General features: G+C 62.1%; 3 protein-coding genes and 1 long non-coding RNA gene across 8 annotated transcripts in view; 3 read left to right on the forward strand and 1 right to left on the reverse strand.

Annotated features, from left to right (window-relative positions):
- Nucleotides 1–17,583: 17,583 nt before the first annotated feature.
- Nucleotides 17,584–24,942, forward strand: SEPTIN5 (septin 5). 2 transcript variants are annotated; one of them, XM_060028554.1, is made up of 12 exons: nt 17,584–17,713; nt 17,860–17,870; nt 22,088–22,184; nt 22,286–22,372; nt 22,613–22,736; nt 22,815–22,949; nt 23,055–23,172; nt 23,261–23,362; nt 24,161–24,257; nt 24,342–24,477; nt 24,595–24,697; nt 24,806–24,942. In XM_060028554.1, the coding sequence occupies exons 1-12, from the start codon at nt 17,671–17,673 to the stop codon at nt 24,860–24,862; spliced, it is 1,110 nt and encodes a 369-aa protein (XP_059884537.1). In that variant the 5' UTR covers nt 17,584–17,670; the 3' UTR covers nt 24,863–24,942. The 2 variants fall into 2 exon arrangements, with proteins under 2 accessions (XP_059884537.1, XP_059884536.1); XM_060028553.1 differs by lacking the exons at nt 17,584–17,713; nt 17,860–17,870 and adding an exon at nt 20,859–21,481.
- Nucleotides 24,943–25,886: 944 nt separating this feature from the next.
- Nucleotides 25,887–27,120, forward strand: GP1BB (glycoprotein Ib platelet subunit beta). The gene is made up of 2 exons (XM_060028555.1): nt 25,887–26,018; nt 26,252–27,120. Exons 1-2 carry the CDS (start codon nt 26,009–26,011, stop codon nt 26,857–26,859), a joined length of 618 nt encoding a protein of 205 aa, XP_059884538.1. The 5' UTR covers nt 25,887–26,008; the 3' UTR covers nt 26,860–27,120.
- A 25,651-nt stretch (nt 27,121–52,771) lies between these two features.
- On the reverse strand, nt 52,772–54,217 carry LOC132436432 (uncharacterized). Its single transcript, XR_011246704.1, has 3 exons — nt 53,657–54,217; nt 53,178–53,576; nt 52,772–53,064 (listed from the first exon to the last, which is right to left on the reverse strand). It is a non-coding gene; the product is annotated as an uncharacterized lncRNA (long non-coding RNA).
- Nucleotides 54,218–55,345: 1,128 nt separating this feature from the next.
- Nucleotides 55,346–60,796, forward strand: part of TBX1 (T-box transcription factor 1) — a 7,740-nt gene continuing 2,289 nt past the window's right edge. Inside the window, exons 1-5 of one of the 4 annotated variants that reach the window (XM_060028558.1) lie at nt 55,346–55,572; nt 56,089–56,208; nt 57,384–57,744; nt 59,574–59,675; nt 60,357–60,528. In XM_060028558.1, coding sequence (XP_059884541.1) covers nt 56,175–56,208; nt 57,384–57,744; nt 59,574–59,675; nt 60,357–60,528 — 669 coding nt within the window. In that variant the 5' untranslated portion in view covers nt 55,346–55,572; nt 56,089–56,174. Of the gene's footprint in view, nt 55,573–56,036; nt 56,209–57,278; nt 57,745–58,255; nt 58,741–59,573; nt 59,676–60,356; nt 60,529–60,796 lie in introns of those variants that run through there. The other 3 variants (XM_060028557.1, XM_060028559.1, XM_060028556.1) reach the window with 3 other exon arrangements.

The following is a 60,796-nucleotide window of genomic DNA, read 5'->3' on the forward strand; positions in this document are numbered from 1 at the left end:
GATACTGAGGGTTTGGTTCCAGACCACTGAAATAAAGAGAATATTGCAATAAAGTGAGTCACACATATTTTTGGTTTCCCAGTGCAGATAAAAGTTATGTTTACACTGGACTGTAGACTATTAAGTGTGCAATAACATTATGTCAAAAAGACAACGTACATGCCTTAATTTAAAAATACTTTATTGTGGGACTTTCCTTGTGGTCCAGTGGTTAAGACTCCACGCTCCCAATGCAGGAAGACTGGGTTCGATCCCTTGTCAGGGAACTAGATCCCACATGCCTCAACTAAAAGATCCTGTGTACCGCAACTAAGACCCAGTGCAGCCAAATAAATAAATATTTTAAAATAAAAATAAAAATACTTTATTGCTAAAAAGTGCTAACCATCAGCCGAGCCTTCAGCAGTCATAGTAGTAACATCAAAGTTCACTGACCACAGATCACCACACAAATATAATAATAATGAAAAAGTTTGAAATATTGCGAGAATTACCGAAATGTGACACAAAGACAAGAAGTGAGCAAATACTGTTGGGAAAATAGCACCAATAGGCTTGCTCTACATGGAGTTGCCACAAACCTTCAATTTGTCAAAAAAAAAAAAAAAAAAAAAAGCCGTATCTGTCAAGTGCAATAAAGCGAGGTGTGCCTGCATACGATTCCATTTCCGTTTATATACTGTTGAAATGAAAAAAATTATAAAAATGAAGAACAGATTAGTGGTTGCCAGGAGGTAGGGAGGGTGTGGGGAATGGAGGGAAGTGGACGTGGCTATAAAAGGCCACAGCAGGGATCCTATGTTGATGTACCGCCTTCTGTCCCGATGGAGCCAACGTCAGCATCTGGGTTGAGATGTCACCACAGTTCTGCAAGATGTAACCATTGGGAGGAGCTGGGTGAAGGGTACCAGGGCACCCGAGGGATGGCATGGCATGGGGGTCCTCGCCTTGCACAGGGGCTGCTTGGGCAGCTGCCTGCCGGTCCCCCTCCCAGAGCCCGGTTATCTTCTGCTCTCAGTGCAGGCCTGGCTCCCTCTTGGGTCACAGTTGCCAAAGAAATGCATTACAGCACAGCAAGTTTTCCACACATCTGAGGAGTGGGGCCCTCGGGGGCAGGGACCTGCTGAGGGGGCTGGGAGGTGCTTCTCTGCATCCCAGTCTGCACACCTCGCCACCAGCCGCCTCTCCAGGCTGGCGCTCCCAACATGCCCTGTACAGAGAGACCCTGCCTGCCTGCAGCTGGGTGGACGGTGTGCACCAGAGGGGCCCTCTGCAAGGGCCGGTGGACGGACCCCGCACCGGTCGTCCGAAGGAAGTTGGAGGAGTGGGGCATCACAGCTACAGCGCCCTTGAGCCTGCAGTTTGCTTTTCAGTTTGTGGCCACAGCCAGCGAGTGTGGAAACCACAGCAGGACGGGCTCGAATGGCACAACCCAGGGAGTTGCTTCACCTCCATGTCCTCACTCTGCATCTTGCCCTCCTTCCTGCCCTCCTTCTGTCATTGGCCCCTCGCCCTTTCTTCCCTAACAGCCCAAGGACCCCAGCCGTCTGCAGCCTACTGGGTGTGAGGCATCTCCCTGGGGATCTGGACGGCTGCTGACCCCGCTACACTGTTCCCCCAGGACACTGGTCTGGTCATTCCACCCCCCAAAAACCACCCTGGTTTCTTTCAACAAGTTACAGTGGGGCCCTTGACCTCTTCAGGGCAGCTCCCCCCAACCCCACACGAGCGGCTCTGGCACCTGGGACTTTGTGCTGTTTCCAGCCACTGCCCTGCCCTCGGCCATCTCTTCAGCCTGCCCTTCTCCAGGTTCGCGTGTCACGTGCTACATCGGGGAAGGGAAGCTCTGTCCCTGACCCCTCCCCCTCTCTTTTCTGGAGCCAGGGTTTGCTGGCACATCTTATCCCCCAGAACCGAGCCTTCGAGGCACACCCCCATCTGGGCTACTGCTCTGCAGTTCCAGATTGTTCCATGCTTGCAATGCCCGGTAACGAGGATGTCTGTCCATGTGTCTCCCCATTGCCGGAGGTGTGTCCTCAGGACACATTCCCAGAGGTGGGGTTGCAGATCCCAGTGGAAAGGGATATGTAATCTCGTTAGATCCCTCCTGACCCCTCCACCCCCACCGTGTGCAGCCCCGGCCTGTAGGCGTGTGAGGCCTGCCTGTCCCCGCAGCCTCTGGCCGTGAGCTGTCCACCTCTGCGTGTCCGCTTGGCACTTCCTGGGTGTGAGTGAACCTGGGCCTCTGGCCCATTTTTACGTTGTGTGTTAGGCATGGTCTGTATTTTGCCCATTCTCCTGTTTCCCCACCCTGATTGTTAAGAGTCTTTATATGTTCGGGATATTGGCACATAACTCCCAGATGTGCCCTCCCTGCTCGTCATTTTCATTTCTTATGCTCCCTTTTTTCATGGGCAGGATGCGATTTTATGTCACTGAATTTGTGTCTTTTCTTTTATTGTATGTAGAGCTTTGAGTCCCCATACCCCGCCTGCAAAGGAATTTACCCACATTTCAGTATTTAGCTCCTGTGTGGTTTCGTTTGTTAATTTTGATATGGTCCATTGCAGTTTCCTTTCGTAAAGGTGTGAGGTGTGCATCTAATTTTACCTGTTTCTAAATGACTTCCTAGCTGTCCCAGTGTCATTTATTTTTAGGAAGGCCATCTTTCCCCCAACTTTGTTATATATTGAATCTCCATGTTATATATTGAATCTCCAGTTGAACTTGGGTCTGTTCCTGAATCTTTTATATCAATGCAAGCCACGTGCATAATTTAAAATTTCCTAGGAGCCATGTTAAAAAAATAAAGAGAAACAGGTGAGACTAATTTTAATATGTTTAACTTAATATATCCAAATATCACTTCAATGTGCAGGCAGTATAAACACAAGATTAATGCATTGGTTGCCTTTTTGGCTCACAAGACTGGGTGTGCTGTTCTCCATCAGGACCACCACATCCCAGGGCTCAGTGGCCGAGTGGACACGCAAGCGGCCGTGTGGACACGCAGGGATGTGCCATCCTGTCCCTTCCGCCCGTCTGCTTGGGGCCCACCCTGCGCTGTGATCACTGTGAGAGTGTAGTGGGTGTTTGCATGTCTGGCGGGGCCATATTCCTCTCCACACTGGGGCTGCCTACTCAATGCCGGTGCCTCTCTCCCCAGAGAACTTTCTCATTCTCCAGAGGGAACTGTCTTTCGGAAGCACTGGGGGCAGCTGGCATTTTGGTGAGAAAGCATGAGAAATTTCTATTTGTTTGGGAATTTGTTCTAGGAAAATTTGTCTCTCTCATTTTGCTAATGGAAGTCTATTCATCTGCTAGATTCTGTGAGATGACTTCTTAATTTGAATATTGAATTTTCTTCTGATTCTCAAATCAGCTTTGAGGTAACTTCTTAGGAAATTTGACAAACTGTGAAAATAAAAATAGAAGCCAGTAATATACCTTATTATTGCTGTCTAATTAGGTGAATGCCTGGCTTCCTAGGCTGCTGGGATGTAATTCTGAACAAAATTGGCTGTGTTTTTCTTTTTAGGAGGCTGTGTCTGTGCTAATATCTCTGACTTTACACGCAGCAAACTTTAGTTGCCTTTCTGCAAACCCTGGCTTTTTCTGTTTATTCCATTTCGCTCTTTCCGCCGTGGACGATCCTTCACTGTAAGACTCCTGCCCAGCAGAGCCCCAGACGTGGTTTTTGGCCGGGAGTTTGTGCTCTGGGCCTGAGCATTGCCGTGGGAAGGCCAAGTGCTTCCTGCCTGTCTCGTGCTCTGAATTCCAGACTCTGGTCTGGCCACTGGGGCGACCACACGGCTGGACCTCTGTGCGAGGCTGTGCAAGGAAGGAAGAGGAGGGAAGAAAGCCCAAGCTGACCGGGTTTGCAGACACTCATCACCATTAGTCAGCTCGCTGCAGAACGGGACCTTCAGGTTCTCACCGAGAGTGGGGCTCAGGGCAGGGCTGCTGTGTCTGCACAAGGAGCCGGTTTGGGGCAGGGCCACTGGCTCCTCCCTGCCCAGCAAACGCCCCTCAGCTGGGTGGGGCGGCCTCGTCCCTGGGCTCCCTCTCTCTTCCTCAGTTTGGCCTCCAAAGGCGATCTAACCTAACCCTAACCCTAACTGAGTCCCAGGATTCAAGCTTCCAGAACATGAAAGTTCCCACGTCGAGAACCCCTTCCCGTTGCCCACTGATGGGCAGCTTCTCGGTGTCCCTCTGGGGCGCCTTATGCGTGTGCCAGCACAGATGTGCATGCATAAACACGTTTTCTGTTGGGCCGCCTTTTCCGCCCACAGGTCTGCAACTGTTTGTCTGGGGTTTTTTTAATTATTATTATAACAACACATCATGAGATCTGCCCTCTTAACAAATGTTTTACAGTTTTGTTAACTATGGGGACATCGTACAGCACGTCCTAGAACTTAATCTTCCTGCAAAACTGAAACTTTATACCCATTGAACTATTTTTTAGTATTTTTTTAAAGAATTGCAGCAAAATACACATAACACAAAGTTTATCATCTTAACCATTTTTAAGTGTCCCATTCAGCAGCATTAAGTACATCCACATTGTCATGCAACCATCACCACCAGCATCTCCAGAACTTTCCATCTTCCCACACTGATACTCTATACCTATTAAACACTGACTACCCCCTCCCCCAGCCCCTGCACCCACCATCTACTTTCTATCTCTGTGAATCTGATGACTCCAGGGACCTCATGTAAGTGGAATCACACAGTATTTGTCCTTCTGTGTCTGGCTATTTCACTGAGCATCATGTCCTCAGGGTTCATCCCCGTTGTAGCCTGTGTCACAGTGTCCCTCCTCCTAAGGCCCCACAATATTCCATCGTATGTACAGACCACATGTGTTCACAGTGCTCCTGGCAGGACTCAGAGGTGAAGGAGTGGGGAGCGGGGGGAGGAGCCAAAAGCCCGTGCAGGGAGCAGCCTGAGGCCCTGGGAGCTAAGGGGGTGTGCCAGGTGTGCCCAGGTGCACCCAGGCACCGTCCTCTCCCTGGGGCCAGCCCAATCCTCATTCCACACACAATGGACACAGTCCCTGCCCTCATGCCTCCTTCCTCCTCGATGGAGGAGATGGACAGTAAATCCAGGTGATCAGGGCAACAGAGTGACCTTAGGGTCCAGTAACTCCACTCCGCTGGACATTTACCCCAGAGGGGCAAAAATGTGTGTCCACACGAAGACATATCCCGACTGCTCGCACCAGCCTGTTCATGATAGACAAAGAGTAGAGACAACCCAAGTGTCCATCAGCAGACGGGTGGACCACAGGTGTGGTCCATCCACACAATGGAATGAAGTTCTGACACAGGCTGCCCCGTGGATGATCCTTGAGAGCGGATGCTCAGTGAAATAAGCCAGACACAAAGGGCCACATACCATGTGATTCCATGTATAGGAAACGTCCAGGGTGGGCAGATCCGTGGACCTAGGAAGTAGATTAGGGATCCCCGGGGGCTGGGGGAGGGGTGGGGAGTAACTGCTAACGGGTTTCTTTTGGGCGACGGAGAATAGTGATTGATGCACAGCTTTGGAATGTACTGAAATCCACTGAATTACACCCTTTCTAAGGGTGGGTTTTCTGGCATGCAAATTATGCCTCAATAGGACGCCTTCGAAATGTGCTTGTGGTGATTGTTGCTCAGCCCTGGGAACGTCCTGGAAACCTTTGAATGGTGCACACTAGATGGTGAATTGTGCGGTAATGAATTGTCTCAATAAAGTTATTATTTAAAAAAAAATAGGCACACGACGAGGGGACTGGGGCGAGCTTGGTATGTTTAAGGGGAGGCGAGGAGGCCTGTTGGCTGAGTCTGGGGTGAAGGAGGAACTGAGGCAGGTGTGGGAGCTGGGGCTCAGCTCCTCCTGCAGGGCTGTGTGCATGGCAAGGGTGGAGCCTAAGGCCTGAACCGTGGTTCTAAAGGGCCCCCACTGCGGGCAGGGGTGAGTATGGGCCAGACCCAAGGCCTGCGCTGGGGTGATGCAGACGAGGGTGGTGCTGGGTGCTATCACGGGCTGAACTGTGTCCCCCAAATTCATATGCTGAAACCCTAACCCCAGTGCCTCGGAATGTGACTGTATTTGGATATAGGCCTTTATTTTTTTAGTTTTTAATTTTTTTCAGCCGTGCCGCTCAGCTTGTTGGACCTTAGTTCCCCGATCAGGGATTAAACCCGGGCCTTCAGCAGCGAGAACGCAGAGTCCTAACCACTGGACTGCCAGGGAATTCCCAAGGTGGGCCTTTCAAGAGGTGATTAAGGTAAAATGAGGTCACTTGGGTGGGGCTCTCACCCAACAGGACTGGTGTCCTTATAAGAAAGGAGATCAGGACACCGGCACACACACGCGAGGACACAGGGAGACTAGGGTGCGTACTCACCAAGGAGAGAGGCCTTGGGAGGAGCCAGTCCCCGACAACACCTCCTCAGCCTCAGGCTTCCAGCCTCCAGACTGCAGGGAAGTAGATCCCTGCTGTCTAAACCCTGGGGCAGTGGTGCTTGTTACAGCAGCCCCAGCTCCCTGCTTCAGGGCTGACAGAGCCAAGTGAGGCTTCATGAATGCATTTCAGGAGCAGAATCCACGCTGGATGTGGAGGGAGAGGGAGGGGATGAGCAGTGTGATTTGAGATTCAGATTTGAGCCACTGGTGGGTGGTGGTGACGCCACAAGTGAGATGGGAAAGCCAGGCAGGAGCGGAGCGGGCCCCCGAGAGTATCACTTGCTGCTGCCGTAAGCAGGACGAGGACACAGCTGGCCCTGGGCAGCCCCGAGCTGAGCTTGGTCTGCAGCCCCCTTCACAGGCTCCCGAGCCAGGGCGAGGTCGCCTCACTGCCTGCACTGAAGCAGATGAAAACAAAAACTGAGAGGGACCCTTGGCCAAGCAAAGACCCTGCAGTGGGAGGGGAAGATGGCAGAGCCCAGGAGGCCGCTGGAGGAGGTGGGGCCGGTGGTCCCCAGACCATCTCCCCCATCCTGGACTGGACCCAAGATGCCAGGAGTTTGCTGCACACAGCATGGTGTCTTTGGGGAGGGTCATGCAACTTGACCCCCATCAACAGTGAGTCTGAAGGGTCTCCTTGGATCCGTGAGTTGGGAAGGGGAGGGGGCCGTGAATGCAGGAAGAGCACTGAGATGGTCTCAGATTCTCTGGGCCCAGGAGGCGGGGGGTGGGGGTGTCAACGCCTTGGAGAGAGCCCCCAAACACAGCCGGTACCCCCTCCCCAGCCGCCCTACAGCACTGGGCCTGTCCTCGGCAGCCAGGCGGGGGCGTGGCCGCCAGTACGGAATGCACCCCCTCACTCAGCGTCTCCCAGAGCCTGAGACGCTGTTCTCAGCTCTGACGTCCTCCATGGGAACCCTGGCCAACCCAAACACGCCTGTGTGGGGCTTTCTTTCTGAGTCAGAGCAGTGTGGCCGCAGGCTCTCCTCCTCTGTCCCTGAGCGCCGTCACCCACCCAGTCCTTAGCAGTCCTCAGCCCCCGGACCCGTCCCCGTCCCCATGGGATACAGACTCTGGTGCCCAGCATGATGTCTCAGAGGCACATGGGGGTCACAGGTCCCCACCCCCACGTCTGACCACACACCTCGGATGGCCACTCCCCCCCTCTGTCCCTCCCTCGTCCTGCAGGCGTCAAGGTAACTCACCTCTATGGGGGAGTCTCCCCACCCCCGATCCAGGTCACCCCCAACCGCTGGCCCAGAGACAGGTCAATATTGATTATCCAGGCTCTGAACAGAGAGAAAAAGCATTGGCCAAAAAAGATGAGATTTTACAGACTGTATTTTCCGGACAGTCATGACATGTCTTCCAGCCCACACGTTCTCCTGGAGCCTTGATGCCCCCTTGAACATAAGGGAACTTATCTATATCATTGACAGTGGGTCACAGCACAAGTGATGCTGCACAACTTCCAAGGCTGGGGACTCGAGGCCCCCACCGTGCGGGATGCCAGGCCAGCCCCCTGCAGAGATGGGAAGAAGCTCCAAGACTTCATGGAAAGGGAGGCGTCCAGACAGCTGCTCCAGCTCTAGACCCTGCCTGAAATCACACGAACTACCCAGCTGAGCCCTCCTGAATTTCTGACCCATAGAAACCACGGTGGATTAAAAAATGACTAAATTGATGTTCTAAGTCACTATGTTTTGAATTGTTTTGCAGCAACAGATAACCATTTCAGAACAGGGTCCAGAAAAGAGATCCACAAGATAGCCAAAATCTTGATTTTCATCAAAGGTGTCATGGCAATTCAATGGAGAAAGTTAAATTTTTTCAACAAATGGTGCTAGAACTGTTGGATAAACTTGGGTGGGGGTGCATTATGACCTCTACCTAACACCATACACAAAAATTAATTCACGATGGATCACAGTCCTAAATATAACACCAAAACTATAAAGCTTATAGAAAAACAGAAAAGAATATACTCATGACCTTGGAGTAAGTAGGCAAAGATTTCTTGGAGAGGCCAAAAGAAGCTTGAGATAGAAAATGAAAAATCCATAAATTGGAATTTATCAAAATTATAAACATCTGTTTCTTAAAAGACATCATTAAGAAAATGAAAACTGGGACTTCCCTGGCAGTCCAGTGGTTAAGACTCCAAGCTTCTAATGCAGGGGGCATGGGTTCGATCCCTGGTCGGGGAACTAAGATCCCACAGGCCGTGCAGTGTGGCCAAAAAATTAAAGAAAGAAAGAAAACCAAGCCACTGTCTGGGAGAAAATATTTGCAGTGAACATACCTGGCATTGGACTTATACCCAGAATATATAAAGAACTCCTGCAAATCAATTATAAAAAACAATCCAATTTAAACATGGGCAAAAGATTTGAATAAACATTTTATAAAAGAAGACATACAAATGGCCAATAAGCACCAAAGAGACACTCAGCATCATTAGTCATCAGGGAGATACAAATGAAAAGTGCAGAGAGAGACCACTATGTGCCGATTAGAATAGCTAAAATAAGAGACTGATAAGTGTTGGCAAGGATGCAGAGCAACTGGAACTCTCATACTCTGCTGGTGGGAATAAAATGGTACAACCCCTTTGGAAACAGTTTGACAGCGTCTTATAAAGTTAAACATTCAGCTATATGATTCAGCCATTCTACTCCTAATTATGTACCCAAGAGAAAAAGAAATATATGTCCAAACAAAGATTTGTGCATGCATGCTCATAGCAGCTGTATTTGTAATAGCCAGAAACTGGAAGTAACTCAAATGTCCATCAGTGGTGAATGGATAAAAAATTGTGGTATATCTATACAATAGAATATTACTCAGCAGTAAAAAAAAATAATGAACTATTGATACACTTATCAACATGGATTAATCTCAAAATAATTATGCTGAGTTAAAGTCAGATTTTAAAAATACATATTGTATAATTCCCTTTACTTGAAGTTCTACATGGGCAAAATTAATCTGTGGTGACAGAAAGCAGATCTGTGGTTGCTTGGGGCTTGAGGGGCTGATAGTGGTGGTGGGATTGACTGGGAAGGGGCATGGGAAACTATACGGGGTAATGACAATGGCTCTTGATTGAGGTTTTAGTTATATAGGTCTAAACATTTGTCAAAATTCAATGAACTGAGCACTAAGATCTGTGCATTTCATTGCATGTAAATTTTACTTCAATAAAATAATTTAAAATAAACCAAAAAAGTGAAATGAGTGACCAATCTGTTAAATGGGTTAAAATAACAATGTTAGCTATTCTAGTTCCTTTGATTTTCCATAAAAATTTTAGAACATCCTTGTCCATATCTACAAAAAATCATGCAGGGATTTTGATATTTTTATATTTTGATATATAGGAATTTGATAGGAATAACTATATATCAATTTGGGGAGAACTAACATCTTTACAATGTTGAGCCTTCCTATCCACGAACACGGTACGTCTCTCCTTTTCTTTAGATATTCTTTGATTTCTTTCGTCTGCATTTTGCTGTTCTCAGCATATAGATCCTATACATGTTTTGTTAGATTTACACCTGTCTCATTTTTTTTGAAAGATTGTAAATGGCATTTTATTTTTAATTTTGGTTTCTTTCTCTTTTTTTTTTGGCTGTGCCATGAGGCTTGCGGGATCTTAGTTCCCCAACCAGGGATTGAACCCGGGTCCTCGGCAGTGAGAGCAGGGAGTCCTAACCACTGACCGCCAGGTAATTCCCTAATTTTGGTTTCCATGTGTCCATTGCTAGTATATAGGAACACAATTGATTTTTGTATGCTGACCTTGTATTTGGCAACCTTGCTGAAGTGAGAAGAAACAGTCTACCTGATTTCTTTATATTCTATGTATTTATATATATTCTATAGCCAAAGTTATTAAAACTGTATGGTAGTAGCAGAGGGATAGACACTTAGGCCAGTGAAACAGAGTAGAGTATCCAGAAATAGCTACACATGCCCAGGTGATTTTTGACAAAAGTTCAAAAGCAATTCAATCAAGGAAGGAGGCAACAAATGTTGTGGGAGAAAGTGGACGTTCACAAACAAACAAAAACTTCAACCTAAGTTTTGCACTTTATATAAAAATTAACTCAAAATAAAATCATGGACTTAAATTTAAAATGTAAAACTAAAATTTTAGGGAAAAAAAGAGAAAATCTTTAGGATTTAGGGCTAAGCAACAAATTCTTAGATTTGACCCCCAAAGCATGAGCCATAAAAAGAAAGGTGGGCAGGGTGGTCGAAGCAGGGACAGTTAGGGTATCGTGGCACCCAGAAGGTTCTCTGAAGATGGCCCAAGGTCCAGGGTGTAGGGTGGCCCATGGAGGGGCTGGGCGTGTGGACCAGGTGTGGCGAGGCTGGGATGAGGTGGGTCTCAGGAATCCTCAGCCAGCTCCTCTTGGGAGAAACATCAGTTCAAGTTCCTTGCCCTTTTTGAATTAAGTTGTCTTTTTGTTGTTGATGGTCTCTCTTTTTCATTCTCAAAATAACCTCGAGGACTAGGTGCAGCCAAAACAGTCCCGCTGGGCCCTGGGAAACTGACGCAGGCCCGCTCCAGACCTCAGGACAGCTGGGCCACAGCATCCGAGGGCTCGGAGGGGCTCTGGTTGGACCCCTGCTTAGACTCGGGTCATTTGTGGGAACTATGGACCCAGGCCCTGGGCAGGAGGTCTGGCAGAGCCTTCAGGGCTGTCTTGGCAGCCAGGCCCAAACCCGGTGTTCTGGGCCCACTGCTAGTGGCATGCAAGTGGGGGACCAGCCCAGCAATGCCCCACGATGCCCTCCTCACCCTTCTCTGCTTTTCTGGGGCCCCCCTACCCTGCTCCAGCCCTCATGCCCAGCCTCTCCTCTCTCCAGGCCTGGGTCAGCATCTCATGGGGGCCTGTGGCTTATTGGCCCCCCAGTGTGAAACCCAGGGAAGGAGGGAGGAACCCCCACTTCCTCCTACCTGTGCTGCTGTGTGATGCAGCCGGGCAGGGCAGCAGCCGCGGGGCAAGCGAGTGGCACAGTCCTGCCCACCCGGTGCCCTCCGCCTATTGGAAGGATAGGGTCAGCCATCACTGGTACCTCCTGCCTAGGAGACCAGGCCCAGCTGAGAGCTGGGGGGTGAGAGCCTGGGGCAGGACTCCCCCGCCCCCAGAAGGTGCTGGCACCCAAGGGCACTTGTGAAGAGTCATGGCTGCAAAGATGAGCCTCTGGCAAGAGCTTGAGAGAGGGGAGTGAGGCCCGGTGACTCCTTTCTCCCTCATGGTCCCTTTGGGTGGCCCCAGGTCCAGCTCCCAAATGCACCCTGGTGATGCTTCTTAGATCAGAACGTGCTTGCCCAGCCCTGATGAGATGCTGGCTGGAAGCGTTCAGGCTTGGCAGCCAAGTGGGTGCCTCCCCCTCCATTCCGAGCCACTGGTGATTTGAGGCTCAGGGGCTCCTGTTGCTGCTCCCCCACATAGAGGGGACCCCAGCTGTGGTTCCCCTCAGCCTTGGAGCAGCCCCACGGTCTCAGCAGTGTGTGCCTCGGGTGGGCAGAGTTCTGCAGAGGAGCCCCTGGCGGCCTGCAGCCAGAACAAGGGGTGGGGAGGGGAATGAGCTGAAACCCTGGATCCTTGCCCTTCCCTGGAGTGGCCGGGGCCTGCTGCCCGTGTGCTTGGGGCGGGTGCTGTGGCTGGGCAGGGGGAGCTGGAGCCCTCCCCACAGCTGAGTCCATCCTGTTTACTCCCGAGGGATTTTCTGACCTGTCTCTGACCTGACGATCACATGACAGACAACAGACACGGGGCTGGGATGCCGTGGGGAGCTGGAGCCAGCCTTTGGAACCCCAACACTCGGCCTTCCCTGGTAGAAAGGCGGTCACGGGGGAGGGCGCCGCCTGGCTGGCTGCCTCGGGATCTGGGTCACTGTGCACTGCCTTTCGCAAGTGTGTGCTCCCATGGGATTTTTAAATGCATGAGCACCTCTGGGAGCATCTCCGTGTTAGCGCCGTTTCCCATCTCCACCTCTGCCAGTCTTGAAAGCCCAGAACTGCACTGAGGACAGTCAGAGGTGCAGCATACAGTGGGGGAGGCCCTAGCCATCCCCCGGCCACTCCCACGTGCATCCCTTCAGAGGGCCAGGGGCACACGGTCAGGCAGCGCCAACTTGCTGAATCACACGGAACTGAGCCTCCTCTCCTAGGGACCATGTCTCATCGTCAGTGGATGGAGTCCCCCTGACCCTTGCCGGGGAGGGGACGCCCACTGCTGCTCTGGGTCCCTCGGCTGGCCCACTGCCGCCGAGCACAGGCGTCCTTTGTCCCTCTGTCCAGCTGCCCAGTGAATGGGGAACGTGGTGTGGACCAAGGCTCTGTCCCCTGCAGCACACGGGCCTCTGTGGCAGGGCTGGCAGTGCCCTCCTGGCTGGGCAGCTGCTCTGGACTGTGTGTCCCTTTGATGGATGGGCCTGTCGTCCACCAGAGGGGAGAACTCACTCGTCGTGACCCCGTTACACCGATCTAACGAGATATGAAGGAAAGCATTCTCCTCAGCCCCTCCCTGCATACACGTGTCTCCCCACAACCCCGTGCTCTAGGCAGCCGCCGCCAGGGCTCCCTGGGCAGGGCTGTCTGGGCAGAGGGCACCGGAGGCTCAGAGCCATGGGGCGCACCCACCAATGCAGGGTAGAAGGTGCAAGCAGGGGAGCCCAGGTGCCCGGGTGGCTGAGCCAGGGCAACAGAACTAGGGAGGTTGGGGTGAGGGAGCAGCGCCCGTGAGTGGTCAAAGGCAGGGGCGGAAGGCGGAAGGGGTGAATGGGGCTGCTTGACAGGACAGGTCACATCCCTCTGTGGGCCGAGGTCTGTGCTCTGAGGTCCCCATTCAGCTGTTTGCTCTCGCTGCGCTCTGAACCCCGCTTCCTGGTCTGTGCACCAGCCCACCAATGCCCACTCCCAGCACGTGGCAGGGCTGCCTAGAGAGGGCTGTGTAGGTGGGAGGTCGGAAGAGCGCCCTGTGCCTGCCCCCTCGCCCCTGTGGAGTTGGGGGTGGGAAAGGTGACTCACCTTCCTGCACACCAGGAGCTACCCTGAAAGAGGAGGACCCCAGGACCCCGGCCTGGGCTCCCCCATGGCCCCAACATCAGACACTGAGGAGCGGGGGCCTCAGAGGGGACAGTGCCTGAGCCAGAAGCAGGTGGACGCCGCACGGCAGTGTCCAGGATAGCGTGGCAGGCGGGGCTGGATGTGGAAATTGGCCAAGCAGGTGGGGGTGGGGGGCAGATCATGGTGGGCGCTCACCATGGGCGGGGCCCTGAGCAGAGCACCTCCCATCGACCAGAGCGGTAGATCCTCCTCTTGGGCTGACACTGAGTTTGACCTGGGCCTGCTCTGCACACTGGTCCCAAACCCGGCCACAGATTCCCAGGAACAACCCAGGGGACCAACTTGGGGCCAGTTGGGGTGGGCTGTGGGAATCACAGCCTTGAGCCTTGTCTGGGGGAGTGGGCCTCCCCGTTGCTGGGGCTTCTCCAAGGGCTGTTTGAACAGGAGGGCTGTCTCCAGGCTCCTGGTTTTGGGAGCCTCACGTCCCGGGAAGGGCAGGTCTGACTCGAGCCCCACACCATCACCACGAGGACTGCAGTCCCAGCCACATGGGGTCTGAGGCTCCGAGCAGGTCTGGATGCAGGGATGGGGGCGAGGTCGTCACTGCACATCAGGAAGTTTTCTCTCAGTGGATTAACTCCCTTTTGAGTTGACTAAGGTCCTTCTTTGTCCCCCTGAAGGGCAGTGTGTTTCTCCTCTTTCCGTCATGGCCCTTTCTTCAAAGAGGTGGTTTGACCTCCTCGGGCTGGCGTGACCCGCAGGCCCTTCCCTCCAGCCCCCCGTGAGGGGGTGTCGATGACAAAGCTGCGTCCAGCTTGACTTCTGCCCTCATCCTTGGCCTCAGATGGACTGTTCTGGAGCTTTGTCACCAGTGGTCCCTGCTCCACCTGACACCCGTGTGTCACCTGGACAAACTGCTTACCTCCATGGTGTTCACTTCACGGTGAACCGTCGCCGTGGTTCACATGGAGGCACAAGCTCCTGTCTGTCCTGTGTGACCACAGATGCCCACAAGCCTGTGCTGACGGAAAGAGAGATACGGCACTGGCTAAATGTAGCCTCTTGAGAATTTCCTAACTAAAAAGAGTTTTTTTTCTGAAAAGCGTCAAGCTATTTGTAGCCCACGTTGGTTGAAGAGATTTTTCTGGGTGTAGCTTATTTTTTCACTCATTAACTTCTTTTTCTTATGAATTAAAAAGTAGCATTTTTCCCACCCAGGAACATCTTCCTTACTTGTCTCTGTACCACAGCCAGCATTTCTGCTCCTGTGGGGGGAGCAGGCTCAGACCCCACCAGGGAGGCTGGGTTTTCCTCCAACCACAGCCCTGAAGTGGGAAGTGCAATGGCTGGGCCACGCCTACCACACTCCTTCCCAAAGTCACACGTCCCCAGGGTTGTGCCCTTTGATGGGCAGGGGACGTGTAAGTGTTTCACTTGGCCGTCAGTTGGCAGCATCCAGGCTCAAGAAACCAGAAAAAGCCCTTTGCCGTCCCACCTGGCAGAGCTGGAGACGCGTCCTCTGAATCTGCTGGCCAGTGCCCAGGCTCTTACTTTGCCTGTCCAGCCATGGATGCTGTCACCTGAGGTCTCCAACTAGACGGGGCAGCCCCAGTGTCTGTGGTGGGATCCAGGCTGTCCCCTGCACTCACAGTGGTAGGCGACCACAGCCCCAAGGCTCGAAGCGGGCCCCTCCCCTTTCCTGGCCAGCAGCCCACAGTCACCCCCAGGGATTTCACAGGAGGCCTGACCCAGGCCTGCCCCTGACGTCTGCTTCCGGGAGCGGCTCCCCGTCCTCTTTCCATCAGCTCCATGCTGGTTCTCCAGGCCTGAGATGCTGGGCTCTAGCCCAACTGCGCTTATGCACACACTCCTTTGGATACACTTACTTTAATGAAAAAGACCCTGTTTATGTGGTACCCCTCACCCTTTCTGGTCCCATCTCCAGGATTGTTTTAAAATCCGTGATTTAGCCAAGCTAGGCCCTTGACCTGCAGTCCAGTCCCCTCAAGGCCGTGTTCAGACCCCCTGACAGGGGGCTGCCTGGAGCCCTTCCCGACCCAAGGAGGGCAGTGCTATTGGGCACTTTGCAGGGGCACATCTGCCCTGTTGGGGACAGGCTCCTGTCTCTCCTCCTATGTCCCCACAGGCACAAGCTCGCCTGGCTCAGTCTGTGCTAAATGTCGAACTGTCACGTTTCACTGCCCGATTGACCCATTTTGCAAAGCTCCAGGTCCCCTGAGACGGGGTTCTCACCGAGCCCCTCAGGGCTGATGAAGGCTCAGAAGTCCTGCCTGGCACTCAGAGTGTCCCCTCCAGCCCCACTCCTTTATCCACAATTCCAAATTCCCTAAAGATATGAAACAAAGGTTTTCAAAACTTGGTGGCAAAGCCAGCCTTGAACTGATATACATTTACTCTGATCTTTATTTATTCCAGTTCGTGTGAACGGTTGTGTTTCAGTACAAAAATCTTTAAAAAAAATTTTTTTTTAATATCGTTTGGCCACGCAGAGCGGCATGCAGGACCTTAGTTCCCCAACCAGGGATCAAACCAGCACGGAGTGGAAGTGCAGAGTCTTAACCACTGGACCACCAGGGAAGTCCCTCAGTACAAAAATCTTAATGTGCCTGATTACGGGGTGCAGCCCCAGGGTCCAATGAGGTATCATGTAATGTATGAGATGTACAAAAATTCTGAATTCCAAACACATCTGGCCCCAAGGCCTGGGTGAGGGGTGGGGGCGGTGGACCGTCCCCACACATCGCAGTGCTGGAGCAGGCGATAGTCTGGTAAAGGGAAACAGGCTCAACCTGGCCCCAGGATTTCGCAGAGTGATGGTGCTGCTCTCGTGGCTTTTTCACTTAGAGGTGAAACAACTCTGCCCGGTGCTGGTGCTCAGAGGTGGAGGAGCCCACAGGCCAGCGGAGGGAGGAAGGGGTGCAGGAGGGCAGGGAGGGACGGGGCTTCCTGCCTGTGGAGGGGGCAGCAGGCCTTCTCCCACACAGGACCCTCCCTCACCTGGGAAGCTGGTGACCACTGGCCCAACTGTCACTTTCTGGGGGACTGAAAGCTCCAGACGTGCCTCCTGGGGGCACTCCGGGGAGGTCCAGGCCAAGGGCACCTGGGAGTGTGGCAGTGACCGAAGAGACAAGAGGCACTCATGCTGGTGAGTCCTCAGCTTCCCATCTGTAAGTGGGGTGCAGGCCCTGACCTGCCCTGCCTTCGCAGTGCCCTGGGGGGCCCCCTGCAACCCTTCTCAGGGTGCTAGCAGTCTGCCTCTGGGTCTGCAGAACAGAGGGTGCCGAGGTGGGCATGGGGGGCGCAGGCCTCAGGTTGGGCCCATCCTGTCCAGGATGGCGGCTCATTCCCCACCAATAATCCTGGAAAGGGGGCCGGCTAACGGCCCAGGTGTGTGGGCTTGCAGAGCACCGAGCAGCTGCAGGAGAGGAGCTGGGGCTGGTCCCCCGCCACGCATCAAGCTTTCCGCACAGTGACCATCACCTTTCCTGCCACGGCCAGGAGCAGGACTCCCCAGGCCAAAGCCTCCGGCGTCCATCCTGATGAGGTGAGGAGGGGCATCCACTGACCTCAGTGGGCAGAGCATGCCGGGGGGGGGTGGGGGGGGTGGGGCGGGGAAGTGGCATGAGGCGGGAGACCCCAGGGGCAGGCTTTACAGGTGGGCCACACCAAGGATGGCCAGAGGTCAGGCCTGGACTGGGGTCCCACGAAGGCAGAGGAGTCAGCCCGGGTCTGGGCAGGGGGCCGAGTTGTGGGCAGGGACGGGGTGGAGGGCGGGGTACGTGCGCAGGGGCCCGGCAGCGGGGAGGGGAGGTGGGCAGGGGGCGCGGCCGCGGGGGTGGGCGCAGAGCGGGTCTCGCCGTGTCCGGGCGGCTGGAGGCGAGGGCGTCGCCCCAGGCAGCAGGCGCGGGGTCTGTAGGGGCGCCTGGGTCCCCGCCCCCGCTGGCCGCGCCGGGTCGCGCGTGGGCGCGGCGGGCGCCGATTGGCTGGCGGGAGCGCGGGCGGGGCGGGCGGCGGCGCGGAGGGGCCGGTCACCCCGCAGCCCGGCCTCGGCCTCCGCTCGTCGCCGCCCCGCCCGTGCGCACGTCCCCCCGGCGGCCACCATGAGCACAGGCCTGCGGTACAAGAGCAAGCTGGCGACCCCAGGTGAGCCCGGCGCCCGCCCGCGCGCGCGCGCGCACTCCTTTGTCCCCGCCGCCCGCACGCCTCTCACCGTGTGTCTCGGTCTTTCCCCCGCCCGCCGGCCCGGGCCTGGACCCCGACCCGACCCCCGACCCCACCCGACCCCGCAGAGGACAAGCAGGTACGTGTGCGCCGTCGCTCACCTGGCCCTCTGTCACCCATTGTGCCACCAACGCGCGGCGCCCCAACGCGACCCCGCCCCCGCCGGCCGTCATCCCGCTCTGTCGCGATAACCGATAACCGATTGTCAGCCTGGGCAGTGCCGCCAACCCGGGGCTGCAGAGGGGAGGAGCGGCCGCAGTGCCTCCGGGCCTGGCTCCTGACCCTCGAGGCATGGCGTGCGCTCCTCCCCGGATGGGGGATGGGCCGGGTGCCCCTCTCCCACTGGTCCAGCACCAGCCTCTCTTTGCTGACCTGGCCCGTGGCCGTGTGCTGGGGGTCCTGTGTGAGACCATGGTCATGAAAGGCCACGGGCTGGGGGGGAGGGGTTTGAGTCCACCAGCCAGGGCCAGTCCCTGAGCAGCCCCACAGGGGAACCTCTGGCCACCCCACCCAACTTCTCTGCATCTTATGCCTCCTCTCCACACACACCAATGTGAGTGGGCTGATCTGTGGCCAGGCCTCTTCCCCAGACTGGGAGTCTCCAGGGCCTGGTCTGAGTCATCCCGGTGCCCAGCACCAGTCTTCAGATCTAGGGGGTACAAACCGATTTCTCAAAGGGCCGGCCTAGACCCCAGCCTCCAGGAATAGAGGGTCAGACAGGAGGCTGGCCTGGGTACTCGCTGTGAACCTAGCTGAGGTCAGGTTTAAACAGCTAGGAGACCCCAAGAGGGCGTGGGGGGGTGGGTAACCGGGGGGAGCTGGGAGTTCTGGGGCAGCCCTGCTGGGGGCCTCTCTGGCTTGAGCTCAGCCATGTTTAGGGCAGAAAAGAAGAGCCCAACTCTGGCATCAGGGTGGCCTTGGCAACCCTCGTCTGGGATGGGGGCTCACACCCTGGGTGGATGCCGGGTGGAACCCGAAGTCTTGGCCTAGGTGCGGCAGGCGGGCCAGGAGTGGCCCAGCAGGTGGGGTGGGGGCTGGGAGTCACTCCTGCCCAGTGCCAGGCCCCTAGCAGGGATACGCCCCACCCTGGGACGGGTGAGGCTCACAGGGAGGGGCCACGACCACCTCATCCTGCCAGCAAGGGGCTCCCTGGGGAGCCCGGGACAAGAGCTGCCTCCCCATCATGGCAGGTCAAACAATGAAGGAGATGCAGGGACACACTGCCACCAAGCTATTGTTCAAGGGAGAGAAAGAGGGAAGGCCTGGGAGACCAGCCCCCCTTGTCCTGGGCCTGCGGGCACTCAGGGACCCCCCCTGCTGAGGCTCGAGCCCCTTCAGGCCTGTTTACCCCTCCTGGAGCTCAGCTAGGACCAGCCTTACCTGTCCCCTGCTCCTAGGACCAGAGGGAGAGAGCATTATGCGGGTGGGGTGTGGGGTTCCCTGGGCGCAGGGCCAGGGAGCCCGGTGTTTGGGGAAGGCTCCCCGTGGGTCTGGGGGAGCCGGAAGCCTGCAGTAACTTTGCTGTTCCATGGTTGGTGTTACTGAGACTCAGTCTGTCTGCACTCTGGGAAAGGGGGCAGGGGAGCTCTGTGGGCCCCCTCTGTGCCCACCCATCTCAGACACTGGGGAGGGCTCTGGTGGTCCTCTGTGCTCCCTCCTCCAACTCCCACCCCATCTCTAGCAGTGGTGGGGCCTTCACTGGCTCTGGCAGCTGGGGTGGTTCTAAGAATGGAAATGCCTCGAGAGTGTCAGGCACCAGGAGGAGGTGGGGAGGAGGTGGGCGCAGCAGTGTCTGTGGCTCGGGAAGTCCTGAGGAGTATTTGTTGTGCCTCGGGGGCCAGAGAAAGGGAGTGGAAGGGCCCCTTCCTTGAGGATCCCCCAGGGAATCCCCAGGCCCCATCTGGACGAAGTCAGGGGACAGGGCAGGCAGGCAGGGAGCTGGTCTTGTCCCCCTGACCCGGACCTCCACTGAGGCTGTGCCTTACCGATGGGGAAACTGAGGCCTTCTGGGGGCAACGAGCCCATCAGGCACCAGGCTGTGGGGTGCCAGCTCTGTCTGTCCTCCTGGAGATGCCCTGGGCCCGAGATGTCAGCCTGTCTGGGCAGGAAGTGGGCCGAGGGGCCATGTCTAAATTGGAGCCGGGGGTGGAGGCTGGGTGGGACTCAGCCCCAAGGCCCCTCGCAGGTCTGCGTGGTGGAGGGCTGGGGCCAGCGCAGAGGCTTTCTCAGAGCCAGGGCTGGGGGCGGGCTGGGGAGCTGGGGCCTGTGGCTCCCCCCCCTCTCGGATGAAAGGCTCCCCTGTTCCCAGCAGCGGGCCCACCCCTCCTCCCCAGGTGCCAGCGGCCTCCAGGCCACACAGCAGCAGCATGAGCCTAGACAGGGGGACAGAGGCCCCTTAAGCGGGGAGCCAAGAAGGGAGGGCCTAGGTGGGGGAGAACTGTGGGGCCTCCCGTTCCCACTGACGCACAGTCCAGGGACACGTCTCTTTGGATCCCCAGCTCCTTTGCAGGCCTCCCTTGCCACCGGGCTGGTGCTGGCTTGTTCAGATTCTGGTGGGTCCTGCGGGTAGGGTCAGTGAGGAAGGGTTTGGGGGCTCAGGAGACCCCTGTGGTCCCTGGAGTGGCCGCACAGGTGTGAGGGCTGAGCTGGCTGGAGCCCTACAGGCCCTGTGTTGCCCAGTCCTGTAAGTGAGAGCAGGGTGGAAGCTCAGAGGGAGTGTCCCCCTTAGGGGGAAGGGTTCACTCCAGCACCCCCTACCTCTGCTGGCAGCGGCTGTCTGGGGGCAGAGGTGGCAGCGCAGGGCTGGCCGGCGGGTTTGTGGAGCTACGCACTGGCCACAGCTTCCAAGTTTGCAGAGGTGGGGGTAGGGGTTGGGCATCTAGTGCTCTGATCGCTCCCTTCCCCAAACGTAAGCCTCCGCGGGCCTGGGTGGGGAGGTGGGCTCTGCCCTCGCAGGTTCCCAACTTCTCTCGGCGGCCACGGCGGTAAGAATTCTCCAGACACACGCGCACACACGCGAGGGGCGGGCCGTGCATCGGTGGGTAGCTGGGGGCGCCTCTGTGACACCGCCGCGGGAGAGTAGGGGGACCGGGCGGGCTCCCGCGGGCGCACGCGTGGATGGGGGCGTACTCGGGCGCCCTCTGGCAGGCGGGACGCGGCAGCGCAGACCCGGCCGTGGACCCGGTCCCCCGCCCACCCGGCTGTGTAGTCGCTGGACTGACGGCCTGAGCCGCGCCGCTCCGCGCGCAGCCGCCCGCCAGCCCGCCGAGCTGGGCCCTGCCCTCCTCAGCTCCGTGGCTCCGCCCGCGCGGCCCAATTTCCAGGCGACTGTCTCCCGGAGACCGCGCGCTCCTCTCCGGCGCGAGGGCCCGCCTGTGCCAGGGGCAGGCCCGCCTAGGGCCGGCGAGCGGCTTGGTGGCCTCGGGGTCCCGGCATCGCGTGAGCGCCGCCCCTCCGGGCTTCGGTTCCCGCGTCCGTAACCCGTAACCCGGGGGCGAGAACAGGGCCTCGGGGCCGCACAGCGCGCGAGCCCCTGGCGCACAGCTACGCCGGGTGGGCCTGACGCACTCTGGGCCCCAGCGCAGCGGGCAAGGTCCCGGGGTCGCTGCGATGGACTCGCTGGCGGCACCCCAGGACCGCCTGGTGGAGCAGCTGCTGTCGCCGCGGACCCAGGCCCAGAGGCGGCTCAAGGTGTGTGTGGAGAGGGGAGCGGAAGGTGGGTCAGCTGTGCGCCCGCCCCCCGCGCACGGACTGGGGATGCGACGGGAGCCGCAGGGCCGGGGTCCTGGGGTGGGCGCCGGAGGCCGCGGGAGGCTGGGCGCCGCTGTCTATAAATAGCCCCTGCTCCGCCGTCGCCGCAGCCAGCCACCCCCGCGGCTGGATCGGGGCCAGACGGGGCCTCCCACCCCTTACACTCGGGAGGGGTGAGTATTGAGGTGGGGGCTTCTCCAGCCTCTGAGGGCCTTGGGCGTGTGTGAGGGGTCTGGGTCCTGGTGCCCTCTGCCCACCGCCCAAGGGGGGACACCGCCTTGCCCGCTGTGCCTGCCACCTCCCTCCACACGCACACAGACTCCATCTCGGTCCCTGCGAAGCCCTCGCGGGCGCCTCCACCCTCCACCCCCACCTGCCTTCCACCTCCAGGGCCTTTGCCCACAGGCCCTCACCCACTTCTGCCATTGAGATGCCCCCTCCCTGGGGACTCTGCCCTGCTGCCCCCTGGCCTGAGCTGGGTAGGGGCCAAGGCACCGGGCTGCCCCAGGAACCCCAGCGTGCCCCTGACCCGCCCGCCCCCGCCAGGACATCGACAAGCAGTACGTGGGCTTCGCCACACTGCCCAATCAGGTGCACCGCAAGTCTGTGAAGAAGGGCTTCGACTTCACGCTGATGGTGGCGGGTGAGTGGGCCGGCCTCCAGGGCGTGGGGTGGGGCACTGGCAGCCAGGCTCTGTCTGGGGCCTGGGACCTGACCCGACGTCCTCACTGCACCTGTGGGCAGGGGAGTCGGGCCTGGGGAAGTCCACACTGGTCCACAGCCTCTTCCTGACTGACTTGTACAAGGAACGGAAGCTGCTCAGTGCTGAGGGTGAGTGGGCCCCACGCGGCCCTGGCGCTGCCACCATCCCCTGCTGGGTGACCTCTCCAAGGGCTCCTTCCAGGTCCAGCCCTGCTCCTCTGTCCCCGAAGCATGGGTCTCCCGTTCAGGGTCCAGGTCACCGCCGGGCCACATAGCCAGGGATGAGAACAAGGGTCTGGGCTGCCCGGGGTGGGAGTGAGGGTCACAGAGGGTCTGTGAGGGTCTGTCCCCCCACCCGCCTTGCCACAGAGCGCATCAGCCAGACGGTCGAGATCCTGAAGCACACGGTGGACATTGAGGAGAAGGGGGTCAAGCTGAAGCTCACCATTGTGGACACACCAGGCTTCGGGGACGCCGTCAACAACTCTGAGTGGTGAGGAAGGCCTGCCCGGTCTGCCCTGGCCCCTGGCCACCAGCCACCAGCCTGGCCTCATGTGCCCCCTGCCCCCAGCTGGAAGCCCATCACCGACTACGTGGACCAGCAGTTTGAGCAGTATTTCCGGGACGAGAGTGGCCTCAACCGCAAGAACATCCAGGACAACCGTGTGCACTGCTGCTTGTACTTCATTTCCCCTTTTGGGCACGGGTAGGTGGCTACCCCGGGCCAGGGGTGCGGGTCCTGCCCATCCCTGCGGCGCCCCCTCCCACCACCACCACCCCATGAGCCCCTCGCCCCGGCTGCTCTCCACAGGCTGCGGCCAGTGGACGTGGGCTTCATGAAAGCCCTGCACGAGAAGGTGAACATCGTGCCCCTCATTGCCAAAGCCGACTGTCTCGTCCCCGGTGAGATCCGGAAGCTGAAGGAGCGGGTGAGCCTGTGCGGTCGCGGGGCGCAGCGGGGACTCTGGTGGGGCCAAGGGCACCAGCCCCTCACCTGATGGCCCTTGCCTGCCGCAGATCCGGGAGGAGATCGACAAGTTTGGGATCCACGTTTACCAGTTTCCTGAGTGTGACTCGGACGAGGACGAGGAGTTTAAGCAGCAGGACCGGGAACTGAAGGTGAGGCTGCAGCACTGGGGGTGAGGGACCCAGAGGCCACTTTACACCAGGTCGGGAGGAGGGCCCGGGCCCAGGTCTGACCTGGGGGGCAGGAGTGTTTTGTCCAGGCCGTAGAGTCTTCACCTGGGGCTGGGGCTAGGGCGGCCCAGGTCCCCCGCTGGCTTGTGTAGTTGGGTCCCCATGTAGTTAATAGGTCATGGAATGCTTGCCAGGATCTAAAGGCACAGCCACTGGCCAGGCCCCCACCCTGGCCCTTCTCTCAGCCCCCTCGCCATGCTTCACCCACAGAAGGGCCTAGTCCAATGGCCCCAGGCCTGTGCATGTCCTGGCTCCCAGAATTCTGAGCTCCGGGGGGAGGGGGGGTGGCTTTGAGTGCCCCGGGGGTTAGAGTGGTGATGGCAAGCCCAAGCTCGGGACAGGTGGCCACCGAGCCAGGAGCAGGGTGGACCTTTCACCCCGAAGTCAGCAGGGGTATCACTAACAGGAGGCATGGGCTCTGCCCTGGGAAAGGAATGGGGAGGCACTAGATGGAGTGGCTGTTGGTGGTGGGGGTATCAGGAGGGGGGGTACATCTGATGGGCATGGCCCAGCAAAAGCCCTAAGGTGTAAGCTGTACCAGTTCTGGCTTCAGCTGGCAACAGAGAGGCCAGAGGTGGGGACAACAGGGTCTCTTTGGGGAGAGCTTGTTGAGGGTCATTGTGGAGGGGCGGGCCAGGTGCTTAGTGCCCATGCCCCTCTCCCACCACTGACCCCACACCCATGCTAACTGGGAGTGAGCCCTTGCACCTGCCCCCCCAGGAGAGCGCACCCTTCGCTGTCATCGGCAGCAACACGGTGGTGGAGGCCAAGGGGCAGCGGGTCCGGGGGCGTCTGTACCCCTGGGGGATCGTGGAGGGTGAGTCGAGGCCTGGGGCACAGCATTTGGGTGGGAAGGCTCCCCTGGGCCGGCGCCTCACCCACCGCCTGCCCCCGCCCACAGTGGAGAACCAGGCACACTGCGACTTCGTGAAGCTTCGCAACATGCTCATCCGTACACACATGCATGACCTCAAGGACGTGACATGCGACGTGCACTACGAGAACTACCGAGCGCACTGCATCCAGCAGATGACCAGGTGCGTGACCCACCCGCCCTCGGACCTGCCCTGACCCCCACCCAGAGGTGTGGGAGCCACAGGGTATCGAGGGTCAGCCCAACCCCCAGCAGCTTCTCCCTGGTGTCCACCCTGCAGCAAACTGACGCAGGACAGCCGCATGGAGAGCCCCATCCCCATCCTGCCACTGCCAACCCCCGATGCTGAGACGGAGAAGCTCATCAGGATGAAGGATGAGGAGGTTGGTAGGCAGCAGGGGAGGAGCAGGGGCTGGGGGTGGGGACAGGGCCAGGCCCGTCCCATCGCACTTCTCACCCCATCCTCCGTTGTTCCTGCCCCGCCCCCCTAGCTAAGGCGCATGCAGGAGATGCTGCAGAAAATGAAGCAGCAAATGCAGGACCAGTGACCCCACCACAGCCCCACTTTTCCATGGATATACTGCCAGTTTCCAGGCTGGCCCTTCCCACCCCTGGACCCCGACTGGCCTGGACTCGACACCGGATTCGTCTGGATCGCTAACAGGCCTGGACACAACCCCAATTGCAGAGTGGCCCAGACCTGGACTTTTTCCTACTGTTCCTGAACTGACCCAGAGACGCGGGGTCGCAGCCCCCAGCCAGCCCTAATTTATTCTCAGCATCAGCCCCTCCCGTCATTTGTGTCTGCTTCCAAGGGGCCTGGACAATGGCCCCCACAGCCAGCCCTCTCTGGCCTTGGGGGAGCAGGAGCTAAGTTGAGTGGTGACTTCTGAGATCTCCCCCCAACCCAGAAGGTCACAGCACTTAGATTCCAGACCCTACTCAGATGGGCAGGTAAACCAAGGCAGAATAGGGGAGCAGGTCCGCAGGATCCTGGGCCTATTCCTTGCCCAGGGCTGCAGAGTGAACTTGGGAGCCCTCACTTTGTGCTGAGGTGGGCCAGGTCCTTCTTACCTCCTCACCCACTCACCAGGTAGCTCAGCGGGCAGGTTGGACAGCCGAAGCAATTAGGATCCCTCCAGACCTTAGGAGGCCAGCTGGCTGCTGGGGAGGAATAATGGGGCTGCCTACGCCCCTCCCCCACGGCCATGGCCCGGCTCCAGGAGCAGTGGGTGGTGGGCAAACTGGCAACCCCCATCCCTGGACCACCCTTCCCTGTTGGTCGCTGGAGGCCTGTTCCCCGCAGCAGCACTGTTGCCCCGGGTTCCTGAGCCCCTGGTCCCCCATCCCTCCACCCGCATGATCCCTGCCCCCAAGCCCCATTCTCCAGTTTGTTCAGTTGTGAATGCTGCGTCCTGTCCTGGTGACGGGAGAACAATGTTGGTGAACGTCGAAGAGGGTGTCCGAGTGCTCCGTGCGCCCCTGGGAGCGAGTGGGGCGGAAGCCCGGTCGGCCGGCAGCCTGGCGATAGCGCTCTATCTGCGCTGCCGGCTTGGCCTACTGGTTATTTGCGACGGGGCTGTGGTCGGTTCAGCGGGTGCGCCGGGGACTGGCAGGGGCGGGGCGGCTTTATCGCCCGGTTCTGCGGCTGCTGCCTGGCGCTCCAGAGCTAGCTGGACCGCTGTCTTCTCGCCATGGGCTCCGGTGAGTCTGGGGTCTGCCCGGGCCAGGCCGCTCCCTGAGTAGAGTCCGGTGGGGAGGTGCTCTGTCCTCTGGGCTGTAGTCGGGAGAGGTTTGGGTCAGACTTAGAGGGCACTTCCAGCCGGTGCCGGGCTGTCGGGGTGGAGAGGCTCGCGGGTGATGGGGGGCACGCGGGTGCCCCGGGACCCCGCCCAGGAGCCCCAAGGGCCGGGCTCACCGCGGCGCTTCCCTTCCAGGGCCGCGCGGGGCGCTGAGCCTAATGCTTCTGCTGCTCGCGCCGCCGGGCCGCCCGGCCGCTGGCTGCCCGGCCCCGTGTCGCTGCGCGGGGACGCGCGTGGACTGCGGGCGCCGCGGGCTGACGTGGGCTTCGCTGCCGGCCGCCTTCCCGCCAGATACGACCGAACTGGTGCTGACGGGCAACAACCTGACGGCGTTGCCACCAGGGCTGCTGGACGTGCTGCCGGTGCTGCGTGTCGTGCACCTGGGCGCCAACCCCTGGCGCTGCGACTGCCACCTGGTGCCGCTGCGCGCCTGGCTGGCAGGCCGGCTGGAGCGCGAGCCCTACCGCGACCTGCGCTGCGCCGCGCCCCCCGCGCTACGGGGCCGCCTGCTGTCCTACCTGGTGGAGGAGGAGCTGCGCGCCGCCTGCCCGCCTGGCGCGCTCTGCCGCGGGGCGCTAGCGGCGCAGCTCCTGCTACTCTGCCTTGGGCTGCTGCACGCGCTGCTGCTGGCGCTGCTGCTGTGCCGCCTGCGGAGGCTGCGCGCCCGCGGCGCGCGCCGGTGGCCGCTGACTACCCCGCTGGCGGAGGAGCCCGCGACCCCCGAGCCGAGCGACTGGCGCTGAGCCGTGCGGCCGGCCCGCTGACGGCCCCCCGCTCCAGCCGCATCCTCCGCCCACACGATCTCCCAGACGCTCCCCCCACCGCGGCCGCGCGCAGGGGCCCCACTGCTGCGCGCGCACCGCTGGCGACACGCTCGCACCCCCTGGACCTGGATGCCGAAGCGGGCCCGGGGCGAGCCGCTGCCCAGACCAGTCGAGCCCCCCACGCCATCTCCAGTGCGAATAAACCCTGCTCTCCATCCGACCGATCTCTGCACCGTGCGACTCGGAATCCCCCCCTCAAACCCAGAAAGAGCTCCGGGGATGATTCAAGGGGACACATCGCATGTTCATACACCCAAAATCACCTTCTGGGGTGCGCACAAGGTCTGGGAGTGAACTCACCTGCCACCGACTCTCCCAGAAGTTCTAGTGAGAAGGCACAGAAGAGCTGGAAGTACAGTGCCCACACTGGCGGGAGTGAGGACACAGGGGACAGTGAGGACAGTGGACAGTGAGGACACTGTGGAGCAGTGAGGACACTGGACAGGACAGTGTGGGGACGGTGAGGACCCCACAGGAAGTGTAGTTGCCAGAAAGAGCAGATGCTCAGAGTGGCGGTTTCCGGGAGTCAGTGAGGGTCTTCCAGGTGGCTCTGAGGACAGTCCAGGGTGTGAGGTTTCCCTGAAGGCAGTGACTGCGCCACACAGGCAGCTTTCAGGGTATCAGGGGTGCACTGGGGATGGTGAGGGCGGTCGAGTGGCCCAGCAGATGCTTCCGGGGCATCTGAGAGAGAAGTTCTGGAGGGCAGGTGAGGAGGGAGCGAGCGTTGTGAGCTGGGGTCCACGTAAAGTTCCCTGCACGGGTGAGGAGGCACCTGGGGTTGCAGGTCTCTGAATTGTGTCCTCCACCTGGCCGCCGCCTCCTGCAGGAAGGCACCTCTGACTGTTTCTCAGTCCCTGTCTCCCCGTCCCAGCCCTGGATCCAGGCTGAGCCACCAGGGCCTGGAAATCCTCTGTGGGTGTCCCAGTGAGGCTCAGGTGCTAATGAGGGCCTGGCGGACCCAAAGAGGGCCTGATGCATTTCCCACTATTGGGGTCCTGCTCCCGCCCTAGGTGTGGCCCCCACCTGTCTGGCCCTGTGAACAATGAAGGCTGCTTGCTGTTCACCCCAAACAGGACCCTGACAAGGAGCCTCGGGCCTGAGCCCCAGCTGCCTGGCACAGGAAGGCCCCCGGCTCCTCTGACCGGGTCGGGGAGGCTGCCACTGACACGGCCTTTGTCCTGGCCTTTGTGGGACAAGACAGATGGCCCTCCGGTCAGGCTGATGCTATCTCAGGGCTGCCGGTGGGACGTGAGGCAGGAGCCACCCCCTCCTTTGTGGGCAGGTGCATGGCATCCGGCCCATTGTGGGCTGCAGTTGACTGTCTGGCCGTCCATCCAGCCTTATCACCACATCTGGGACAGCGGCCCCTTTTGTACAAATAAACTGCCACCCTACCTCCCCAGGGAGTGTCCCAGAGCCCCTGGTGTGGGTCAGAGGCCACCCCCTAAATTCAGCCCCAATGTGGTGCAGGAAGCGGGTGTCACCCCTACTTTCTAGAGGAGGAAACCAGATCCCAGAAGCGGGTCTCCCTGCTGGGCCCCAGAGCTTTCTCCATGGCTGCACTGGGAGCAGAGCTGAAACCAGGCCCCTGGGACCCACTCTCCTCCTCACTGAGGACTTTGGGGGGCAAATGCAGGGCCCAGAGAAAGTGGCCTTGGGGTCCTAGGTGACCCCAAGCTAAGAGAAGGAGGTCCCCCTGGGCCATGGGACAAGGTCCCAGCACGAGCTGTGAGAAGTGGTGAGCAGGAGCCCAGCTCCACGGCCAGTGTCCTGCTGAGAGGGTGGGCATGAGGGCCCCGAGGGCCAGGAGATGCAGAAGACTGGAGCTTCTTTGAAAGAGGGAAAAGGCTGGCATCACAGTGTGGTCAGACTTAAGGAAGAACTTCCCACTCGGACAACGGGGCAGTGCAACCACATGGTTTCTCCAGGCTTGCCCCTCCCTTTTGCCAGTTCTCCATGATTTTGATGGGCTCCGGCCAAGGTACTGACCACAGGGGGATGCCGGCCTGGCCTCGCTGGCTGACCTGGCCCAGCCTGCTTGGAGCCCCCAGTCCCAATCCTGACCCTAAGCTGACCCTCCACACACTAACCCTGGGGCCTCAGCCTCCAGAGTGTGGGGAATTGGAACAGTTCCAGCTCAGGGACCCTGAATGAGGAGTGGACACCCCTCCCCCAGCTCCAGGGCCTATGGTGCCCCTCCCTCCAGCACTGTCCTCCATCTCATGGATGACACACCTGCCCCAGGGTCCCTTCCCCACTGATAGGCTGGTCCCCTCTGGGGCCTCAGACTCCTTCCAGATGGGAACAGGTCAGGGTCCACTCAAAGCTCTGCCAACCCCTCATACCTGCAGCCCCCAGGCTGGCTGATTCAGGGCCCCCTGCCCTGCAGCCCCAGGATCCCCTGACCACAGACTGGCCCCCCAGCTTCCCGGGGGGTAGGGGGGTGGCCAGTGGTGTGGCTCCCAGGACCCCCAGTCTTAGATCAAGGCCCAGCCCTTCCCAGGGCAGGCATGACCTTCCTGCTCTATGTCCTAACTATTCAAGGCCTCCACTCAACATGTCCTCAGCAGGGCGCGTCCTGGCCCTGCCCTGCCCAGACACGTGGTGCAGGACCCTAAGACTGCCCCGGGGCTCAAACCACATCCTGGCTAGTGAGCGACGACTGAGGGGTTGCATAGAGTGAGCCCCGGCAGGGCCAGACGGCGGCGCAGTTAGACAAAACCCTGACCTGTGCGGGGAGCCTCGGTGTTTTCATCCCTGAAATGGGCTGATGCCTGTGTCTCGTCCTCCCCGGGCGCGCGACCCCAGCCCGGCAGCAGAGGGCGCTCGCGACCTGCAGGAGAGCCTGTGCAGGGCTCCCGGGGCGGAGGGGCGCAGGGCGCAGAGACACCAGGCTCGCCGGGGAGCGGTGCTCAGAGCAGGACCTGCCCAAGCTGGAGGGGGCAGGCTCCGGGGTCCGCAGATCGCGGCCGTGGGGGCGGGGCGGGGAGGGAGAACGAGGGGACGCCCCCCCCGCCCCCGCCGCGCGCTGACAGCCGGTCGCGGGGAAGATAAGGGGCCTCTTCCGCCGGAGGGGAGTTGGGGGGGTGGTCAGCCCAGGTGAGCCCTCCGCCCTCCACCGCTTTTTGGTTCCGTAAACACTTATTGAGTCCCTGCTGTGTGCACCGGGCGGACGGGGGCTGCGAGGCCGCGTGGAGGGGACCGTGAGAGGCTGGCTGGCTCCCGGATGCCCAGGGAGTGGGACATGGGATCCGCCACCTCCTGACCAACCTGGCGGCGGAGTGCGGGTCCCCAGTGGGCGCCTCCTGCCTGCGGAGGGGCCGGCCGCTCGCTGGGCTTGGACTCGAGGGGCCCACGCGGACGAGGCCCTGGGAAGGGCTGGGGGCCAAGCCCTGGCCATGATGGGGGGTGGGCGCGCCGCCCAGACGGAGCAACAACACTGGCGTGGGTGGCGGGGCCCTGGGGGCCCATAGCTCAGCGCAGAGTCTGCGCCCACCCCCAGCGTTTCCGATGGAGGACAGGCAGCGGGTGATAAATCACCAGCTCCCACCCCCACCCACCGGTGCTGCCATGGAGAAGGGGGGCTTCGAGCGACAGAGACAGAGCCCGAGGCAGACAGAGACAGGCCTAGAGACAGAGACAACCTCAGAGACAAAGGCAGCTACAGACGCCCAAGGACACCGCCAGGTCCCCTTACCTCCCACCCCCAGACCCCCCTCCACCAGGCCCATCTGGAAACCAGCTGAGAGCCACCCCACCCAGCCTGCCAACCCCCAACAAGGAGGAAGAGGAGGAGGGAGCAAGGACTTTGCAGCCATAACTCCCCTCCCCCTGGAGGACCATAAATCAGCAGGGGGCTCTCGGGAAGCCCTCCCCCCCAGGTTGAGGGGGGTCTTTGGGGTCACTGGCCCTGGTGACTGGGCCTGGCCCTAGCTGTATCCCCCGCTCCTTTAACAGTCCTTAGGGGATCCCCCTGCTCCAGCTCTCTCTTTCTGCAGCCCAGTCACAAGCTGTCTACACCCAGTGCTGTCTACACTGGATGCGCAGTCTATCCTCCCTCTTCTCTCTGTCTGCAGACAGGAAACGTCTGCAGGGAGACGTCCTGTCCTATCAGGAGAACCTGGGCTGGCCCTACAGGAACTGGGGTCAGCGGTCCTCCCCAGTGAAGCCTCCAGGGGGTCCCCTCTGCCCCAGGGGAAATGCTATCTGTCCCTCCTTCCATCCTGCTTTCCTGTCACCACCACCCCCAGCTGCTGAGGGCCAGCTGGACAAAGGGTGCTGAGAGATGGGCCAGGTGGGCCCCCGCCACAGGTGTGAGCACCCCCTGGGGTCAGGCGAGGCTTGAGAGAGCCCACAGGATGCTCTCAGGACCTGCAGGGTGGGCCCAGACCCCGATCCCAGCCGGACCAGCCTCAGCAATCCCTGCCCTGGGCGTCTGTCCTGCAGACAACCCGCTGGACCCCTGTGGCAGAGATAAGGCCACCTGTACACGGGGAAACCCACAAACGTCCACCATGACATCTTTCCTGGCTTGTCTCAAAGAGTGGTAGGGGCGAGGACAGGGGCTTTCTCGTCTCAAAAGATCTTCGGAGTGCTGGGAATTCTGTGCCTGAGAAAGGCACTGAGTATCCTGGGGGCTGGCCAGGGCCTCGTCATGCGGATGGTCCCTTGACCCTCAGAACAAACCCCCTGAGCCCTGGGACGTCAGAAGCAGTGACCCGGTGTGTGGAGGTGGGGAATGGGAGGGCCTCCTGGAGATGTCCAGGAGCTGCCTCACAGGGCAGGATCCAGAGAATGCAGGGGCAGGAGGTGCGCTGGGCTCAGCCCATGGGAAGGAGGGGGTGCGAGGGCCCCCTCCCCCCAGCATGCTGGGGGCGGGGGGGACGCCGTCCAATCCTTCATTCATTCCCAATTGTTCTCCCACCCGTGCACCCGTGAGCACCCCTGTCTGGAGGCTGCCGGCTGCACGGGGGAGGGCTGGGGTGTAGGTCCCTTGGTCCCCAGACCTCCACCCAGCAGAGCCCCCCACCCCCCAGCTCAGGTGCTTCTCTCTCTGCCAATCACACAGGACCCTGGGACCATCCCCACAGGAACCCTCAGAGGTGGGAGGGGCTGGAAGGGGATCCTTCAAGCTTTACCTGATGGACCCCCGTGGTGTGGGGATACGGACCCCAGGGGAAATAGAGGGTTCCCATGGCAGCCACTTCTGCCCAGGTGTGTGGATGGGCCCGGCATGCCCGCCCCTGAAAGGGAGGCTGCAGCCTGGAGCTGGGGGTCCCGGCAGTGTGGGCATCACCCTGGGAATTGTACGCCCTTGGCCTCCCTCTGAAGGGCTCCCTGTGGGCGGCCTTGCTTCTACGTAGAAATCTATTTTGATGTGGTTTGTGTTGGGGAGTTTGCTTTTCTCTGTGCTTTGTTTATTTAAAGATGCTCTTGAAGAATTCCAGCCCGTCTGCGGATACTGAGGAAAGGGCTTCTGTCTGGCCAGGGTTGGGAGGGGCAGGGCCCCTGACAGCTGCCTGTCCCAGCACGCCCACCCATGCCCTGTGCCCACCAAAGGTGTACCAGCGACAGACCTAGAGCAGGCAGGGGCCCGGGGATGCCGCCATCCAGGGACGTCGCACAGAGGGGCAGTTCAGGAGGCTTTATGAGAAAAGTGGGGCAGACCTGTTTGTGCAGCCCTGGGTCTCCTGGCACTAAATGCCTCCCTGGGCAGACACTTCTTTGTGAGTCCCTGGTGGGGAGGTCCCTATTTTATGGGTCTTTCTGCTGCAGACCCCTCAACTGGGGCCTCTGCTCTGCAGGCCTCTTCTCTGTGGGTCTCTGGTGTGGGAACCTCTGGCGGGTGGGGGGGTCAGTGCCACCTCTCCTTATTTGGGGTGACGTGGCTCTGCCACGGTGGCCTCTGGGTCATCTGTCAGACCCTCCTCCCTGGGCTGAGGATCCACCGCCACCAGAATCCCTGGGGCCCACACTCCTGAGCCTCTTGTGGCGAGGCCAGCAGGAGTGACTGGAGCATGACTGTGTCCCCAGATCACCCATGGACAGGTGGAAGGGCATCAACGGCTAAGGCTGACCTGCAGCCTTGACTCCGTGAAGTTCCCTAGACCTCTTCAGCAATGCCATCGTGAGTCCACTGAATCCTCCCTAAATCCTTCCTGAGTCTCCCAACCTGCCCTGGGCCCTCCAGGTCCTCTCCAAGTGCTCCCTGAGGCTCCCAGACCCACCTGCATCTCAGGCTTGGGCTACTGTACCTGGATTGGTCCTGGCAGGTAACTGAGGTTGATGCCAGTGGAGCCCGGAGCCTGGCACCACCCCACAGGGTCCTGGTAGACAAGGTAGGCGGCGGGCACGGTGGTCTCAGGTGTGGCGGCAGGACTATGAAGGGTCCTCCTGAGTTATAGCCTCACTCCATTAGCGCCCGCGTCTGGGGTGTTCAGTGGCTGGACAGGCGGCGCCCCTGGGCCTCCGAGACAGTCAGAGCAGGTGGGCCCCAGGCACAAGTGAGGCGTCACCACCCCATACCTGTTCCGAATCCGCCTCCTCCCAATTCACTCGCCCTGTGTCCTCCCCGTGCAGCGGCCCGGGTCCCCTCCACCAAGACCCTCCTTGTGGGCTGTCTGGGGGTGAGGGAGACCCTGCACAGAACCTCGCGTGCTCTGGGTGGCAAGCCGTGTCTCTGAGCAGCCAGGCCACCTCCTCACGCGTGAGTGTGCGTGTGTGGACGGGAGTTGGATGGTGCTGCCTCCCTGGGTGAGCGGGTCCGCGTCCTCACACCTCCCCCGGGCGCGCGTCCCACTGGCCCGCCGTGCCCCTGTGTGCCCTCGGCCGCCGCCCCTCCCTGCCTGCCGTGCCGTGTGTACACAGGCTTGTTTTCCCTGCCTCGCGGGCCAGGGGTGTGCTCGTAAATCGTGCAGCCGATGACACATTTATCCCGCGGGCGGCTGACGGTGTGAATTTATGGCTGCCCCTCCCTCCTGGCTGAGGAGGGACAGGGGCCCGAACACCCCACAGGCAGGCACTTACGGGCCGCTAGGCTGGCCGGGCCATTGTGGGGGCCACCAGGAGGGACTCAGGAGTGCTCCCAAGGTCTGGCCGGCTCAGAAGCCCTGCAAAGTCAGGGGACAGATGGCAGCTGAGAGGCTGGGTGGGCTCTGCCTGGGTGCGGGCTGGGGTCGGGGCTTCTAACCTGCCCCACCTCCGCCTCCCACCTATGAACCGGGCGGGACAGGAGAGGCTGCTTCCCTCTGTGTGGACTCAGCCCACCCACTGCTACTAGGCCTGTTGGAGGCATCGAGGTTCGGAGAGGATTGTCTGGAAGGGTGGGGACCCTGAGGGCAGCTGGGGCTGCCTACAGGGAGCAGGGAGGCGTGGAAATTCAGGACGGGGGGCCCAGAGCACCCCTGCCCTCCTCCTCCTTGTAAAGATGGGGAAACCAAGGCCGAGTGAGGAGAAGGGCCCAGATTCCTGCTTCCCAGCATGCAATGCGGGGGTCCCAGGCGCAGCCCCCTCCCAGGGCCCTTTGTCCAGCACAGTCTGCGCGTTGGGGGGGCAGCCAGGTCCGAAGATGGGAGAGACGATGGAACAGTCAGGTCCCCTTGGGCCACAGCGGGGGATGGGGGCCGCTGACTTCCCTCTGTCCGTCTGTCTGTCTCTGAAGGGGGTCGGGTCTCCAGGGGCCCCTCTGTCGGCTCTCATGCTTGCCCCCGCTCTGGTCCCCGGCCCCCCACCCCCTACCCGCCGGCCTGTCAGGATGAGCGATGGCGGTGCCCCTCCCCAGGCCCTCAGCCCCAGGCCGGTTCCCGCTCATTAGCCGCTGACACTGTTTGCTTTCCCGCCCGGGACACCCACCCCCGTCACAGGCCATTTCTCCCGGCGCCCCCCACCCCCGTGGGCCTGCCCGGGGGTCCAGGGTGCCGGGCAGGACCTGCGTTCGGCTCCCAGAGAGATGGCCAGACACAGCCCAGCCCCACCCTCACCTGCAGGCGCCAGCGGACAGATCTGAGCGCAATAGTCAGGCCACAGCGAGAGTGAGACTGGGCCATGCCTCTGAGCCTCAGCTGGCCCTGCGGTGACACTCGGACTGGGTCTCTGGTGACAGGCTCACACTCCCGTCTCTGTCTCTCTTGATCACTCGTCCCTATTTCTGTCTTTGGCTCTGGTCTTGCCCCCAGCCTCACCCCATGGAATGACCATTGAGCCGCCATCCCCATGCAGAAGGCACCTCTCCACCCGGTGTCCCTCTGTCCCCCAAGCAGCCCTGGCGCACAGTGTGTGAGTCAGAGGGTGAATCTATGATGCCAAGGCTTGGGGAAGAAGGCAGGTGGAAGGGTGACCAGGGCATAGCTGGGGGTGCTCCCTGGGCTCTGCACCCCAGCTCCAGACTGCTCCGAGCAGGGGAGGCTGCAGATGGACCGGGGTTGGGGGGTTTGGCGTTGGCTCAGCCTCCAGGGCAGACTTGGGGGCATGTCGGGGGTGGCAGGCCGCTTGCTGGCCCCCCTGCCCCCTCTCCATACCCTCCCTTAATGTCAACCCCCACCCAGTGTGGCCACAGCTGGGCGGCATCAGGGCCCACAGGCCGGTGGCAGCCAGTCCTTCACTTAAAAATGTGTTTGTGATTTTGGCGGCGGGGCAGATAACGGTGACGAATGGCCCGCCGGCCCCACGGGGCCCCCAGCCCATCTGGTTTGACTTTGGCCTGTCGTAGGGTGCCCCGGGGGCCCCACCCCTGCCCTCGGGCAGTACCCTCTGAGTGAAGCCCGGGGCCAGCGTTGGCAGTCCTGACGTACCTCTAACCTTTGCAGGCATTGGTCCCTCTGCTGGGAACACCCCTGTTCTCCAGCGAGTGTCCCACCGGGGCGACCCTCCTGCCCCGGGCCCGCGGGTACTGGACACTGGCCGGGTCAGTGTAGAGGCCACGTCCTGATCAGGTCTCTCCCCTCCACGGAATGGGGAGCAGTGGGCACCTGGCGTGAAGGTGATGGAGGTGGAGAGGCCTGTGGAGGGGGCAGGGCAGCCGGGGCAGGGCAGCCGGGGCAGGGCCTGGCCGCCTGGCCCGACGGGCAGCGCATGTGGTCATCGTCAGGAGGGATTTCTGACAGGCCTCCCGACCCTCCCGCAGCCGCTGAGGCCCCCAGACCATCGATTATCCCTGGAGGGCAGCTTCCGGGTCCAGCCCCGTGCTCGGCTGGGGGGCAGTGAGGTCGAGCTGAGCCCCTCGGCCCAGCCCCTCCCTTCCGCCCCTCTCTGGGCTTCTGGAGGGGGCGCAGAGGTGGGGGGCGCCTGCTCCTCCCCCCACAACCATAGGGGCACCCTGGGCCATCTCAGCCCAGGCCCTTGGAAGCAGCCGGACATGTGCTCGGGGTCCACTTGGTCAGTGCGACCCCAGGGACACGGGCTCCTGCATTCCCAGCGAGCCTTCCTGAGCCCCCCTGCCCAGTTTACAGACAGGGGTTGGACCCTGCCCTCAGTGAGGAGATAAGGGAAGGGGGCGCTTGGAGGTGCCCCCACCCATCTCAGGGGCGGTGGGGGGGAGGGCATTGCAGGCCCAGGAGCAGAGCTGGGGGCCATCCCAGAGGCGCAGCCTAAACTGCTCTGTCCCCAGGACCTGCATCTTCCAGGCGGCCCTGGGTGGGGACAGCTGTGGGGAGGGAGAAGGGTGGCGCTGCTTCAAGACTCCTGCCCCCTCCCTCCGGGCAGGAAAATCCCTCTCCCTCAGTATCACATTGTTGAGAATTAACTTTGTTGAAATAAAAATTGGTCTTGGTATTAACTCGGCCTCGAGGATTTTCTCTGCGATCCTGGAGGCTGCAGAGGGGTCAGAGGACCATTCCCAGAGCTGGCTGCTGGCTTGGGTTTCAGGGGCGCCAACGACCTCCTAATCCTCTCTGGGCTGTAACTCCCTGCCTCTTGGGGACACGGTTCCTGGGGCTGGGGGGAGGGAGGAGCTGCTCTGACCCTGCCTCCCCTGACCCTGGCCGTGAAGCCGGACAGCATGGACAGCGAGGATCTCGGGGGTCCGGCCCTGGTCCCCCCGACCCCTGATCCCTCCCCCACCCCTCCCCCATCTCTCCACATCACTTGGCAGCCATGACTGATGTCCATGGGACGACTCCTCCACCCTCAGGGTTCTGCCACAGCCTCGGTTTCCCCCCATAAAATGGGAGGCTTGGCCCAGCCTGGATGCGGGAGGCCCTGCAAACAGACGGGCAGCCTGGTGGCCAGACGCTCAGAGGTGGCCCTTCTGGGAGGCGAAAGCCCCCATGTGTGGCCGTGGCCGGAGACCTCTGGGGGTGGGGACGGGGAGGGGGCGCTGAGGGCTCATGGCCGTTCACAGCCTCAGTCTCAGATGGCAATTGGCAGCCAGGCCATGCACATGGCTGGGGGGTAAGGACAGAAACATGGGGTCCCCAAGACCAGCTCCCAGGGAGGCAAGCAGAGACATGTGTACCACTGCATCCACCAAAATGGTGTCTGTCTACACCCGCGCAGACCTGTGTGCAGCTGCTCCGAGAGCCTCTGGGGGCCTCACCTTTCACATGGCCCCCTCTGCCTGGTGCGTCCCCCTGGGGCCTTCCACTCATCTGGAGGGTGTGTCTGCCCACAGGGACGCTGAGCCCAAGGACAAGAGCAGAGGATGGGGCAGGCCGGGAGGGGCCTGCGGGGGCATCCAACTCTCCCCCCCCACCCCCCCACCTTCTGGCACAAGGACACGTCTGTGCCCTCATAGTCGGGGGTAGGCAGGATTTCCCAGCCGGTGGTCCCCTCACAGCCTTGTCCGACCACAGCCCGAGCAGTGTGTTTTGGGGGGTGGGGTGCAGCCTGGGAACAGGCTGAGATGGGGGCCTGGGAACGAAGGCGGCGGCCCCTGGGGACGCTCGAGCAGGGCCAGCTGTTGCTGCCTGGCTCCAATTCCCGCTCTGCGCCGAGGCTGGTCCCCCGGGCCAAGGCCGGTGGTCTGCCTGGGAGAGAGTGGGCAGGCTGGGGGGCCTGTGCCGCCTTCTAGGAGGTGGTCCCCGGGACAGCAGAAGTAGGAGGGAGCCACCTTCATGCTGTACTAGCTGTCCAGGAGGGCTCCCCTGTCCCCCAAGCAGCAGGTCCCGAAGCCTGAATCACCCGAGCCCCCCACCTCCACCTCACCTGGAGCCTGGGCCGACCACCTGCTGGAGCCTGTGTTCCATGCCCCTCAGGGCCCACCCCCACGGCCTTCCATCCTACTCCCCAAGCCTGGCCCCAGCCTGAACACTCCAGTCTGGTCCTTCTGTCCAGGGAGCCTAACTACCAGGACCAGGGCCAGCCTAAAGCTCCTACTCACCCTTCAGGACCCCATGCAAGTGTCCCTGTCCCTGGGAGCCACTTGAATGCTGGGCCCAGCACCAACCTGGTGGTGTCATCTTTTCAAGACTCCTTCCTAGTGGCCCTGCCCCAGGGCTGGACGCCAGAGTGGACACACAACTCCACGGCTGAGAGGGAGAGGCTCGCTCCCTGGGCATTTGTTTCCCAGCTGAACCGTCCTTGGCTAAAAGATTCCACGGGTCCTACTGGAGCAAGTTTGTCCCTCTAGGGGGACCCTGAGGCTGCCAGGACCCGTCCCTCCCCCACCTAAGTGTTCTGAGGAGGTAGACGGACTCCAAAGAGGTGGGGTTTGCTGTGGGCACACTGAGGGTTCCCCCAGCTGGCTGTCCCCCAGACACTCGGTTGGCTTCAGCTGAGGCTGAGGGCCTGGCACAGAGGCTGCTGGGGTGAGGCTGGGGGGAATCCTCTTATTCCTGAATCCCTCCCGCCTGCCTGGCTGCCCCCTGGGAAGCCCCATGATCCAGGAACCTGATATTTTAAGACTTAAAGCAAATGTTTCTGGAGCCCAAGCTGCGCTGAGGCGCCCGCCCGGTCCTCATTGGGGGAGGGCCAGCCACAGAGGAGAGGACACCCCGCCCACAAACCAATCCTGCCCCTCCCTGGGCCACAATTTCTCGTGGCGGGAGGGGCGATGAAGCAGGAGCCCCCTTAAGGGGCCAGAGCCAGGGCCAGCTTCAGGACTGAGGTGGGGGACCTGGTGTTGACCCCGACTCTGCTGGTCCCTCTCTCTGGCCTCCAGCACTCTGAGAGGCCCATCAGAAGCCCTGAGCCCTCTAGGGCTGGCCTTCCCTGACCCGGGAGCCAGGGATGCCACCGAACTGCCCCGCTCTGCCACCATCAGGGTGGGCAAGTCCATGCGCTGCTCTGACCCACAGGCAGAAGCCAGCTGGAGCTCAGGTGGGAAACCCGAAGCTTCCTGGTCCTTGGAGCAGGAGATCTGGGATGGATTGGTGATGTCTGCCTGGGTTGCAGGTGTGAGAGTGGAGATCCACGGGCTGGAACGGGTTTGATGAAAAAGCAACATGCCCGGGTTTCTTAACCTCAACACCAGAAGGAACTCCCCAGTGCCTGGATGACAGAGTGGCCTGAGGCTCGGCTCAGGCCCAGCAGAGCTGGTCAGGGCAAGGCCCAGGCTCTAGGCCCTACCTGGACTCAGTGGAGCCATCTTCCTTTGGGAGAGTTTCCCAGGGCTTCAAGGGCTGAAGCATCATGGGTGGAGGGCCCAGGTGGGTGGGCGGACAGTGCAGGGCAGGGAGGCTTGGGCCTTGTTAGGGCGGACAGGGATAGGGCCCCTTCTGTAAGGAGTGTTCCAGACGCTGGACCAGCCCAGGCCCAGCTGGGAATGTGGGGAGTGGGGGGCAGATGTTCTGGGGATTCTTCCTGGGTTATCCTCATGACCCCAGTCAGCCGGGCCCCTAGCCCTCAAAGTACCTGTGCTGAGTCCCTGGACTGGTCCCAGCAGATGGGGCTTGGCCACACCTCTCTCCCCAAGCCAGCAAGCCTATCAGGGCCAAGAGTCTCCTCGGGCTCCTTCGACCATTTCACAGATGGGGAAACCGAGGCCCAGAGAGGGGACAGGCCTTCCAGGGCCACATGGACAGCCTACAGCCAGCCCCGCTGTGTGGACTTCTTCCCCCACAGCCCCTGAGGCCCTCTTGTCTCGGCCTGTAGGAGGGACGGCACTGTGGGCAGCTGTGGGAGGACAGACCTGACTGTGAATCCCAGCATCCTGCCTCCAGGGCCTGGGTGCTGTCTGCTCACCCTGAGCCCCGGCTCCCCACCTGACCACGGCCCTTCTGCCCTGGCGAACTCCTGTGCACCCTCAAAAACCCAGAGGGGCCTGAACCTTGAGCCCCAGAATGTCACACACACACCCAGCTCCATCCCCAGCTGCTAATTCCTCTCCCTTGACAGAGGGATTTCTGTGCCTGGTGCCCCCTGGGAGACCACCAGTCCCCTCAGGTATTCCCAGGTCTGGCCCTGCTCCCTTACCTCACTGGACAAGCCACCCTCATTGCCAGACCTGGATTCCTGCTGTGAGAACAGACACACTGTCACCGTGCCTTGGTTTCCCCAGCTCTGAAATGGAGATGTGGGTGTCAGTGGGTGATGAGCCCTGGGTGTCCTGAATGCTCGGAGGGAGATCAGGGTGGGATGCCTGGAGGAAGGGCAGCCAGCTGCTCACCAGGCCCCAGTGTCTGCAGGCAGACCCCTGCCTAACAGCCCTGCCAAGCTGTGGGGCTGGGGAGCTGAGCCCACCGGGGCTGAAGCCTGTAGAGCAGCCCCTCCCAGGAATCCCGGCTGCCCAGAAGCCACTGGCTCCCGGTGGTCACAGCCAGCGCCTGCAGTTGCTGCCACCGGCAGCCCAGGAGAGCTCCAACCCCCGTCCCCATCACTGCTTCAGCTCAGCACTGCCTTCTATTCCTTGGGCCTCAGTTTCCACGTGTATCTGGGAGAGAAGCAGGCGGGCAGGATTTGGGAGAGGACAGGGTGTCCTGGGCATTTAGGATTAGAGTGGGGACAAGAGGCGGGCCATGGGGGGCCGGGAGGCGGGAGGAAGGAGGGAGACCCTATCAGTCCCCTCCAGAGGCGTGGAGAGGTTCAGGGCCCCCACGGGGGAAGCAGAGGAACCCAGTTTTAAATCAAAGGGAGACTGATGACGTGTGGGTGGGAGGTGCCCCCAGCGGGAGCTCCACATTCTGGGGCCTCGAGCCACTGCCCACTGTTCCCGAGGGAGCCAAGAACCAAACCCCCCTGTTTTCTGGAACTTGCCTGCACTCCTGACCCTGTGACCACAGAAGCCCCGTGGAGTCTGGGCCCTGGGTCCCCTCTCTGGCCTGCAGCCAGGCCAGTGGGTGGAGGCGGATGGGCACAGGACCAGGCCTCCTCTGGGATGCCCATGGGGTGACCCCAGTGGCTCAGGGTAGAGTTCCCCCACCTGTCTGCAGGTGAGGGCAGGTATGGATAGGAGGTGGCAGCGACGCAGGGCACAGGGATGGCCTCGCACCCTGGCCCAATCCCTTCCCTTGGCCACACTCCTACCAGGGCGCCCTCCTCCCCCACCCGCATTCCCAGGCCCCTAGCCCTGCTTGGGCTCCCAGGCTCCAAACCAGAAAAACGAGATGGAGAACAAACAAGCAGGCTCAGGCTGCAGCCTCCAGCACGTCCAGTGTCCAGCACAGATCTGGCCATGGAGCCGGGTCCCACCCTCCTGGGGCACTGAGGGTCAGGGTGGAGGGTTCACCTAGGAGATGCGGAGTGCCGTGCCCCTGAGTCGGCCCCTCCTGCCTCCCCACCCTTCCTGCCACCCAGGCAGCCTCCCCTGCGCTGGCCCCACTCGTCTCTCCAGGGGCGGGCTCTTGAGAGCTGCAAAGCCCACTGTCCTGGCCGCAGTGGGCTCCCCAGGAGTGAGCTTCTTGTCACTAGGGGTGTGCAAACAGGGCCAGAAGACCGCAGCCGGGGGCTGCAGAGGGGAAGGGCAGGCTGGCAGGTACCGCCAGTTTCCCAAGGTCCTTTTCAGATGGAGGGTCCCCAGACCCAAAACTTCCTCCTAGAACCCGAGGTTCAGGATTCTGACCTCTGGGACCGTGACGTGTCCCATGACGAGTGCAGTGCTGGCCGTGTCACAAATGCCCGCTTATTCCAAGGGGTCCAGGGGCAGCTGGGTGTCTCCATTTCATCAGCCTCCACCCCTCTCACCCAACTCCTGCCCCTCCACGCCCACCTCCTCCGTGGGTCAGGCCAGACCATTGGAGCCTGCAGAGGCCCCGGACAGGCCTCCCGCCAATGCCTGCCACTCCTGCCCCAAGGGCCTTGCACGGGACTTTAGTCAAGCGAGGGAGAAACTGTGGGTTTGGATTCCAGCGACTGGGCTGACCCCAGCAGAAAACGAGGAGGAATCCGTCTCCCCCAGACTGCTTGGTGAGAGCCCGTATACTCCAGGTTCTTGATTCGACAGTCTCCCCTCTACAGAAGGGAGTGGGAGGCAAGGCTTGTGCTTTAAGGGAACGGTTGAGGGGCCAGCTGGGCAGAGCCACCTCCAAGGGTGGGCTGGTGGGTGTCCAGGACTCGCCCACAGGGAGGAATGTGGCACTGGGCTCAGGACACAGGCCAGGGCAGGGCCTGGGGCCTAGGACTCAGCCTGAGGGGCTGGGGAAGGCAGCCGAGAGGTTGGGGGGAGCACCATGGACTCTGGGCTTGGGCTCTGGCCATGGACTAGGTCCCTGGCTGAGCCCCACCCGCCTCCCTGGGAGCCCTGACCGCAGCGGTGTGGGGCCGGACCTCACCTGTCAGTCTGCAGCAGCTTGAGGCTGGGGCGGGAGGTGAGGTCTGGAGAGGACTCCAGAATCAAGCTCAGAACAGCCTGGAGAAGAAAGGTTTTGGGCGGGCGGCCGAAGAACAAACACAGGGCAGGATGGGGCCTGAGGGTGGAGGGCACAGGGGATCCTGCAGGAGCACGGCACATAGAGACTTTGGACAGGGCCAGACAGTGCTCTGAGCATCCACTCTTAACCCCACATGGCTGGCTGGATGGTCTGTCACACCGTGGGGCCGCAAGCCCAAGGCAGAGGCTGTGGAGGCCAGAAGGTGCCCAAGGCAGAGAGGTGCAGGGCAGGGCAGGGCAGGGCAGGGCCAGGCGGTGCTGGGTGGGCCCAACCTTCCCAGGGACCTGGCAGCACCTCAGACGTGGGGTGGGGAAAAGGGTAGAGGTCGGCCCTGAGCAGGACGGGACGGGCACCCAGCTGTCCTGTGAGGACATGCTGCTCCCCCCGCCCCCAGGCCTCGCCACCGGACATTCACATGACCCACGTCTGGCTGCCCGCCCAGCCTGCATCCCTGCCAATCATGCTGACCTTCCTCCCGCCAGCACCTGCTGGGGACTGACAGAGGTCTCTATTCCCGGCCAGGCGCCTGCTCAGGTTATATTTAGGCCATGGGTCGGGGGGAGGTGGGCACCAGGCTGCTGACCCCCTCCTGGGGCCCAGAGCAGGGCAGCTGGGCTGGGCTGCCTGCCTGGGCCCAACCTGGTGGCTCGGGCTGAGCTCTGAGGAGCAGGTTGCTGCCTGCGAGCCCGCTGTCCATAGCCGGGAACAGGCTGGGGCCACAGGCTCTGCCTGTTTCCAGTGGGAGCTCCCGGCTGTGGGAGAGTAAGGCTGGTGGTGCTGGAAACTCGGGGAGTCCAGCCTCAGGGGGGGCGGGCAGGAGCTCCAGGTCAGGGGTGGGAGAGGCCCAGCTGGCCTTTTAGTTCCAGAGGCTCTGATGTCCATGAGGTCATTCCCTCCTGGGACTTCCCAGGGCCCTGCCTGAGGGGACGCCTAGCCCCAGGTCCTTCCTGCCGCCCCGGACTGAGCCCTCTTCCCTCCTGCTGCCCGGCAGGATGTTCCCAGGGAGGAAATGGCCCCTAGGAGGCCACCCCATCCCTGCTGGAGCCCAGGGCCACTTCCTGCCCCTTGTGGGCCTTGGTCCTGCCCCCAATTCTGCCAGCCCAGGCCAGACCCAGACTTCCTGCCCCCAGCAGCGTGGAGGGGCAGGGCCATCCCAGCTTCACCCGGGCCAGCAGGGACGAGCCAGACTCCCCAGACCCGAGGGCCTGAGAGCCTCTACCTGGGACTGCAGCACCCTGCCCACAGACACCCCCCCATCAGACACCCCAGCTCTGGCATTACCTGCTGCTCCCACAGCCCACCTCCACGGTGGACGGTGACCTCAGCAGTCCTCGGCCCAGCCCTGTAAGCTGACAGATGCTTTAGAGCATCTTCCGGGCCATGGCAGAGGCGGGCCCATCTGGCACCACAGGGCTGGCCTTGAACCAGCGGGCTTGCCTGGATCTGAAGGGCCCTATGGCAGAGGTCACAACCCTGCTCCGTGGGCAGCCTCATCTCCAGGGGAGGCCCCTCCTTGGCCCAGCCCTCCCTCTCCGCCCAGGCCCCTCACACCCTACTCGAAGGGGTTTCCTGGCCCTGCTGACCCCAGATCAGGGCAAGTTGCCGGCCACCCCCCTCCACCCTCCGCCCCAGGAAACACGCAGCTGGGGGTTGTGGGGCTTTGGGGCCGGGTTGAAGGAATCGAGGGCAGGGCTGGGGGCTCTGGAGGGAAATGGGCGGCCCCAGCCCAGCCCGCTCTGTGGTTCAGGAAGTGGGGGTCTCAGAAGCTTCCTCTTGGCCAGACGTGCTCCCGGTAGGGCTGGGCAGCCAGCGGGTCAGAGGCCTGGCCCCAGCTGCCCCTTCCTCTCTAGCCGGCCACCAGCTGGGTGGCCCGTGCTGCTGCAGGCCTCGGGCTGGTAGCTGGGTGTCCCTCGGGCCCTGCAGGTGGCCGGCAGTCAGTGCCAGAAGGTCTCCGGGCCGCCCAGGCTGGAGGCACGTCAGCGCGGCCTCTGTGAGTCCGTCGGCACACCCGGCCCTGCCTGGCAGGAGTCGCCATCAGATGGGTGTGGCGGGAGTGCCCAGCAGGGCCCACCCCCGCCCCGGCCTGTGTCCCTCCTGCTGGAACTCCCACGAGCCTTGGTTTGCCCATCTGTACAACGAGGTGACAATCCCTGCCCGGATGCAGACACAGAGGGTGCCAGTAGAGGCTGGAGCCGGACCACTGGGGTACAAGACCTCGGGCCCTCCGGGGCGGTGCCTGGGCCCCTGCCCCGTCACACCCCCTGAGCCCCGGGGCCCACTGCCCGTCTCCCCCACACTCCGGTGTGCCTGCCACGCCTGCCCTGAGTGGGCTTCCCGAGCCGGCACCAGGCCCCACTCCTGCCCCCTGGCACGCACAGGGGCTGATAGAGCCTTCGGAGGTGCCCAGTCCGGCCAGGCCCCGAGTGCAGACGACTGAGGTGGGAGTTCTAGCCCTCTGGGAGACAGGTGGGCACCTTGGAGGGGCCGGGGAGGACTCCACCCTCAGATACGTTGGCTCGCGCCCTGCCCACAGTGGGGGCCCGCGTCGGTGGGGAGACTGAGGCGGGGGGAATGACTGGCCTGGGAGGGTCTCAGGGTGGGGTGAGACCAGCACTGCAGCTCATGAGTGTGCATCTGTGGCTGTGTCGCGGGCCTCACTGGCCCCCACCCCTGGCCCACACATGATGGGCGGTCGTCCGTCAGCGAGGCCTGCCCCTCTGGCCATCCATCACCAGCCATGGCCACGGGAGGAACGGCCTGTTTGTTTTGCCAGCTCCGTGTTGCTCCCTGGGGCGTGAGCCGGAGGAAATGGCTATTTCTGCCTGGGCGGGCGGTGGACAGCAGAGGTGTGGAGGCCACCAAGGGCGGGGTCAGGCTGGGCTGTGGTAGGACCCCTGGCCAGGCAGGGCCCCTCATAGGTGCCCGAGGCCTTGCCCTGCCCTGTGCCTCAGTCTCCCTCTGGCACCAGGGCGAGTGACACTGGGATTTTCTGACTGTTCCCATGGCAGCTGTCTCCAGCCAGGTCACTCACCCCTGCCCTTGCCACTGGGTGGGGTAGGCTCAGGTGTCAGCTGCCACCAGGTGGGGGGGTCCCTTTGTCAGAAATCCAAGATACTTGATGCTGGATGTCCACACTGGCTGCCGGGAGCTGCTCTGGGGCTGAGCTCAGGCCATACACCGATTGGTGGGGTGGGGGTGGGGCTGCCAGGAGGTCTGGAAGGTTCTAGGCACCCATTTGGAGATGTCCAGCCTCAAGATCAGATCCAGGGACACTTGGGGCCACATTAAAAGAGACAGCGCATGTAGAATGGAGGAAATGACATGCCGTACCAAGAGGGCAGTGTCCAGACCCCAGGGCACATCCTCAGCAGCTACAGAGTGACCACCTCTGCCCAGTGAAGTCTATTCATACAGATGACACAGCGGCATGGTGCTCGGTGCCCCAGTCAGCCATCTCTTCTCACAACAACCCCCAAGGCTCCAGCAGTCGAGCTGGGACGTTTCTTTCCCCAGTGCAGCCTCGGACCTCTGCCCTTATCTGCGATGTATAACACGGTCACTCCTCACTGCCCGGCCCTGGGCTCCCGTTGGACTTGTGGATGAGGGAAGCAGGCTCGAAAGGCCACAGTCTCAGAGCCACGCGGCGTGGGGCCCGGCTTCCAGGGCAGACGTCTCGCGAAGAACAGGCTCATGCTGTATCTGGAGGGCCTCGTCTGGGAAGCAATGCTAGAAGCCAAAAGCCAGAGTCAGGAAAATGCCCTCCAGACCCCAACCCCTCAGCCTTCCTCCAAGGCAGCCCTGCCATCCAGACACTTCTCCATCTGGGAGCAGCAGTCTCCTTCCAGAGCGTTCCTCCCTTATACCTGGCTGCTCCCTCTGCCCAGGCAGCCTGCACATGTCTGCAGGGCATCACTGCCTCCTGTCTCCCCTGAAGTAAGGCGCTGGCTGGTCTTAGCGGATGTTAGGAAAGAATCTGCAAAAATTCCCTCCAAGGTGAGCGTGACTAATAGCGTCCTGTCCTGAGCGCGCAGAGAGGGTCGAGGCACCCAGGAGAAGCCACGTCCGAGGCCACTTGAGGGGACTCTGGGTGCTGAGTTGCAGGTTCTGGGGAGAGGAAGGCTCAGCAGCCAGGCCCACCTTCCCCACCGGCACAGGGTGACTCCTGGGTCCCAGCCCAGGTCCAGCACACAAGGGCTGGCTTAGCCCCACTTGTGCGTCACCTCCGTGTCTGGTCTCACTGCCCCCCATGCCCGGCCTGGATGGGAACAGTGACATGACCATCAAATGCCACCCCCCCACCCCCCAGGCTGAAGGACCAGGCGGAGCAGCAAAGCAGAGCGCAGGGCCCAGCAGGCACGAGGCGGGCAGTCCTAAGACAGCGTGTTTGTCGGTGGGGGCAGAGCCAGGGCACAGCGCCAGGAAGGAGGGGACACGTGTCCGGGACTTGGGCAGGCAGGCGCTCTACAGAGGGGCTGGCCACGGAAGTCAGGGCCCCTGCGCCATGCTGGCTTTGTTGGGGCTGCCTCGGTTTCTCCAGTGGGCACCTCGGGGGCTCCCATTGGCTCCAGGGCCTGGCTGTTCTCAGTCAGGTCTGAGACAGCCCAGCGCCCACCTACACGCCGCCCAGCATGGGGCGGCCAGTGCGTTGGGTTCTGGCAAACACCCTGGTGGGAGGGGCTGGGTTGGCTTTGGGGCACCAGTGAAAGCTCACATCCGTCTGTCTGCCCAGCACAGCTGATGCCAAGTCCCCACTTAACAGGACAGGGCCTCCCTCCTGCCCCATAGCATGGGGCCAAGGCCAGTCTCACCCACCCCTCTTGGCCTCAGTTTCCCCATCTGGGAGGTCCCTCCCCTCTGCCCTGGTCCCCGGGTTGCCCACCACTGGCACCACCTTGGGGCCCCGACAGCTTAGTGGGTGCAGGGAACCCAAGAGGGGGCTTCAGCAGCGGCGAGATTGACCCAGCCCCTGCCTTGCCAGGGGAGACAGCGGGAAGGGCCAGGCCACCCCTACATGGATGCAAGCAGGACCCTCTTGGCCACGTGGGCAGAAGGGGTCGGGTGGGGGGGCTTCGGTGTCAGAACCAGCTCCGAGCAAGTCCAGGCCAGGGACTGGGGGAGTGGGCCCGCGGGCAGGGGCCTCAGGGCCGCCAGGCTGCCCCCTCCCCGCAGCTGTCTCCTGCTCCTCAGGCTCCCACCTCCCCCGCCGGCCGGGACTCCTATTTCACTGAGGAGATTAAGACCACCTGGCGAGAGCCCCCTCCGGCCCCTCCCCTCGCCCCAGCCCTGCCTCCCAGCCCGTCGGCCCCTTGAGGTGCCCTCCTGCCCCCCTCCCCACCCCCACATTCCCACACGGCTTCGCTGCCTGCCTCTGTGCCTGGGATCGCCCCGGCGCATCGATGCTCTGAGCCCCGAGCCCTCCAGTCCTCACCCATTGGGCTCCACCAGCCCTGCCTGGTGGCCCTGGCGCCACCGCTGTCCCCACAGCGATCCCTGTCCGCATCCTGCCTGCCAGGCCCGGGGTCCTTTCCGCTCAGCCTGTGCTGCAGCCTCCGGCAGTCCTCACAAGGTCTCGAGAGGGACCCAGGTCAGCCCCGCGCTTCAGGACGACAGCCTCTGAGCCTGGGCCCCGGGGGCTCAGGCGAGGGCCCTGTCCAGCCTGCCATGGGCAGCCGGCTGGGCCTGACGCTGCCTCAGACAGACAGGAGGAATCTCAGCTCCTAAAACCGCAACCCTGAGCGTGCCTGTTTGTTTGCTTTTGAGAAATTCCAACCTGGTTCAGCAGAGCCGAGGAGGAGGGAAGGGATTTGTCTGGCTGGGGCGGGGCGGGGCTGTGCTCGAGGACACGGGAAACAGAGGCCAATGTGGACACCTGGGCTGGGCGGGGAAGCCAGGCAGAGCGGGCCCAACTGGACTTCCTGGGGGCACGGCCAGCATCCCCCCTCCCTGAATCCCCGCCAGGTCCCAAGGCCCCACAGGAGCACAGAGACAACAGCTGCCCTACCCACAGTCCTGGGGGACCAGCTGGGCTGGGGGGCGGCCCAAGGAGCCTGGGACAACTGTACCATCGGCTGAGGAGCCACGTTCAGGAGCTGACGGGAGTTCGCTTAATCCACACTGTGGGGCTTCCAGCTCTCTCCCCATTTCTCAGACAGAAACATTGAGGCTTGGGGAGGACACAGAGCACTGCAGGGTGAGGCTTACGCCTAGCCCAGCTTGTGATGTCTGGGCCACACCATCCGCCCTGGCTCTGCCTGCTCTGAAGGGCCCATCTCCTCCAAAACGTTGTCCCTGCCTTCTTCCCAGCAGCTCCTCCCCTAGAAGGGGAGTCCAGACAGAGCTGCTGGGGAGGGACCTGGCTGCCTCCCCTGGTCTCCCCAGGCCTCGGCCTCCTATCTGCCCACAGGGTCCTGGAGGTGGGCCTGCCGAGGGCAGTGGGCAGAAGCTCTGGACACCAGGTCGGTGGTTCTGGGCTAATGGGGTGACCCAGTGGCCCTGGGGGCTCCGCCAGGGAGCAGAGGGGACGGAGAGGGGCTCGGGCACAGAGCCAATCCTCCACTGCCTCAGACCAACTTCTACCCGGAGCTTCTCCAAAGAGAAAGCTGGGCTGTCGCAACGAAAACGTGGACAACTTGAATTTTTTTTTTTAAATAGATATCTAAAGAGAGGCATCTTTTATTTATTTATTTATTTTTGGCTGTGTTGGGTCTTTGTTTCTGTGCGAGGGCTTTCTCTAGTTGAGGCAAGTGGGGGCCACTCTTCATCGCGGTGCACGGGTCTCTCACTGTCGCAGCCTCTCTTGTTGCGGAGCACAAGCTCCAGACGTGCAGGCTCAGTAGTTGTGACTCACGGGCCTAGTTGCTCCGCGGCATGTGGGATCTTCCCAGACCAGGGCTCGAACCCGTGTGCCCTGCATTGGCAGGCGGATTCTCAACCACTGCGCCACCAGGGAAGCCTGACAACTTGAATTTAAATTGCTAACTGAATCAAGCATTTAATGGAAATTCCAAGTCTGATATATTCGGTTATTATAACTGCTGTATCTTGAAGAGGAGACACGATACATCCTTTGATTGTGGGGAGCTTGCCCTGGCGAGGCCCCGTTAACAAAGGTGCAGGAGTCCCCCGCTTGGCGGTCATTGCTCATGCCTCTGGCCCTGCCCCCGTGTCTTCCCAGAGCTTCCTTGCTCATCTTACCCACCAAGCCCGACTCAGGGCTGGGGCCTGAGCATGGAGACTGACCCTCCCAGAAGGGTTCCCGCTGAGTGAACTGTTATGGCAGACTCTTCCTGTCCCCAACGTCCAGGGCATCGTCCTGGCCATTGGATCTTCCCCCAGGGGCATCATTTGAGGGTGTCACTTTCAGGAAATAATCCCGCAAGAGCAGACTGAAACATTTTGATCTTCATTGTGCAGCGCCTGAGGCTCCACATGGACCTTGTCCAAGCCAAGTAAGGCTGAGGACCAGCTGAGTTACTGAGGTGAGAGTCCTCGACATTGATGACTTGTTACAGGGGTCACTGTAGGGGGTGCACATGCATGCGCATGCGTATCTGTGTATGTGTTCTGCACGTGCCTGTGTGTGCACTCTGGCCCACGTTGGTGTGTGCGTGTGTATGGTGTGCTACACAAGAGTGTGCGCACACGCATCTGTGGGTACGTTCACGTATGTGTGTGGTGTGTGCATGCATGTACACTCGTGCCCTTGCTCACAGTTGTGTGTGTACCCAGTCGGTGTCCCCTGCCAGCCAGAGGAACCTGAGAAGAGTGTCTGCAGGTGTCCGGCTTCTGGCCTCTCGCCCTCAGCCAACACACCCAGGGGCTTTGAGGGCCTATCCCTTTCCCTGGAGAGTGTGGCTCCCCCTGCCCTGACCACAGAGCGGAAGCTGTGGGCGGCCTAAATCTAGGTCACCTGGGTCTCTGAGCCCCACCTCTGCCTGACAGCACCTGGGGTGGAGGGGCCAGTGTGGCCAGTAGATGGACAGACAGATGGACAGCCGGCTCCCCATGTGGCTGGGTCCTCCCACCAAGTGGGCAGCTAAATCAACAGGCTGAGAAATTGGAGAGGGGCCCAGGGCCAGGCTGTGTGTTGGGCCGTCTGTTTGTTTGTTCTAGAGCTGTGGGAACTTCCAGCCTGCAGGGGGCCCTGGTGCCCTGCGGGGGGCAGGGGGTGCTATCACCCAGGCCCGACAGACAGCCCCATCCGGTCCGGCCATCCCCTCACTGTCTCCACCCATCTGTCCTCCTGGGCACTGGGCCCAGAAGACAGCACCCTCAGTGAGGGGAGTACAGCCAGGCCCAGGGCGGATGGGAGGCTGCACCCAGCTGTGCATGGCTGTGCTGACCCTGGCCCATCCCTTCTGGCTCTGAGGGGCTGGTGTCACAGCAGTGTGTGCCTCTGTGCTGCTTCTCTGTCACCCCTCAGGTGACACCCTCCAGTGTCCGTGTCCGCCCCCTCAGTTGCCCTTCGTTCAATCTGCAGTCATTGGCCCCCCGGGGTCCAGGCCCTTGGATCAGGAGGCAGGTGGCACTGAGGACTTGGAAGAGTCCCAGGTGATGCCACAGAAGGGGCGAGGGCACCAGCCCCTTCCCTGGGCATGGCTCAGCTCACCCACCCAGAGTCATCTCCAAGCCACCAAACAGCACATGCCAGGCTGTTTCTGGTCCCCAGCCTTTGCCAAGAACTCCGTGGGTTCTGCCTGGCACCTCCTCACAGTCCTCAGTCCCGCACACATGAATCGTACTATGCACCTGGGGCTCAGGGCCCAGCACAGGGTCCCCCACCAGAGTTTGGGGTAAGAGTCCACCACCAAGGAAGAAGCCTGGGTGGGCTCGCAGGGACTTGTGCTTCAGTTGGGGGCACCCCGAGGGAAGGGCCTGGGAGCAGTTAGGGGGCCAACAGAGCCACTGCTAGTCCAGGTGCATGGAGCCCCCAGGCTGGGGAGAGGGAGTCGCCTCCTTCAACCTGCAGGCGGTGTCACAAGAGACCAGGCCAGCGGGGTAGGGGCAGGGAAACCGCCCCTGCCCAGGATGGATGCGGCTTCACTACCAGCTCCCACAGGCCCTGGTCCCAGCCCAGCACCGCCCCCCCAGCCCCCGCACCGCCCAAGGGTCTGCAGACCCACGGGAGGTCGCGCAGACCGCGCTGGAGCCAGTGGGGCCACGAGCTTGGCGCGCAAGAGCCACCGGCGCGGACAGCGCCCGTTCCTCCCCGCCTCATGGGTGGAGCCCATGAGTCCTCTTCGGCTCCCCAGCCAGGGGCCAGGAGAGGGAGGCCACCCCACAACGGCCCCACCCGCCCACCTCGGGGGCTCAGGGTCGCTGCCCATTCACGCCCAAGCGGGCCACCCAGAAAGCCCCATTTGTCGGCATTGCGGCCCATGCGCTTTTGTTGGATGGAGGCAGTTGAGACGCACCCAGGGGCCGAGGTCCTGCGCGAGGCGCCCACTATGGGCGGGGAGCGGAGAGGAGGAATGGAGCTGCGAAGGGAGAACGGAGCTGCCCTGCGCACCCGCCTCTCCCGGCTCCACTGAAGTTCACCCCCTCCCGCCTCCCGCCAAGGTCTGGCCCCCGGAGGCCCAGCCACCCGGGCCGCGGGGCCGGGGAGGAGCGGCTGCTGGCGGCAGAAAGGCAGGGCGCAGGCCGCTCCCGGTGCGGGGCCTGCCTGCGAGAGCACCGAGGCCCGTCTAGGCAGGCCCTGGAGGCAGTTCCCGGAGAATCAATCCCGAAACGAATGAACCGGGTCAAGAAAAGCCCAGCCTCTCTCTTTCTGAACCCCGGGTGGGGGAGATGGCTCTGCCCCGCTCGGTGCTCTAGTTCCTGGGGGACGGGGTCCCCAGTGCTCCGCGCACTCACATCCTCCAGCCGACCGCTCAGATCCATCTGTGTGCGCCTGTGCCCCAGATAGCGGGAGACCCAGGCTGGGGGAGCGGGTGGTGCCCCACCTTGTCTCGCGGAGCACGTGAGCACAACAATCGGTGGGCTTGGCGCCCACCAGAGATGCACAAGGGCGCGAAGGTCCTTCCAAGGGTGGGAACAGAGAGGCCCAGAGTGAATTCTGAGCGCTGCGCATGGCGCTGTCGAAGTGCCTTTATGGTGGCGGGAGAGTGAGGAGTGGGGTCCCCCCCAAAGCTGTGAGGGCTCCAGTCTTGACGGCTGCCCTGAGGAAGCCACGTGTGCTCCGGGGAGGCGGAGCTGGGTGCAGCAGTGCAGCCAGACTCTCCAGGGGCCTCCTTCTGCGCGCTGGGGAGAAAACCTCTGAAACAGCGCTTGCTTCGGGCAAAACTCTGAAGATGCTGGGGCGGGGGATGAGTGAGCCTCCAAACGCAAGGTGCCAGGGGAAGCGCTGGGATGGATCCCAGTGCCCACGTGGGACCCAGTGCAGGGCCTGCAGAGAGAAGCAAAGGCTGCAGCCCGTTCTGCACCCAGGATGGGCGTCTGCCGCGGCTCCATCCCGCCCCTGCCGCCTCCTGTCCTCAGCTAGACTTCTGGTCCCCGTACCTCGCGGAGGCCGGTCAAAGCAGAGCCTCGGTTTTAGGGCCTGTAAAGTGGTCTCATCCTAGTTCCCCCTTCGCTGCCAAATGGCGCAGCGAAATGCGGGTCTTGTCTTCAGCCCACGTCCCAGGTGGAGGGGCACGCCGCGCCCTAAGGAGGCAGAGCCCGAGCAGCGCACGACCCCCGGCAGCGCCCAGCCCTTCCAGCCCGGTCGGGCCGGCGCCCAGCCAGGCCTCCTACCTCGCGCTCCCGGAGGTGCGGCCGGCAGGGGGAGCGAGGCGGAAGGGAGCCGCGGCCGCTCCAGGTGAGGGATGAGGACTTCCCGCAGGCGGCGGCGCGCGCGGACACGGTGTGCGGGGCGTCGCGGGACCAGAGGGCGCGAGCTCTGTCTGGGCGGTGGGGGCACTGTGGGTGGGGCGGTGGCGGGCGGTGAGGAGAGCGGCGGATCGCTCCGGGAGGGACGGAGGAGGGTCCGAGGAACTCACCCCGGAGGCGCGGGAGGCGGTGACTCCGCAGCGTTCAGGCCTCTTTGGGCCCCTGCAGTTGGATTCCAGCAGGGACCGGGCGTTGACAGAGGGGTTCGGGGTCTGCAATTGCTCGGGTGAGTAGCTGCAGCCGGGGAAGCAGGGTTGCCAGTCCCAGGCGGAGCGGCATGGGGGGGCCCTGACCTCCTCCAGCGCTCTCTCGACCAGAATTGGCCCATTGGCCCATGCCACAGCGTCCTTTCTGCTCCCGCGCTTTTCCCCACCTAGCGTGGCCTCCCAGATCCCAGCTCAGGCATGAAGGGGTTAATGAGGGGCTGGGAGGACCCCATCTCCTGTCTACCACCTCAGACTCCGAGGGCCAGGGACCTCAGGACAGTGTCCCAGGAGGCTGACCCTGCGACTCCAGAAGCCCCAGAGTTTTTCACTTTCATTTCTCCTTTCTCAACATTGGTGTCTGCCTCAGACTGGGCACCTGCCCACTGTCTTCAGGTGTTCGCCCAGGTATACAAGGAAGGCTCCCCAGGTGCACAGGACACAACCACGGGCACCCCCACATGCCAGGACAGCACACATCCCAGATGGCATACAACCACATGCACCCCACGCACCCACCTGCAGGTTGGATGCAGACCACCAGCAAGAGGTACCCATGGTGACCGCTCTGCATGCCTCTCTAGGTGCAGACCCTCAGCACGGGCTCCCCTCCTGCAGCACCACCATGACCTGCCCCCACCAACTCCCCTGCCAGCCGGGCTCTCCCTCCACCAGGAGCATCTCCACCTGGGGTCCTGGAGGCCTGGCGCATCACACCACTCCCTGGACCTGCTCTTGGGCCCCACAGATCACTGTCACTGTCACTGTCACAACCCCACATGGCCACTGTGGGTGGGGGGCACACCCTGGCAACAGTTTCCCTTTTCTGGCATGGTCCACAAAGCTGCAGCCCCAGCCTAGGGGGTGGGGCGGGGCTCACTGTACTTGAGGTCGCACGCACCCACCCCAGTCACACAGCAGGGCCCACATGCTCACCGACTTGCCTCCAGCCATGTAGCTTTCCTGGACCTCAGGCCCAGGAGCCAGGCGTTTCCCGCTGGAGCCCACTCCCAGGTCCCCAGTTTCTGGGCCTTCCTGCCTCAGAGCCAGCATCCCCTCCAGCCTGGGATCTGAGGCCCTAGGACTGTAAAAACCCTGAGAGAGGCTGCTGCTTCCCACCCCCGTCCAGGCAAGCGCAGGCAAAGCAACAGAGGCCTTGGAAATGGAGGCCTGACTGCCAGAGCCTCAGTGCAGGGCCAGAGAGGATCCTGGGAGCAGGGAGGCCTGGCGCCCTGCTGGGGAGACTCTGGACTGGAAGGCCATGGATGCCCTGAACTGGGCAGAGAGGCCTCAGAGGCAGTAGGTGTGCGGAAGCACAGGCCAAGTCAGGTCTTAGCGTCTGGGATGCCTGGGCCTGAAGGCCCAACTGGGCAGCAGGGCCTTCCCAGGCGGGCAGGCTGGCTGTGGGGTGGGTGGTGAGCGAGGGGCAGCATACGACCCGGCCGGCGGCCTGAATTCCTCCGACGTGTCCTCGGCTCCCTCGGCCAGTCCAGGCCCCGCCCCCGGCCCTCCCTGCACCCGGCCGGTGCGCGGGGAGGTCGGAGGAGCGGGCACTGCCCACCCTCCGGATGTATAAGCGTCCTGGCCAGAGGCGGGTGGTGCGCGCGGGTGCGCGTGACGCTCGGGCTCCCGGGCTGCTTGGCCTGGGCGGCGTCCCTCTGCTCAGGGTCCCCAGCCACGACAGTGAGCCGACCGAAGAGGGCTGGGGGCCGCTTGCTGGGCTGGGTCCTGTCCCTGAGCACCGAGGAAAGGACGACGCCGTGGCCCTGGGGCTGTCCGCCTGTGGCCAGTGCCGGAGCCCGGACTGCCCTCTCCTCACCCAGGTGCAGGGGCAGCCGGGGAAGAGGAGGCGGGAGGACAGGGGCAGGGCCGGTGCCCCACAGCTTCGGGCTGGGGCTGGGCGCTCCCAGCATCCCCACCTCCCCTCGGGGGCTGGGGAAGCTGATGGCTTCGCTGTACAGAGGGAACCCAGGCCTCGGGGAGCAGCGGGATGTCCAAGGGGTGCTGGTCATGGAGGCCCCTGGGAGCAGAGGCAAGGGGCCCGGACCTTGAAAAGCAGGAGGGCCCACACCCCCAGGGCTTTCAACCCATCAGGGCCCCTCGGCTGCCACCGGCCCAGAGTGGGGGGCCGTGACACCATAATCCCCTGGGCCCAGGGCCGGCGGCTGTGAGTGGCACCGCAGGCCCCCGCCCCCGGGGCCCGAGGGCTGGGCCGGCCTCGGTGGGGCCGGGTGCACGCAGTCGGAGGCGGCGCCGGTCAGGCCGCCGGGCGCCTATGGACGCACGGAGCCCGCTGTCTCCCCGGGCCAGCGCGTTCAGCATTGCCTCTCTGGTTGCAGCAGAGGCCGCAGAGCACACCGCTCGCCTGGAACCCGGGTTCTCCGACCCGGCGAAGCTTCGCAGGCTGCTGGGATCCCCGGCCGGGATGCACTTCAGCACCGTCACCAGGGACATGGAAGGTGAGCCTCCTGCTACGTCTACACGGACCCGCCCGCCAGATCCCCTGCCCCTGCTGCCGTGGGGCCCAAGCAAAGAGGGTTGGCAGGATCCGGGCAAAGAGCGGGTGGAGGGAGCTCTGGCGGGGTGAGTTCCAGGCTTCTAGCTTGGACTCTAGGGTGGAGAGAAAGGGGGGCATCCTGCCCAAATTCTGTGCCCCCGTCCAGCCTGGGGACCCTCCAGCCTGGGGACCCCGCTGCAGAGACCCGCACGCAGCTAGACACAGGAGCAGAAGAGGGCGAGGGGAGGCTGGGAGGACAGGAAAGAAGGACCAGAGAAAGGCGGTGGCAGAGGGGCCGTGAGCTCAGAGAGGCGGGAGGAAAGGAGAGGAGCGTGAGATTGTCAGGGGACACGGAAAAGGCGGGGGGCAGCGGGAGAAAAAGAAATTGAGAAAAGGAGAGAAAACAGAAAACCCGAAAGAAGAAAGATGAAAAGGAAATGAAGAGGGCAAGAACGAAAGAGAAGAAAGTGGAGGAAATTTTACGAAAGAAAGTTGAGTCATAAAAAAAGAAAAAGAGAAAAGAGTTCAGTTTTTATTCAAAAAAAAAAAAGAGTTAAAAGCCATGAATAACAGAGAGACGCACGCAGAAAGGAGGGGGACAGGCAGACTGAAAAGAAAGACAAAGCGCTGAGGGGCTAGCAGGAAAAAGAGGAAGAGGCAGAAAATAAAGCAGAAATAAGGAGACTCGAGAGAGATAGTGGAAGGAGGAAAGAGGATGCGGAGGGGAGACTTGAACGAGGAAGACAAAGGTAAGGAAATAACAAATTGCAAAGAGCCCGGAGAGAGAAGTGCAACGCGGGAGGGCGGCAGAGCGAGGGGCGGCCGGCGGGCGCTCGCTTGGGGGAGCCGGTCCGGGCGGTCGGGGGGCCGGGAGGAGGCGGGGGCGGGGAGGGGGCTGGGGGAGGCCATTGTCTCGGCGGGGGCGGGGGCGCGGCGCGGGGCGGGGCGGGGCGGGGCGGCTCCGCGGGCGGCGGCGTGGGGCGGCGCGGCCCGGGGCGCAGCGCAGCGCGCGCCCGCCACTCGGCCCGGGGCGCGGGGCAGCGCTCACCTCGGCGGGGCGGCGCGGCCCGCGGGTCATGATCTCCGCGGTGTCCAGCCCGTGGCTCACGCAGCTCTCGCACTTTTGCGACGTTGCAGCCTTCACGGCCAGCAGCCTGAGCGGCCTGGGGGCGGCGGGGGGCTTCCCGGGCGCCGCGTCGCCGGGCGCCGACCCGTACGGCCCGCGCGAGCCCCCGCCGCCGCGCTACGAGCCGTGCGCCGCCGCCGCCCCCGGCGCCCCGGGCCCGCCGCACGCCTACCCGTTCGCGCCGGCCGCCGGGGCCGCCACCAGCGCCGCTGCCGAGCCTGAGGGCCCCGGGGCCAGCTGCGCGGCCGCCGCCAAGGCGCCGGTGAAGAAGAACGCGAAGGTGGCCAGCGTGAGCGTGCAGCTGGAGATGAAGGCACTGTGGGACGAGTTCAACCAGCTGGGCACCGAGATGATCGTCACCAAGGCCGGCAGGTCAGGGCGCCCCTCCCTAGCGGCGCGCCTCGGTCCGACGCACGCGAGCGGGGCCGGCAAGCGGGGTGGGGGCGCGGCCGGCTCCTTCGCTCCCGGGTCCCGGCTCCGGCGACAACCGCTTGGCGCGCGGGCGGAGGGGCCGGCGGAGGAGCGCGGCCGCCCGGGTGCACCCTCAGCCCCAGGACGCCGGCGCCTGAAGCAGGGGCCGGCTCAGCTCGCCGGGCCCTCCCAGGGGCCTCACCAACTGGCAGATCCCAGTGGATCCCAACTTTTCAGAGGAAACTGCCTTCTTTGGTTCCCTAGTTCAGTCCATCCGGGCTAAATAGAGGCGCAGCCCGGCCATGGGGCAATGGTCTGGAACGTTGTAGGAGAGAGTTAAGACCCTTCAAAACTGTGCTGTGTTTCAGGGGAGATTGCTATCCAGTCTTCTCAGGCCTACGTCTCGGGCGATGGTGGGGCCTGGCTCTGCTGCTGGGGCCGCCGCCTTCAATTGGCCTGTGTTTGTTTTAAGGGCCCAGAGAGAAGGGGAACAAGTTTTGCGATGCAACCAATTTGACCGGCAGACAAAGGCGGGTGCCGGTCTGTGTCTAGTGTACACAGGAGACACCAGCTCTGGGTCCACACAGCCAACGGGAGCTCAGGGCCTGTTTGCAGAGCCTGCTCGTGGTTTCTCTTTCCGTGCCGCGGCGTCCGCCCTGGGAGCCTGGGGCCTGTGCCCAGCTCCAGATCAGGGGTCTTCTCCAGGCTCTCCCGCTGGCCTGGGCACTTGGCCTCCCCCCGCCACCCCATGAGGACTGTGCCCCAGCCTCCGGCCCAGTCCAGCCCAGCAAGGGCCTCGGCGGGGCCAGGCTCGCCCCAGAAGCCAGCATTCTGCAGCCCTCTCCGGCCTGCAGAGGCGAGGGCAGGCGTGGCAGGCTTGTCCAGGAGGGCTGGCATCTGTTTTCTGCCCACCGCCCGCAAGGAGTTGCCTGTGAGGGGAAGCTGCAGGACCAGCAGGTGGGGGCCTCATGCTGTCCTCCAGGGCCCAGCGGCCCACACTCAGGGCAAGGCCGGCCCATGGCCAGTGCCCAGGCTACGAGCCACAGAATGTCCTTTCCAGAGCCCGGGTCAGTCACCGAGTCGGAGCCCAGGGAGGGGAGAGTTAGGGGACCCCAAGGACACAAGCCAAGTCAGCCCTGAGTAGCTGCGTCTTGGGAACTTGCGTGTGTCCCCGAGGAAGGTGGGGAGACTCCAGCACTGGGTGGGAGGCAGGGCCTCAGAGTCGGGACTGTGGACTCCAAGGCTCGGCCTTACTGGAGGGACTGGGGAGCAGCCGCAGATCCAGCCGAAAGGGCGACTGGGACTCCTCAGAATCACACGGGCTGCCTCGCTTTCACTTTGTTTGAGCCGGGAGCTTAGGGCGGTTGATGAGATCGAGCAGGGGAGGCCTGCCCGAGGGCGGAGGATCCCGGGGGCCGGTGTTACTGCCGGCTGAGGCTAGCTCGGGATGGGACGGCTGCATCGGCAGTTGCTAGGCTGGGTCTACATGGGCAGAGTTGGCGGAAGAAGCCAAAGGCCTATGTTCAAGAGTGGAGGCTTGGCTCGAGCACTGAGTTCGCCATTGTTGTGTTTCTAAAAAGGGGGCAGGGGGCTGTCCTGCCGTCCACTCGCCCTCGGCTGGGCAGGGGCTTGGTCGGGTTAGTCAAGCAGATGAGTGAGGGGAGATGCGATGAGGGGCCTCCCCACCCAGCACAGCGGCCGGTCGGGCGGGGAGGCCATGTCCTGGGCTGGTGGAGGCGGGTCGCCCTGCCCTCCCCCACCTGAGGTGACCGAGGTCCCACCGCCCCCAGGCGCATGTTCCCCACCTTCCAAGTGAAGCTCTTCGGCATGGACCCCATGGCCGACTACATGCTCCTCATGGACTTTGTGCCCGTGGACGACAAGCGCTACCGGTGAGCGCCCAGCCGGGCCTGGAGGGCGGTGGGTCCCTGCCTGGCCAGGCTGGTGAGGGTGGGTGGCCCAGGACAGTAGTGACCGGTGCCCCCTCCCCACTCCTGCCAGACCCCAGACCCACACGCCCCATCCCCAGCAGTTCTGGGGAGTGGCCCTCAGGGGGTCATGCAGGCTGGGCCCCCACCGTCTGGCCCCTCGCACACAGCCCCTGCCTTTTCCGTGTCCCCCTCTCCCGAGAGGTGAGCGCCGGCACCCCGTCCCTTCCCCCACCCCCCGGGAACGCTGGGCCCCAGAGCTGGCAGGAAAGGTGGGGTGGCCAGGAGAGATTATGCAGGGCGGGCCTGGCCGCCCGGACAATTAACAGCAATTAATAAAGAGAACCTGGTCCGCCCTGCGCCCTAGGCCGCCGGCGTGGCCCAATCTGGGCTCCCGCCGCGCCGGCGACACAGGAGGCCCAGAGCAGCGACCCGCGTGCGGCGAAATGTGGCGCCAGGGCCCGGCTTCCTCCCTCTGGTCGCTTCCTGCCGCTTGTGTATCAGGACGGGGAGTTTTCTCTTTCCTCACATTGCCCCTGGAAAAGCTCCCCGTTCACCTGTGGGAACCTCATCAGAGGCACCTTCGGGGTTCCCTTGGCAAGGCCCTCACCCCAGCATGCTGTGGCCCCTGCCCCGGCGTCCCAGGTACGCCTTCCACAGCTCATCCTGGCTGGTGGCCGGGAAGGCAGACCCCGCCACGCCCGGCCGCGTACACTACCACCCCGACTCACCGGCCAAGGGGGCACAGTGGATGAAGCAAATCGTCTCCTTCGACAAGCTCAAGCTGACTAACAACCTGCTGGACGACAATGGCCATGTGAGCGACCCCCCCAGGCTACCGCCCTGTCCCCCAGCAGGCCCTCGGGAGTCCCTGCTGACTGGAGCCAGAGGCAGAGCTTGGGCAGCTTGGGTGTGGATGAGGGACAGACCGAGGAGAGCTAGCCCTCCGGTCAGGGGCTCGGGGACTGGTGGGTCACACTGCTTCCCTCTCCCCACTCCTTGTGTTTTGCTGGAGGCTTTTTAACTGGAAAGGATGGGGCCGTGCGGGGTGGGGGGTGAGGGCAGCAGCCTTTGGAATCCAGGCA

Source organism: Delphinus delphis, chromosome 13 (genome assembly GCF_949987515.2).
Source record: "Delphinus delphis chromosome 13, mDelDel1.2, whole genome shotgun sequence".
Lineage (NCBI taxonomy): Eukaryota > Metazoa > Chordata > Mammalia > Artiodactyla > Delphinidae > Delphinus > Delphinus delphis.

Excerpts from the sequence above, each read along its gene's own strand:
- SEPTIN5 (XM_060028553.1), top strand. The coding sequence starts at position 21,401 with ATGGACTCGCTGGCGGCACCCCAGGACCGCCTGGTGGAGCAGCTGCTG. Across the intron at positions 23,363-24,160 it reads AGCAGGACCGGGAACTGAAG|GAGAGCGCACCCTTCGCTGT; the intron begins GTGAGGCTGCAG and ends CTGCCCCCCCAG. Across the intron at positions 24,698-24,805 it reads TCAGGATGAAGGATGAGGAG|CTAAGGCGCATGCAGGAGAT; the intron begins GTTGGTAGGCAG and ends CCGCCCCCCTAG.